Genomic DNA, 62857 nt, shown 5'->3' with positions numbered 1-62857 from the left:
ATACTCCAAGGCAGAGTACAAAGTAAATGGCAGGATACTTGGTAGTATGGAGGAGCAGAGGGATCTGGGGGTACATGTCCACAGATCCCTAAAAGTTGCCTCACAGGTAGATAGGGTAGTTAAGAAAGCTTATGGGGTGTTAGCTTTCATAAGTCGAGGGATAGAGTTTAAGAGTCACGATGTAATGATGCAGCTCTATAAAACTCTGGTTAGGCTACACTTGGAGTACTGTGTACAGTCCTGGTCACCTCACTACAGGAAGGATGTGGAAGCATTGGAAAAAGTACAGAGGAGATTTACCAGGATGCTGCCTGGTTTAGAGAGTATGCATTATGATCAGAGATTAAGGGAGCTAGGGCTTTACTCTTTGGAGAGAATAAGGATGAGAGGAGACATGATAGAGGTGTACAAGATATTAAGAGGAATAGATAGAGTGGATAGCCAGCGCCTCTTCCCCAGGGCACCATTGCTCAGTAGAAGAGGACATGGTTTTGAGGTAAGGGGTAGGAAGTTCAAGGGGGATATTAGAGGAAGGTTTTTTACTCAGAGAGTGGTTGGTACGTGGAATGCACTGCCTGAGTCGGTGGTGGAGGCAGATACACTAGTGAAGTTTAAGAGACTACTAGACAGGTATATGGAGGAATTTAAGGTGGGGGGTTATATGGGAGGCAGGGTTTGAGGGTCGGCACAACATTGTGGGCCAAAGGGCCTGTACTGTGCTGTACTATTCTACGTTCTGTTCTATGTTCTAAAGTATAGTGGGGATGGCAGAGGTAAGTTCTTTACACAGAGAGTGATGGGTGTATGGGAGGCCCTGGCAGAGCTGGTGACAGAGGTCGATACATTACGAGGCTCTAAGGTAGGCATGTGAATGATAGTAAAATGGAGGGCCATGTAGGAGGGAAAGGTTAGATTGATCTTACAGTAGTCTAGTAGTTTGGCACAGCATCATGGACAAAGCATTCTATATTATAAAAGTGCATCAAAAATAAAAGATATTAGGAAGTAAAGAATCAGGAAATCAGAAGTAAAAAGAATGCTCAGCAGGTCAGAGTGAAAGAGATTTAGCAAGCTGTTTCAGGAGAAGTAGTATATTTTTAGAGATTAGAGCTTATGGGACTGGTACCTACAAAACTGCACATCTTTGTGATGTGTGGGGGACCTAGAGCAGCCAGAGGAAATTGGCATGGTCTCAGGGAGAACGTCCAAACACTTTGCAGACTGCGGTGGGGATCACATCCAGTTGCTGGCAGTATAATAGTGTTTTGCTGACTGCTATGGTACTGTTCTGCCCCGAGTCGTGTTGCCTCTAAGTCAGAATATTACACTGTCCCATCATTCACACGGCAGGGGCAGTAAGGGTTGGTACGGAGTAAATTCCTCTACATTGCTCTGTTACAGTCTGCCAGGGTAAGTACAGCATGGATTAAATACAGATTGAAGCTCTTCATGCATTTTCCTAACACACTCCCTAAGCAGAGGAGAGATATCACATGCGAAGTAAAGCTGTCAATGCACTTACTCTCCCCCACCCCCCACACACACATTCTGGGGGCAGAGACAGCACGGGTCGGATATAGAGCAAAGGTCTCTCGGTTCTTTCAGGCAGCACACCCCCACGGCAAGCATAGCGCAGAGTAAAGCTCCATCTGCACTGTCCTGCCACACTCTCTCAGGGAGGGATCATGCAGACTAGATCCACAGAAAAGGTCCCCATGTGCTTTAGCCTGATCAGACACTTGCAGGACAGGGCAGCCCATGTGAGACACAAAGTTAATCTCCTTGCACACTGCCCTACCCCACACTCCTCTTCACACACCCCAGCCCAGTTCCATGTGAACAGCAGTTAAGGAGTTCCCCATTCTGATCTCCAATGACTGCACTGCAGAATTACAGAGAGACATGAATTTTTCTTGGAACATGTGAGGGATAGGGATCATGTGCAGGCAGAATGGATTAATTTAATTTGACATCATGCTCAGCACAGTCATAGAACAACACAGAACATAGAACATTATAGCTGAGTACAGACCCTTCAGCCCATGATGTTGTGCCGACCTTTTAACCCTACTGTAAGATTATTCTGACCCTTCCCTCCTACATAGCCCTCTATTTTGCTATCATTCATGTGCCAATCTATGTTTATTAAATGCCCCTAATGAACCTGCCTCCATCAACACCCCTGCCATGGTTTTCAATGTAGCCACCACAACAACCTTCTTCAAAGCAATCGGTCTCTAGGTAACAGGGGCCCGAGACTGCTGCTCCTTGCAGTCTGGGGTGACACAGGACCTGTAATAAATTCAGATTGTGAACTTATAATGAGCAGTGAGGTAAGGGGTGGGTTGCAACAGGGGCTAGTGGAAGTGAGGTTTGACTAGTCCCTGGGCTTTAGATGGGAATGTGGATTCAGCCAGTAAAATCATATTCTGAGCACCACAGGGTTACTGGGTTTATGGCCTACAATGTTATCAGGCAGTTTTATTGAACATTAGTTACAGTGTAATCCAACCCAGGCCTCATTAACAATCATAAGGCTTAATAGTCCACTAAACCGCGCACTCATTGGACGAAGAGCCAAAGTGATTGTGTAGGAACAGTAAATATAATTTAAATAAAACAGGTGAGACAATGGTGCGACAGCTGTTTGGGAGGGGTGGGAGCAGTGGAGGGAGGTAAAGGAAAGGTTTGTAAAAGCTGACTTTAAGAGGAAGGAAATCAGAGACAGCAGTCTGAGGCAAGGACCAGGCAGACTGGAGAGGCTTTCCACCGTTTGCTCGGAGAAGGGCAGGATGAGTGGGAGCGGAGATGAGAAGAGGCCAAGCCTGGCTCACTCGGTGGAGGAGATCTTGAGCCGGCCTTGTCAGAAAGGCCGGGGGCCTCTGCTGCCAGGCTGCAGCCGAGCCAGCGGACAGCAGGGTGGAATCAGCAGGCAGCCGGAGGTTTCATGCGGCCACAGTGTGCTAGGTAAGGAAGGAGACAGGGCAGGCTGGTGCGGGGATGGAGCTGACGAGGGACAATGTAACAGAGGTGGAGCGGGATACCTTCTTATTGCAGTGGAGAGCACATCCCGTACATGACCGGAGCGTCACTGGGGCAGTGAGTAGAGCTACTGCCGCACAGCTCCACAGACCCGGGCCCAATCCTGACCCCCGGTGCTTTGGCGCACTGAAAACCCTATGGCTTTCCCCTGTGTTCCAGATCCCCCCTCACCAACATCTTGTAGGCATGCAGGACAATGGGTGAATTGGCTACTGTGCTGTGAACCGATGAGACAGATTTTGGGGGAAGCTGATGGGAACATTGGGACAATAAAATGAGATTGGTGTTAGATTTGATAAAATGAATGGTTAATGGGTGGCAGAGACTTAGTGGGCTGAAGGGCCTGTTTCCATATTGTATGACTCTGTGACAACTCCTTCCCCACCTATACATGCCCACACCCCACTTCCTTCTCATGGCTGCACTAGAATGATTATAAAGCAGGAGTAATATTTCAATATTCCTCAGCAGAGTGAAATAGATCCTTCAAGACTTTGGTGACCTCATACTGGCAGACTTCCTAAACAACTGGAAATGATTTGTATTAATACCCCAGCACATCTCAATTCACTTTCTTTTAGATGTTACACAGTAGAATAAACAATCTCTCAGTGAACTCAGAGAGTTTATAAGGAGTTCAGACAATATGGATCTGATGAGTTTAAAGGGAGTGTATGAGGTGGGACCCAGTTTAAAGAAAACATGGGAAATAGGGCTCCGGTGAGTTCATAGGGAGCACAGCAAGTGGGGTCTGGTGAAATTAGAGACATTTAAAAGACGCCAGGATAAGCACATGAATGCGCAGAGAATGGAGGGGTACAGACAATGTGAAGGCTGAAAGGATTAATTCAGTTTGGTGTTTCAAGTCAAGTGAAGTTTATCGTCATTTAACTATATCATCATCATTAGGTGCCATGCCCAGTTTGAGCTTTGACTGCCATGGCCCACACACTCCTGTTTCAGGTCCAGTGGATCAATTCAATGGAAGAAAGGAGACTGAAGAAAGCAAATCCTATGGAGTATAAGTCCTTAGATAAAAAAGTTAAAAGCTATATTCATTTAACTATATACACTTATATAATGTATATGACCATATAATGTATATCGAAACGAGACAACGTTTCTTCGAACCAGGGTGTAAAGCACTGCAGTACACATAGCACACAATGCACATGATAAATTATGAAGGTAAGGATAAAATCTACAGATGAATCACGCATAAATAACTAACTAAAGTGCATGAATATTAAATATTGTAAGGTACAGAACAGATTAACCAGTGATCCTCTGAATACGATGCGTCAGGGAGTTCAGAAGCCTAATGGCTTGGGGGGAGGAAACGGTATCTCATCCTGATCATTCTTGTTTTTAATTGCTAGTTCTATTAATTCAGCACAACATCATGGGTCAAAGAGCCTGTTCTTGTACCTTTCTAAGTTCCACGCCTAAATTAATGGGAGCAAGGGATCATGGCCTGGTGAGTTTAAAGGGAGCGTAGGAGGCAGAATCCGGTCAGCAAGATGCTGAACTATTGAGATTTCTAATCAATCAGTTGGTGTATTATTGGTTTGAATCAGAAACAGAATCATTGATATATGTCGTGAATTTAGTTGTTTTGTGTAGTTGTGCTGGGCAAGACTTAAAAAACAAATAAATGAATAAATGGTGCTATGGTGAGGTAGTGTTCATAGGTTCATGGATCATTCAGAAATCTTTATAATAATTCTTTATAATTGACAGAATCAGATTTACTACCACTGACATATGTCCTGAAATTTGTTTTGTAGCAGCACTACAGTACAATACATCATATACTATAAATTATAATAATATATATAAAAATTAAATAAGTAGTGCAAATGAGAGCAAAAATAGTGGGTTAGTGATCGTGGGTTCATTATCCATTCAGCAATCTGATGACACAGGGGAAGAAGGTGTCCCTGAAACACTGAGTGCATGTCTTCAGGCTCCTGTACCTCCATCCTGAAGGTGCATAAGAAGAGGACACATCCCAGGTGGTGAGGATCCTTCATGATGGATGCTGCCTTCTTGAGCGACTGCCTTTTGAAGACCTCATCAGTTATGGGAAGGGTGGTGCCCATGATGAAGCAGGCTGAGCTGACAACCCTCTGCAGCCTCTTTCGATCCCGTGCACTGGAGCGTCCACGACAACCACTGATGCAATGTTACTGTCAGGTGTTTTACTGTGCCTCCCATCTCAGGCAGATGATAAACTTCACCCCGAGTTCCTCCTTCTATACGCTCATTGCCATGTTTAAAATATGAACAGGTCAGGCCTGAACAGAGATAGACCATAAGGTGTGATGACATGCAAGGTGGATGACATGATCAAGAAAATGAGTCATAAGGTTGTATAGTACTGTGCAAAAGTCTTAGGCATATATTCAGGGTGCCTCAGAATTTTGCAGAGAACTGTATATATCAATGTTGAGCAGAGCGCGAGTTGGTAAATCTAGCGGGACACTAGGATGTTGGGAAAGGTGAGGGCACAGTGCTGCGGGAGAGGTCTTGCACAGGTGGCAGAGGTGGGCCAGGGCGAGGGTGGGGTGGGGGATGGGTTGGCACGGGTGCAGACACAGGCAACCACGCAACCTCGAGACATCAGGCAAGAAGGCAAGGTCATTTGCTTCAAAGAATTGCTTTATTAACCATAACAGAATGTCTCTCTGGTGCTTCCTGTTCCCTCTCCTCTCCCTGCCCCCTTCCCACTCTCAGTCCACAATGGAGACCCATATCAGAATCAGGTTTATCATCACTCATCCATATCATGAAATTTGTTTTTTTGTTTGTTTATTTTATGCTGCAGCAATGCAGAGCAATACATAAAATTACGACTGCAAAAGTCTTAGGCTCCCTAGCTATATACATGTGCTCAAGACTTTCAGACAGTACTGTATATGGTGACATATGTGTAGCTTGATAATAAACTTAACGTTGAACTTTGAATGATGTTGTTACCTCACGGCCATATAGATAAGTATCTATAAGCACATATGCCTACGGCATTCTTGTAACATCATTAAATTCCCATTCCATCCCGGACACTGTTCAATCTCTACCATCTGGTAGAAGATACAGAAATATCTCAACCGAGACAGTTAGAATGAAAAAACAGCTTCTTCCTGAGGGCAGTTGTGCAGCTGAATAATGTTTCACCCTGGCTTGGCAGTGGCCTTTGAGTGTTATGGACTATTGAAGTACCTTGTTGCATGTAAATAGTGGATTTATTTATTTAATTTAAAATTAAGCCATACTATATGCATTGTAAATATCTGTTTTACACAGACTGGAGTAGCACCACAATCTCATTGCCTTGAGCAATGACTATAAAGTTGTATTCTATTCTATGTAGAGAGGAGGTTTAGATGGTTTTGAGCCAAATGTGGGTAAATAGGACTAGCTCGCTTAAGGGTACTTGAGCAAAAGGCCAGCCATCAGTGGTAGGGAAGACCAGAATTACCAGGGGGATTTTGCTGAGCTAAAGATCTCTCCCAACCTATATTCCCTCAGGAACATGAGAGTACAGAGTTTGTATGTTCCTGTCGGAGTAAAGGGCAAGGATAACAAGTTTAGGGAACCTTGGTTTTTGAGAGAATTTGAAGCCCTGGTTAAGGAAAAGGAGGTGAAAGTAGATATAGGCAGGTAGGAACAAATGAGGTACTTGAGGAGCATAAGAATTACAAGACAACACTGAAGAAGGAAACCAGGATGGTTTGAAGAAGACATGAGGTTGCTTTAGCAGACAAGGGGGGAGAATCCTAAGGACTTCTACAGATATCCTATGAGCAAGGGTAAAAATTGGTCCTCTTGAAGATCAGAGTAGTAATCTATGTCTGGAGCCAAAAGAAATGGAGATCTTAAATAGATTTTTTGTTTCGGCCCAAAGCGTCGACTGTACTTTTTTCCTTAGATGCTGCCTGGCCTGCCGAGTTCCTCTAACATTTTGTGTGTGTGATTGGAAGGTATTCTAAGGGACCAGACATTTAAATATTTGGATAAACCGGGACTGATTAGAGATAGTCAAATGACTTTGTATATGGTAAGTCGTGTCTAACCAATCTTATAGAGATTTTTGAGGACTTTACCAGGAAAGTTGATCAAGGCAAGGCAAAGAATTTTGTCTACATGGACTTTAGCAAGGCATTTTACAAGGTACCTATTTGGGAAGTTGGTCGAGAAGAGGTGATAAATTTGAGTTGTCATTCAAGATGAGGTAGACATTGGCTTCACAGAAAAAGTCAAAGACTGGCTGTAGATAGTTGCCTCCTTGACTGGGAGCCTGTGATTAGTGGTGTACCACAGGGATTGGTGCTAGGTACGTTGTTGCTCATCATCTATATCAATGATCTGGATGATAATGCGCTAAACTGGATCTGCAAATTTATGGGTGACACCAAGAGTGGGGGTGTAGTGGATGGTGAGGAAGACCATAAAAGTTTACAGGGGGATCTTGACCAGCTGGAATAATGGGCTGAAGCATGGCAGATAATGCAGACAAGTGTGAGGTGTTGCACTTTGGGAGGATCAACCAGGGTAGGTCTTACACAATGAGCAGTAGGGCACGAAGAGTGTGGTAGAAGAGAGGGATCTGGAAATACAGATCTACAATTCCTTCAAAAATGCTGTCACGGGTAGATAGGGTCATAAAGAAAGCTTCTAGCACGTTAGCCTTCATAAATCAATGTATTGAGTACAGGAGTTGGGATGTTACGTTGAAGTTATATAAAATGTTGACGAGGCCTAATTTTGTCCAGTTTTGGTCAGCTACATACAGGAAAGATGTAAATAAGATTGAAAGAGTGCAGAAAGAATTTACAAGGATTTTGCAGGTAGAGGGAAAGGTTGAACAGGATATGTCTTTATTCCCTAAAATGTAGAAGATTGTTGGGAGTTTTGATAGAACTATACAAAATTATGAGGGGTATAAATAGGGTAAATGCAAGCAGGCTTTCCAGAGGTTGGATGAGACTAGAACTAGAGGTCATGTGTCAAGGGTGAAAGGTGAAATGTTTAAGGGGAACATGAGGGGGCTCAGTAAATGATGAGAGTGTGGAATTAGCTGCCAGTACAAGTGGTGGATGCAGGTTCAATTTCAACACTTAAGAGAAATGTGGATTGGTACATGGATGGGAGGGTTATGGAGGGCTATGGTCTGGATATCGGTCGATGGGACTAGGCAGATTAATGGCTCGGTATGGACTGGATAGGTCAAAGAGCCTGTTTCTGTGATGTAGTGTTCTAGGACACTGTGACTATAATTTACACTCTGTCTCTCTTTCCAACACCACTTACACTGTAACAACTCTCTCTGTCGAGATTGTTGTCTTTTTGTTTGTAGATATGGCTTTGCAAATAAAGAGGTCAGTTCAGGGTTTAGGATAATGATGAAGGTCAAATTAGAGTTTAGGGGCAAGAATGTGGAAGATTTAAAGGTCAAGACTCCACCCCGAGCTCAGTATTCTGCGACTGAAATCCAGCAACATCGATGGATGACAAAGGATGTCTGCACTCTAGGCCTCCACTCAATACTCAAAGGCTAGCAATACGGACAGGTGAGAAAGGGCACTCTGCAGTTCAAGGCCATGCGAGGAAGAGGTCAGTGGCCAGAGTCTGAGCTTGGAGTTTTCTGGAGTTCAGGACCTGCCATCGGATTATCTGGGTGTCAATACCAAAGATTGGAGCCCGAAGGTCGATTGGAAGTCTAGAAGTCGAAGCCTGATGGCGGAAGTCTGGAGACTGGAGGTTGAAGGCCCAGAGGCCTGTCCTGGAGTTGGAAGACTGTCTGTGTGTGTGGATGGGTCGGAGAGATTAAAGGAGTTTATTTTGCTGTTGTTGTTCTGTTGTTTATTGTATTTATTTACTATGTTTAGGGATACAGTGTAGAACAGGCCCTTCCTACTCAACAAGCTGTCCTGCCCACCAAATCACCTACTAATCACAGGGCTATTTACAATGACCTATTAACCTACTGAACGGTACATCTTTGAACAGTGGGAGGAAACCAGAGCACCCAGAGGAAACCCACGACATCACCGGCAGGACAGACAAACTCCTTGCAGACGGTGCCGGAATTGAACTCCAAATTCTGATGCTCTGAGCTGTAATAGTGTCACGCTAACTATTACACTGTGTTCTGTGTTGTTCTGCCAAGCGTTGTGGACACGTTATGTTGGTGCGGGAATGTGTGGTGACACTTGCAGGCCGCCATCAGCACAGCGCTATGGTATGCTGGTTGTTAACACAATGAAGCATTTCACTGAATGTTTTGAGGGTCATATGATATGTAAATGATTCAGAATTTGAATCTGAAGCACAGTATCCAGCCTGACTACTGACGAGAGCCACAGAGACACCAAAATATTATTCTGGTTCATGTCAGACTGTGTAACCATAGGGTTGCAGCCAATTACACTAAATTGAATTCAGGTCTGACATGGCATTTAGATGAAGAAATAGTCAAATAATCTCTATGCTCAAAGTACTGAAGTTCCAGCAACTCAAAGGTTCCAGTAACAGGCAGAAATTGCTAATCAAAGGGGAATAATTTGAAGGTGGTTAGGGAAGAATATCGAGGGTCATCAGAGATAGGAATTTTACACAGAGAGCAGTGGCTGGTAGAGGCAGATACACTATGGGCATTTAAGAAACTCTAAGGTAGGCACATGGATGGTAGAAGAATAGAGGATTATGAGGGAGGAGGGATTAAATTGATCTTAGAAAAGATTAAAGTATCAACACAACATTGTGGGCTGAAGGACTTATGTTGCGTCATACTGTTCTACGTGCTATGAAACCCGAGGCAGGTGGGTGTAGGGAGCCTGATAGTCCCTGTTCCTAGGGAAGGAGGAGTGAATAACTCAAGGATATCTATATTCAGCATTCATGACTTTTAAACAGTCAACCACTGGGTTTTAAACTTTCCAAGGCCTTCTGTACTAGAGAATCTAAGTTGTCTGGCTTTCTGTACTCAAGATAACCTGGGTGAATTTAAATTTAAGCTGCTTCTCTGTCACTTAAACATCCCCAGGTACTCTATCCTCAAGAGAGCTGAGATTTAAAGCATTTGAATGTCCCTCTGCTTGGAATAACTGGGCTTTAAACCTCCAGAAGCTCTTTGAACTGTTTTCAAACGAGCTGTTTTTGACTGAATGGAAGGTGGTGATGAATCAGCATATAGGGGGGGATTAAAAACCTCATTGAATAGTGTCATGTAACAACCTTCCACTCAAAAATCAGCAAAACCAAAGATCTGATTATTGACTACAGGAGGAGGAAACTGGAGGTCTGGGAACAAGTCCTCATGAGAGGACTGAGGTGAAAAAGATAAATAACTTTAAGTTCCTTGGTGTTATCGTCTCAAAGAACCTGTCCTGGAACTAGCACATAAATGCCATTACAAAGAAGACACTGTAGTATTTCTACTTTCTTAGAAGTTTGATCAGATTCAGCATGTCATCTAAAACTCGGTGCAACCATTCGGAATACTCTCCACTGCGCATCGCTAGAAGTCTGTTCATGGCCTGGTATGGAAACGCCAACGTCCAGGAACTGAAAAGCCTACAAAAAGTGATGGATGCAGCCCAGTCCATCACAGGAAAAGCCCTGCTCTCCCACCATTGAGCATATCTACAAGGAGTGCTACCACAAGAAAGCAGCATCCATCATCAAGGACTCCCACCACCCAAGCCATGCTTTCTACCTATTACTGCCATCAGGAAGGAGGTGCAAGAGCCTTAGGTCCCTCACTATCATGTTCAGGATCAGTTATTACCCTTCAACCATCAGGATCCTGGACTGGTGTGGATACCTTCACTCACCTCGACGCTGTACTGATTCCACATTCTACGGACTCATTTTCAAGGACCCTACAACTCACATTCTCAGTATTATTGATTTACTATATATTATTATTAGTTTTTTGATTTGCACAGTTTTGCACATTGGTCGTTTATCAGTGTTTGTGTGTAGTTTTTCATTGATTCTATTGTATTTATACGACTGAGAATGCCTGCAAGAAAATAAATCTCTGGGTAGTATATGGTGACATGTACGTGTTTTGATAATAAATTTATTTTGAACTTTCAACTTCAGATTTAATGGTATGCAAGCACTATAAGCGGGATAACTTGGAGTTAAACAGTTCTGGAGTTTTTAATACGTGGGGTAACCAGCTTCCAAATGGTCTGAGGTTTTGCACATTGAGGGTAAATAAGATTAAATATTCTTTGAGGCTCTGTAATAGTGCTGTACTCTAGGTCTGAAGGATGGATTCAAAACAATTAATATTATTAATAAATAATTTTAGAGAAAATAGTGGGACTGAAGGTCAATTCTTGCTCCTGACTTGATGAGCCGTCTCGCAGGGTTAAGGAGGAGGTGGCAGTGAATGCATTTGCTGTCATCCTGCAGAAGTCGATAGTCTTGAGAATACCTCCCACAGACTTGAAAGCAGCTTTTAAGAAGAGATGGGGCAAGGAAACAGAAAACTGTAGACCAATTAATCTGACATGAGTAGGAGAGAAAATGTGGAGTCCTTTATTACGGGTAATTAGGAAATAATTACAGGATTGGCCAGGGTCAGCCTGTGTTTATAAAAGAGAAATGTGCGTGACAAACCTGTTTTTGAGGCTGGATCTGGAAAAATAGATAAGAGGCAAAATAGTTGATGTGGTATGCTTCAGATTCCCTTCAATGGTTAATAAACCAAATTGGAGCTCATGGTATTGAGGTCAATGCATTGACATTGCCTGAAGGCTGGAGAATGGACAGCAAGCATAAATGGAACACTTTTCATTTGAGACTACTGTGCTGTGACAGTGATTGGTGATGCAATCTAGCTTTTCATTTTCTGCACAAAGATGCCACCAGCCTCAAGAGCAGCTTCTAACCCACTGTTATCAGACTCTTGTATAACATGATGGACTCCTGACCTCACAATCTAACTTGTTATGATCCTGCACTGTATTGCCCTCCTACATTGCACTTCTTTGACAGACTTACGAAGAAAGTAGAGCTGCACCTCTACTTACTTAAAAGTTTGCAACGATTCTGCATGATATCTAAAACTGAAAACATTCTATAGATGTGTAGTGGAGAGTATATTAACTGGTTGCATCCTGGTATGAAAACTCCAAATCCCTTGAATGGAAAAGCCTAGTGGATACAGTCCATGCTCTCCACCATTGAGCACATCTAAATGGAGCGCTGTGGCAGGAAAGCAGCATCCAACATCAAGACCCCTACCACCCAGGCCATGCTCTCTTCTCACTACTGCCCTCAGAAAGGTGGTCTCAGGACTTACACCACCAAGTTCAGGAACAGTTATTACTCCTCAGTCGTCAGGCTGTTGAACCAGTGGGGATAATTTCACTCAACTTCACTCGCCCTATCTCTGAAATGTTCCTACAACTTTCAAGAACTCGTCATCTTATTTCCTTCAGATTTATTGCTTATTTACTTATTATGATTACTTTTTTTCTTTTGTATTTGCACAGTTTGTTGAATTTTGCTTATTGGTTGTTTATCCATCCCCGCTTGGTGCAATCTTTCATTGATTCTATTATGTTTCTTGGACTTACTGAGCATGCCAGCAAGTAAAGAAATTGCCGGGTTGTATGTGCTGACATATGCATACTTTGATCATAGATTTACTTTGAATTTTGATATTACACAAAGATTCTAGCACGAATAAAGCTGCGGCTGATTGGCAGAAAGCAAAGATTGGGAATAAAGGGAGCTTTTCTGATTGACTGTCAGCGGCTAGCGGTGTTCGACAGGGGTTGTTGGAACCAATACATTTTATGTTGTATGTCATTGATTTAGATGATGAAATTGATGGGTTTGCTGCAAAATTTGTAGACAATGTGAAGATAGGTGGAGGAACAGGTAGATTTGAGGAAGTAGAGAGGCTGCAGAAGGACTTAGAAAGATTGGGAGAATGGGCAAAGAAATGGCAGATAGAATGCAGTGCCGGGAAGGGTATAGTCATGCATTTTCAAAGCAGAAATGAAAAGGTTGACTATTTTCTAAATGGAGAGAAAATACAAAAAACTGAGGTACAAAGGGACATGGAAGTCCTTGTGCAGGATTCCCTAGGGGTTAATTTGCAGGTTGAGCCTTTGGTGAGGAAGACAAATGCAATGTTAGCATTCATTTCAAGAGGACTAGAGTATAAAAGCAAGGGTGTAGTGTTGAGTCTTTATGAAGCATTGTGAGGCCTCACTTGGAGTATTGTGAGCAGTTTTGGGCCCCTCATCTTAGAAAGGATGTGCTGAATCTGGAAAGGATTCAAAGCAGATTCACAAAAATGACTCCAGAATTGAATGGCTTGTCATATGAGAGCATTTGCTAGCTCTGGGCCTGTATTCACTTAAATTCAGAAGAATGAGGGGTGACTTCATTGAAACCTGTCGAACGGTGAAAGGCCTTGATAGAGTGGATGTGGAGAAGATGTTACCTATGGTGGGAGTGTCTAAGACCAGAGGACACAACCTCAAAATCTAGGGCTGTTCTTTTAGAACGGAGATGAGGGGGAATTTGTTTAGCCAGAGAGTGATGAATCTGTGGATCAGTCAGCTGTATAGGCGAAGTCTATATGTATATTTAAAGCAGAGATTGATAGACTCTTGATTGATCGGAGCATGAAGGGAATTAGGCAGAAGGCAGAACATTGGGGTTGAGAGGAAAATTGAATCAGCCATGACGAAATGGCAGAGAGGACTCGATGGGCCAAATGGCCTAATTCTGCTCCTATATCTTATGGTCTTTTGTTTAATGTCATTTCCATCTACAATTGTAAGGTGAATGAAATAATTGTTACTCTGGAAATGATACAACACAAAAAACACAAAAGATAAAGAATATTATTTTTAAAAAGCACCATAAATATAAATACATAAGAGAGCTTATATACATAGCTTGATTGCATGTCCATAAAGTGATGCTAGGTTGTAGATAAGGTGACTGACACAAAATAATAAATCATTGGTGGAGTTAGAAACATAGAAAGCCTATAGCACAAAACAAGCCCTTCAGCCCACCAAGCTTTGTCGAACATGTCCTTCCTATAGAAATTACCAAGGGTACCCATAGTCCTCTATTTTTCTAAGTTCCATGTACCTATCCAGGAGTCTCTTAAAAGACCTTGTTGCATCTGCCTCCACCACCATTTCCAGCAGCCCATTCCATGCACTCACTTCTCTCTGCATAAAAAAAAAACTTACCCCTGACATCTCCTCTGTATCTACTGTCAAGCACCTTAAAACTGGTACCTTCTCGTGTTAGTCATTTCAGCCCTGGGGAAAAGGCCTCTGAACATCCACACGATCTGTACCCCTGATCATCTTATACACCTCTATTGGGTCACCTCTCATCCTCTGTCGCTCCGAGGAGGAAAGGCCAAGTTCACTCAACCTATTCTCATAAGGCATGCTCCCCAATCCAGACAACATCCTTGTAAATCTCCTCTGCACCCTTTCTATGGTTTCCACATCCCTCCTGAAGTGAGGCGACCAGAACTGAGCACAGTACTCCAAGTGGGGTCTGACCAGGGCCCTATATAACTATAACATTACCTCTCGGCTCCTAAACTCAATCCCATAACTGATGAAGGCCAATGCACCGTATGCTTTCTTAACCACAGAGTCAACCTGCGCAGCAGCTTTGAGTGTCCTATGGACCCGGACCCTAAGATCCCTCTGATCCTCCACACTGCCAAGAGTCTTACCATTAATACTATATTCTGCCATCATATTTGACCTACCAAAATGAACCACCTCACACTTATCTGGGTTGAACTCCATCTGCCACTTCTCAGCCCAGTTTTGCATCTTATCGATGTCCTTCTGTAACCTCTAACAGCCCTTTACAACACCCCCAACCTTTGTGTCATTAACAAATTTACTAGGTCATCCCTCCACTTCCTCATCCAGGTCATTTATAAAAATCACAAAGAGTAGGGGTCCCAGAACAGATCCCTGAGGCACACCACTGGTCACCAACCTCCATGCAGAATATGACCCATCTACAACCACTCTTTGCCTTCTGTGGGCAAGCCAGTTCTGGATCCACAAAGCAATGTCCCCTTGGATCCCATGCCTCCTTACTTTTTCAATAAGCCTTGCATGGGGTACGTCTACAAATGCCTTGCTGAATTCCATATACACTACATCTACTGCTCTACCCTCATCAATATGTTTAGTCACAACTCAAAAAATTCAGTCAGGCTCATAAGCCACAACCTGCCTTCGACAAAGTCATGCTCACTATTCCTAATCATATTATGCCCCTCCAAATGTTCATAAATCCTGCCTCTCAAGATCTTTACCCATCAACTTACTAACGCTGAAGTAAGACTCATTGGTCTATAATTTCCTGGGCTAGCTCTACTCCTTTTCTTGTGGGTGGAGGTGTTGATCAGTCTTGCTGTTTGGAGGAAGTAACTGCTTTTGAGTGTGGCGGTCCTGGAATGGATTCTACGTTTCCTCCTCCCTGAAGAGGGCCAAGCAATCCACGAGCCAGGTGTGGGACCCTACATGATGTTACAGGCTCTTTTCTGGCACCTCCTTGGTGACAGGTAGGCAGGTGCCACTGATACACTGGGCAGTTTTGACTACCCGTTGTGGAGCTGTCCTGTCTGCTGCAGTGCAGTCTCCATACCAATGCACTGTGTCATCACTTAATCTGTATGAACAGTATGCAAGACAAACTTTTCACTGCAACTGGTACATGTGACAATAATAAACCAACACCAATACCCATTTGACAAAATGATAAAGAGTGTAATATACCCAAAGCTAGGTTGCAGAGTGGGCTGAAAAAAGAATGCAGAGATGATTAAATTCTCAGGTTATGTGAATAGACAAGGGCATGCATTGGGAATATAATGTGGAAAATCTGAGGTCAGCCTTTTAAAACAGAAAGTCACAATATTTTTCAGATTGTGGGAGATTGAAGTTAGCATCTACTGGTGATCAGAGAATCCTGAATGGCATTGCACATAAAACATCGAAACATAGGAGGAGACATTAGAAAAGCAAAGGGTGCCTGGAGCTTCTCTTGGAAGAGGATTTGTGTACAGCAGTGGAGGCATCTTGATTCAATTATGTGGGGCCCTGCTGAGTTGCACTTATGTTGAGCAATGGTTGCTCTCCCAACCTAATGACATTCTCCAAAAAAATTCAAAGTCAATTTATTAAGGTTTGTATTTTTTCACCCATACACTACCCTGAGATTTATTTTCTTGCGGCCTTCAGGGTAGAGCAAAGAAATACAATAGAATAAGTGAAAATCTACATGTAAACATAGAGTGACAAACAACTAATTTTCAAATGACTATCTGTGCAAATACAAAATTAAATAAGTACCAAGAATCGGAGTTGTTCAGCCCTGAAAAGTGAGTCAATAGATTGTGGAATCAATTCAGTGCTGGAGATGAGTGACATTATCTGTGCTGATTCAGGAGCCTGCTGGTTGAAGGATAATAACTGTTCCTGAACTTGGTGGTGTGGGACTTAAGGCTCCCGTACCTCCTTCAAATTGGCTTATACTCTGAGTTTTGAAAAATGAGTGGGGACCCAAAGCATAAATTTCATGCAGGGCTTGCAAGGAGGATGTTTCCCTTGGCTGGGGAGTCTAGAACCAGGATTTTCAGTCTCAAATCAGGGAGACAGCCACTCAGGACAAAGATGAGAAGAAATTTCTTCACCTGGACATAGTGAACTTTGAGGTTCTTCACCCAAGAGAGCTGTGGAGACTCAGTTGCTGAAAATATTGAAGATGGAGCTTGGTAGATATTTGGAGATGAAAGGAGCCGAGGGATATGGGGAAATTGCTGGCAAGTGGCACTGAGGTAAAAAGTCCATCATAGTCTGAACGATTGACGGAGAAGACAAAGGGGCCAAACAACCACTCTTGCTATTCAGAAACAGAATCAAATTTAATATCACTGGCATATGCTTCACTTTACTTTATACTTTATTGTCGCCAAACAATTGATACTAGAGCATACAATCATCACAGCGATATTTGATTCTGCTATTCGTGCTCCCTAGAGTACAAATTGATAGTAAATATTAAAAATTTAAATTATAAATCATAAATAGAAAACAGAAAGGGGAAAGTAAGGTAGTGCAAAAAAACCGAGAGGCAGGTCCGGATATTTGGAGGATACGGCCCAGATCCAGGTCAGGATCCATTCAGCAGTCTTATCACAGTTGGAAAGAAGCTGTTCCCAAATCTGGCTGTACGAGTCTTCAAGCTCCTGAGCCTTCTCCTGGAGGGAAGAGGGACGAAAAGTGTGTTGGCTGGGTGGGTTGTGTCCTTGATTATCCTGGCAGCACTGCTCCAACAGCGTGCGGTGTAAAGTGAGTCCAAGAATGGAAGATTGGTTTGTGTGATGTGCTGCGCTGTGTTCACGATCTTCTGCAGCTTCTTCCGGTCTTGGACAGGACAACTTCCATACCAGGTTGTGATGCACCCCAGAAGAATGCTTTCTACGGTGCATCTATAAAAATTAGTGAGGGTTTTAGGGGACAGGCCAAATTTCCTTAGCTTCCTCAGGAAGTAAAGGCACTGGTGGACCTTCTTGGCAGTGGACTCTGCTTGGTTGGACCAAGTCAGGTCATTTGTGATATTGACCCCGGGAACTTAAAGCTTTTGACCTGTTCCACTTGCGCACCACCGATGTAAATGGGATCGTGCGGTCCGCTACTCCTTCTGAAGTCAACAACCAATTCCTTCGTCTTGCTGACATTGAGGGATAGGTTATTGTCTTCGTACCATGCCACCAGGTTCTTAATTTCCTCTCTGTACTCAAACTCATCATCACCCAAGATACGGCCTACAATTGTGGTGTCATCAGCAAACTTATATATTGAGTTCGATGGAAACTTGGCTACACAGTCATGGGTGTACAGCGAGTACAGCAGGGGGCTGAGTACACAGCCTTGTGGGGCACCGGTGCTCAGAGTGATTGTAGAGGAGAGCTTGTTCCCTATTTTTACAGCCTGGGTCCTGTCTCTGAGGAAGTTGAAGATCCAGCTGCAGATCTGAGTGCTGAGGCCCAGGTTCCGGAGCTTAGGAATCAGTTTATTTGGAATGATGGTATTAAAGGCAGAGCTGCAGTCAATGGAAAGGAGCCTTACGTATGTGTCTTTATTCTCCAGGTGTTCTAAGGAGGAATGTAGGGCCAGAGAGATGGCATCTGCCGTTGACCTGTTGCTCCAGTAGGCGAATTGCAAAGTGTCGAAGTTGACCGGTAGGCTGTGGTTGATGTGTGCCATAACCAATCGCTCGAAGCACTTCATAGCAATTGATGTCATGAAATTTGTTGACTTTGCAGCAGCAGTACAATGAAATACATAATAAAAAAGTGAATTACAGTAAATATATATATTAAATAACTAAATTAAATAGTGGAAAAAATGGAAATAAAAAAGTAGTGAGGTAGTGTTTATGGGTTCAATGTCCATTCAGAAATCACATGGCAGAGTGGAAGAAACTGTTCCCGAATTGTTGAGTGTGTACCTTCAGGCTCCTGTACCTCCTACCTGAGGGTTGCCATGAGAACAAGGCATGACCTGGGTGATCAGGGTCCTTAATGATGGACACCGCCTTTTTGAGGCATTGCTCCTTATATTCTCGCATTGTTGTAAAATTGTCACATTTCTTGTACTTAAGGTACATGTATTTACCCTGTGTGTCTCCAAACAAAGGGTGACCAGGATTTAAGAAACCCTGGGGTCTCTATACTCAGTGCAATGTATTGAAAGTGCCCGCAGTATAAAACAGTATGCTTCAATCGGATTAAATTGTCAGAGTGTCTCTGAACTCGAGATATCCTGGGCTTTAATATCCTGAGGATCTATGAACTTGGTGACTAGAATTTAATCATTATAAGGGTGTTCAAAGCAATATTTATTTAAATGATAATAGATGCTCGTTATTCAGGATAACTAGGAATTAAACAATCTGACTATCCATGTACAAACGTAGATGGGGACTTGGGATTTAACCATTCCATGTGGTCTTGTGCTGAGAAAGGCATTTGAGCATCTCAGCACCGGGGTTAATTAGATTTTAAACGGTCTTAGTGCTGGGAAAACTTGGTTTAAGCAGTCTGCGCATCTGTATTAGGCAATATTGGGACATAACAGACTGAATCTCTCAGTCCTGAGGATAACAGAGTTTAAATTGTATAAGCCTCCTGGTCTTAGAGTTTACCAAGTTTAATCAGTCTGAGCCTTGGTAAAATGGAGTTTAAATCGCCTTAGTTGTGTAATGTTCAGGATGGCTGGAGCTGAGACAGTCCGAACTTTCCAGTACAAAGGATAGATTACAAGCAGGAGAAGGAGCAGGCCATTTGAATCCACTCTAGCATCCATCAATGTGATGCCTGGTCTTCAGAATCAGCACCATCCCCATATTCCTCGATTCCCTGCTCTGCTCTGAATGACCTCAGTGACTCATTCACAGCTCTCCAGGGTATTCCAAAGCTCCACCATCATCTGACTTGCGAAAACTTCTCCTCATCTCAGTCCGACTCAGATTCATTCTGAGACACTGTACCATGGTGCTAGTCTCCTTCTCTTCCTTACATTCAGTCTGTCAAACCCGCAAGAACAGGAGATCTTATCACAGTCTTCCAAAACCTAGAGAAGGTAGCACTAGGCCAGTCAATCTCTCTCGGAATGAATAGAGTAAATCTTTGATGCTCTCTGCTATAGCTTGTATAAGGAGACACACATTCAAAAGGGCATAGTTTCTCCAGTTTCAGTGTCAGCAAAGCTCAGATAATTTCATTGCTACCCCTGTGCTCAAATCCTCTCATAATGAACGCCAGCATTATTTGTTGTCCTAATCACTTGCTACATCAGAGATAGGTTTTTTTACACAGTGGTAACTGCATGAAATGCACTGGACGGTGAGGTACTAGAGCAGGGGTTCCAATCTGGGGTCCACGGATCCCTTTCTTAATGGTATTGGTCCATGGCATAAAGGCGGTCGGGAACCCCTGTGCTAGAGGGTGTGATACATTATCGACAATTAATTGACTCTTAGGTAGGCATATGGATGAATGAAATATGACGATCTATATGGGAGGAAAGGTTAGATTGATCTTAGACTAGGTTAAAAGGTCGGCACAACATTGTGGGCTGAAGGGCCTGCACTGCACTGTATGGTTCTATGTTCTGTATTCTGTATCTGCATGTTGACTTTCAAAAGCCTGTACCCATGTCCACCCTTATCCCTTTGACCATCAGTGCTACCCAATCTTTCACCTCTCTGCTTTTGTTTTGCATAGTTGAATTTGAATTGAATTGACTTTATTTCTTACATCCTTCACATATATGAGTAAAAATCTTTACATCTCCATCTAAATGTGCAATCACAGTAATTTATAATAAATAGAACAGTCAATACAATACATTCCACTTATATTACATTGCACAGTATATTCCATTTGCCATGCAATCACTCAGCTTGTCTGTACCCCTCTGAGGCCTCTTTATACCTTTCTCTCTACTTTACACCTATTGAACATCAGCTAATTTGGAGAATTGATAGCCAAAGTTAAACGCACTGTTGTTGAAACAGACTAGTTCATGTCAACACTCTAATAGCTTTGCACAGTCCCAGGCATCAAAAGAGCCTCAGCAGTGTGAAGAGTACCACCTAGAGACACCAATAACCTCGATTTCCAGACTTGCCCACCCCTACCCCCACACATCCTACATTACAGCTACTATGTTCAGGGACATTAAAAATATGATCAGAAGAAGAGATTCAGTCAATTTCTAGATTACGAGCATGAACTCTCTCTTATTGGGTCAGGTGAGTATGAGGTGTTGCACTTCAGCAGATCAAGTATACAGTCAAAGGCAGGGCCCTTAGTAACATTAATGCACAGAGAGATCTTGGGGTCCTAGTTTGTAGCTCCCTGAAAGCGACCCCACAAATTGCTAGTGCTTTTACAGCCACCTATCCCTGTTAACAGAGGTACAGTTGAACATTTCTCCTGCAAGTTTTGCCTATGCCACCACACTCTAGTTTCCTCCACCAAAGGGAAATGTTTCTGTCTGGAAACTCTGTCATACTAAGGGTGCTAATTGAACCAATATAATCTGCTAGGCTGGCACCAAGGTCCAACGGTACTGCACTTAGTGATATTCAGATCTGTCTTTTAGTGAGATTGGAAGCTCATAAAATTATGAGGGGAGTATAAGGTCATGGTCTTTTCCCCAGGATAGGTGAGTGTAAAAGTAGAGGACTTTGAGAGGTCAAGATTTAGATGGGACCTGAGGGGCAATTTTTTGCACACAGAGTGTGGTGAGATGTCAGAAGAAGCTACAGAGTTGGGTATGTTTACCATGTTTAAAAGAGAGTTGAGCAGATACATGGATAGAAAAGGTTTGGAGGAATATTCAGTCAAATGCTACTAGCTTAGACAGATGTCTTAGTTAGCATGGACAATCTGGGCTGAATGGCCTATATCTGTGCGATATAACTCTGTGACTCCATATTTGCAACCCAGAATGACTGTGTGTATCGATGTAGTGAGGAATTTCTCAGGCTCTCTCCTGTATTAGCTTTGTTGGCTTTATTTCAGATCAAAAAGAGGCCCAGAAATCGACCCGGGAGCTGCTGAAGGAGGCACTGAAGACAGTCTTTGTACCACTGGCTCCACAGGGAGATCTCAGTGCCAGAATCCGTGAGGAGGAAGGTGTGGACAAATGCGACAGCGCAACAGACTGCTCCTTCTACGGTAAGCGACATCCCACATTGATAACCCAAAGTCTGCAGATCCAGACTGAGACAAGAAATCAGAAGAAGCTTCGGCCCAGGACTAAGGGGAAAGGTCGAAGCAGACGGGAAGGTTAAGGGTCTGAGTGAAAACAACAAACAGCAGAACCCACTTTAGATGAAAGCTATAATAGAGAACTCAGTGGACAAAGCCTGATTTCTTCAGCACCCTCTGCGTCCAAGGAAAATACAAAGCAACATGAGGAGAAAACTTGCAAGGATGTTGGCAGGACTTGAGAACCTGTATCATAGGGAAAAGGTTAGGACTTGATTCCCTAGAGAATGAAAGGAGATCTGATACAGGTATACAAAATTATGAGGAGTAATAATAGGCATCCGTTAGTCTCATGAGACTATGGATTTGCGCCTTGGAAGGTTTCCAGGGCACAGGCCTGGGCAAGGTTGTATGGCAGACCAGCAGTTGCCCATGCTGCAAGTCTCCCCTCTCCACACCACCGGTGTTGTCCAAGGGAAGGGCATTAGGACCCATACAGCTTGGCACCGGAGTCATTGTAGAGCAATGTGTGATTAAGAGCCTTGCTCAAGGACACACTCGCTGCCTCAGCCTAGGCTCGAACTAGAGACCTTCAAATCACTAGACAAATGCCAATCACCTGTCCAGCTCCTCTCATATCCCCTTTGCCAATCACCTGTCCAGCTCTTGGCTCCATCCCTCCCCCTCCTGTCTTCTCCTATCATTTTGGCTCTCCCCCTCCCACTTTCAAATCTCTTACTAACTCTTCCTTCAGTTAGTCCTGACGAAGGGTCTCAGCCTGAAACATCGACTGTACCTCTTCCTGGAGATGCTGCCTGGCCTGCTGCGTTCACCAGCAACTTTGATGTGTGTTGGTAGACAAACGCCTTAACCACTTGAGGAGTATAGATAGGGTTAATGCCAACAGGCTTTTTCTACTGAGGCTGGGTGAGACTAGAACTAGAGGTCATAGGTTAAGGGTGAAAGGTGATGTATTTAAGGGAAACCCAAGGGGAATTAAGGGTTATGAGGAGAAGGTAGGTAGGTGGAGATGAGTCCATGGCCAGATCAGCCATGATCTTATTGAATGGCAGGGCAAGTTCAACAAGCCAGATGGCCTACTCCTGCTCCTATTTCTTATATTCTTCACTCAGATGGTGGTGCAAGTGTGGAACCAGTGGAAGTGATGGTTGCAGATACCATTTCAACATTTGAGAGAAACCTGGATAGGCAGGTGGCTGAGAAGGGTATGGAGGACTATGGTACAGGTTTGGGTTGATAGCACCAGGAGGAGTAACTGTTTAGCATGGACTAGGTGAGCTGAGGGGCTGTTTCTGTGCTGTAGTGTTCTATGCCTCTAAACTACATTAAAAAATCTACAATATTGGAAATCTAAAATAAAATCAAAATGCCAAAAATACTCAGGTCAGTCTAGATCTGTGATAAAAAGAGTATTTAAATTTTGATGAAAGGTCTTTGACCTGAAACATTAAACCAATATGTGTTTAATGTAAATTCTTGCTCTTTTTAGCTGTTGTTACCTCAGTTTTAGAACTTGTGCTCTGTTCCTCCTCGTTGAACTTAGTCTGGAACCTGCAGTGAATCTTGGCTTGTATCAGATTCCTGGTGTCATTCCTTATCTCTGTTACAATCTCCCATACCAATGGATACAATATCTTTGTATGCCTGCAATAATTATGCTCACGATGCCTGTGAGATGGATCCTCTGTCATGAGTAGGTATTTTGTTGGTTGGTATTTGCTTTACCAGTGTGGTTGGCCATGACTGCAAGAAGGAGCAATCCCCTGACCTTCTAGTGAGCATCAAAGATGTGCTGCTTGCTTCACCTTTCATTTCATGGGAGCACAGTAGCATATTGATCAGCACCATGCTTTACAGCACCAGCTACAAGATCCGGGCTCAGTTCCTGTCACTGTCTGTAAGGAGTTTATACATTCTCTCCATGACCACCAAGGTTTCCTCTGGGTGCTGCAGTTTCCTCCCACATTCCAAAGACGTACGGTTAGGGTTACTAATTAGTGGACATGCTATGTCGGTGCTGGACGTGGGACGGCACTTGCAGGTTGCCCCCAGCACATTCCTCAGTGATTTGTTTTGACGCAGATGATGCATTTCACTGTATGTTTTGATGTTCATCTTTCATCTTATCTGATCTGAACATCACCGGGAAAGCCAGCATTTACCATCAACCATCTTCATCCTCCTCCCTCTCCTGGCTTCATCCAGCTACCACACACACAGTTTCCCCCCAGGCTTCCCCTGCCCTCCCCTATCTGCTTCCGGTTCCATTTGTCATTCACTATTTGCCTAGTTATCACCTCCAGCTTTGGTAGCCCTTTGCGTTTCTGCTCATCTCCTTCCAGCAGCTGTCTCCAACTTTCACCGCTTCCCCTCCCCCCTCACCTCAGTCTATCTACCTCTTGTTTATTTTCTCTTTGCCTGGATCCATTTTTCATGCACCTGCCACGCCTCCAAACAGCTCCTTCTCCTGACCCAACCTGTCTGTCACCTTTAACCTCAGATCACCAATCTCCTCAGATCCCCGTCTTACCATTCCCTTTTCCCTCGTAATCCTGGCATCTCCTCTCTCTGTCCTCTGCCCTGATGCAAGGTCCCAACCTGCGGTGTTGACAGGGCCACACACCAGAGTCTGAAGATAGCTTCATTGAAGTGAGGGCAGTTTCCTTATTTTGGCCCCCTCGGCCACTGGCAATGGGATCCACTATGGCATGGGGTCCTAGCCTGGACAAATACCATTCAGCAATGTGTCCGTGCACCCCAGGTTGGGAACCCCTGCACTATGGCAACCCACCAGGTTTAGCTGAATCTTTCTATCTGTGACTTCGAACAGCCTGGAAGAGGAGGGCAACAGTCTCAAAATCAGAATTAGGTTTATTGTCACTGACGTGTGGCGTGAAATTTGTTGACATGTGGCAGCAGTACAGTGCAATACATGGAAAATATTTCTGTAAGTTGCAAAAAATAAATAATTAGTGCAGAAGGGGAATAGTGAGGCAGTGTTCATGGACCATTCAGGAATCTGATGATAGAGGAGATGAAGCTATTCCTGAACAATTGAATGTGGGTCTTCAGGCTCCAGTACTTCCTCCTTGATGGTAGTAATGAGAGGAGGGCATTTCTCCATCTCTTTCGTCCTTTCTTTGTACTATCCTGTGGGCACATATTGCTGGAATTCCTACCAGGTGGCACTACAGAGAGTCCCCTGGCAGTAGAAGCAGCAGCTCCACATCTATGCTGTCATTGCTTGTGATGGCCACAGCTATCTTTTTGACATTTGTTTCCAGTATGACTTGTTCATCTGACCTCTGCTGAACTGGGAGTAATGGGCTTGTACACATGCTTGGCCCAGCAAGGGTGGTGACATTGCCTCAGTGATGGCTTGAGTGAAGATGCCGATATTTGTCCAATATTCATCCCCCTTGATGTAAACTATCTTCTACAGGCAGTTGTAAGTGGGATCTGCATGATTTCTTACTCCTGCAGGCAATGTTCAAGTTTTATAAAACCCTGGGCAGGTCACACTTGGAATATGTTCAGTTCTGGTCACCACATTATAGGAAGGATGTGGAAGCTTTAGAGAGAGTGCAGAGGAGATTTACCAGGAAGCTGCTTTGAATAGAGAGCATGTCTTATGAGGATAGATTGAGTGTGTTAGGGCTTTTCTCTTCGGAGTGAAGGAGGATGAAAGGTGACTTGATAGAGGTGTAAAAATGATAAAATGAATAGATAGTCAGAGACATTTTTCCCAGGGAGGAAACGGCTAATATAAGGGAACAAAATTTTGAGGCAATTGGAGGAAAGTATGAAAGTATGACGGGGGGGGGGTTGCATGTTGGAGGTGAGTGTTTTACACAGAGAGTGGTAATTACATAGAACACCCTGCCATGGGTGATGGTCCTGGCAGATACATTAGGGACGGTTAAGAATCTCTTAGATAGGCACAATGATGATAGAAGAATGGAGGGCTATGTGGGAGGGAGGGGCGAGAATGATCTTTGAGTAGGTTAAAAGGTCAGCACAACATTGTGGGCTGAAGGGCCTGTAGTGTGCTGTAGTGTTCTATGTTCCATGTGCTATTAGTAGGTTACGCCAGTTTTGCGTCCAAACCAGAGAGTGAGGTGACAAGTGCATGTAGATTTGGGATGTTGGTGTCATACCACACGCCACGATCAGTGCAAGCATGTCAGAGCGGTTTCGAAAAGGAAACACAGGGTCCAGAGCTGAACGCCGCAGTCAATGTCAAGATGATCAGCTGGTAACTCCATCATGAGTCTCACAAGCTGAAGGCCAGCGTGTGGGGATCAATAAATGCCACCCTTACCCACGCCACTCAGAAAGAATGATATAAAAGTCCTGGGCATAGTTTTTCATTGTAAAGCGGAGAGGCTGTAGCTCTGAGCTCTAATCTGTTTCAGGATAATAGCAGTACAATTGCTGCATTGGGCACAAACTGCTGTCCTTGCAATAAATGCCCTGAAATAATGGCTCCTCTTGCAGTGCTGAGGTGGTTAGTTTCATAGAGTCAGAGAGCTATACCACAAGGAAATGTGGACCAACTATGCTCATACTGATTAAATTGGTCACCGAAGCTACATCCATTTTCCTTCCATCCTCCTTGATCATTCCAATCCATGTATCTTGCAAATGTCTTTTAAACTTCATCATTGTACCACACTTTCCCTCTTCCTCTGGCAGCTTGTTCCACATCCCACCAACCTTTATGTGAAAAACTTGCTCCTCAGATCCTCTAAATAATTCCCCCCACTTCAAACCTGCTCTATGTCCTTTACTCTTAGATTCCCCTGCCGTGAGGAAAAGGACTGACCATTCACCTAATCTATGCCCCTCTTGATTTTATACACTGCTATAATATCACCCATCTGCTTCTTATCCCCAGGGAAATCAGCCCCAACCTATCTAAAGATAGAAGATTAGCTTTAATTGTCACATTGAAACATTGAAAAATACAGTCAGTGACCAATACTGTCCAGAGATGTGCTAGAGGCAGCCTGCAAGTGTCACCATGCTTCTGATGGCAATACTTCAAGTGTGGCTTCTCCAACGTCTTGCACAACTGTAACTTGATGTCCCATCTCCTCTGCTGAAAGCCATGACTGATGAAAGTGAACATACCGAGCACCTTCCTCCCCACCCTGTCTACTTGTGTCACCACTTTCAGGTTACCTCTGTTGTTTAAGCTGTGGGGAAGTTAGACAAACATGGCCTAGCAGCAATAACAGCTCTTGGATGATGTGAAACGGTCTGGAACATTCTCAGATGCCAGATGACAAAGGGGAGTTCATTCTGGATGGGCCAGGCCTGAATTCAGTTTAATTGTGTGTTTTGCCTCCAGACACGAGAAAATCAAAGCGAAGAATGCGGACGACATTCACTACAGAGCAGCTTCATGAATTGGAGAAGATCTTTCAGATCACCCACTATCCAGATGTTTACACCAGGGATCAACTGGCTGCAAAGATTAACCTGCCTGAAGCCAGGGTACAGGTGAATAATGTTGCTCCCTCTCCCTACTGGGCTGAAGAGTACCATGGGCACTGCCTAGCTGACACATCTATCCATTTGCAACCCAGACTTCCTCTCAAGATGGAGATCTTTAATATAGAGTCATCAACTCATTGATATAGAGTTATCCAGTTATTCAGCAAGGAAACAGGCCCTTTGGTCCAACTCTTCTGAGCTCACTGTTTCCCAGCACGTTAGTCCCATTTGCCCACGTTTGGCTCATAGTCCTCTAAACCTCTCCCCTACCTGTACCTGTATGGATGACTTTAAATGTTGGTAGTGTGCTTTTTCTGGCAGCTTATTCCAAATATGCACAATCCTTTGTGTGACGAAGTTTGCCCCTGATGTCCCATTTTAAATCTGACCTCTAATTTTTAGTATACCCTCCTCAGGAAAAAGATTTTGTACTTCTACTCTGTCTAATGACCTTATATACCTATATCTGGTCATCCCTTAATATCTTATCCTCCAGAGAATAAAATCATAGGCTACGCAGCCTCTCCTTGTAAGTCAGGCTCCAAAAGTTTAGGTAACATTGAGGTCATTCTTTTTTTCTGCACTCTTTCTAGTTTAATAACATCATTTCTATAACAGGGTGTCCTGAAACATACACAATAGTCCAAGTGTGGCCTCAGCAACTGGGGAATTCTTCCCCCTCCCCACCCCCCACCCTTGGGGAAGAGAAATACAGGTGGAAAGAATTTAAGGAGTTCGGCTACGAATGGAAAATAAGTTTGAATTGTCTTCTCATTCCACTTGGTGAAGGATGACAGGTGATTGAAATGTACAATATTCTAACAGAGCTTGTAGACATAATGTTTCCCCTTCCTGGTTTGCCTACTCCCAGGGATCACAATCTCAGAATAAGAGATTATTCAGGAAAGATAACAGAAATACTTCTCTCAGAGGGTGGTAACTCTCCACCCAAAAGAGATGTAGTGACTCAACTGCTGAATAAAATATAAGAACATAAGAATATTGGAAAACAGGAAGCTGGGCAGGCGTTTGGACCTCCCTGCCATTCAGTGTGATCAAGACTGCTCTGCCTCATCTTCTACTCGTGTCAATTCTCTGTATTCATGGACTCTCAAAAATGTATCTATTTTCTCTTTACCTACCCACAATGATCCAACCTCTTCAGCCCCCGGGTTAGAGAATTTCAGAGATTCACCACTTCTGCAAGAAGCTTCCCACACACTTCAGATTTAACTGACTGCTCCGGAATCCTCTATGTACCTTATTTGACACTCTATCACTAATGGTAACATCTTGACACCTGCCCTAATCACATCCTCTACAGATCCAATATATCTCAGTAAGATCACCCCTCAGTTTCCCAAGGCAGAGATCAATAGATGTTTAGATATGATGGGATCCTGGAATAGGAAATGAGTGAATGACAGTGGGTTAAGATCAGCCATGTTCTTATTGAATGGCAGAGCAGGCACGAGGAGCAAGTGACTGTGTGTGTGCATGTGCGTGCATGCGTGTGTGTTCATATATGTATACAGTATAAGAACATAAGAAACTGAGAACTATTAGCAATGGCTAATACCAGATGACATTCCTTTAAGATGAGTTTAGGAAAGTTTAGGGAAATTGCTTGAGGTAGTTTTATTTACACAGAGTGGCAAGTCCCAGAATGTATTGCCAAGGTTGGTTGTTGAGGCGAATACAATTGGGACTTTGGAGATACTCTTAGGTAGGCACACGGATGAAAGAAAAAAAGATGGAAGATTCAAGTTCAAGATCAACTGCATTTATTGACATCTGACTGTGCCTACATAGAGGTATCAATAAATGAAATAAAGTTCCTCTGGATTCCAGTGCTCTCACAATGCATATATCACACACACAGCACCTAAAACAAAATATTACCACAAACAAATTAATAAACAGCTTGCTGTCCTAGAGACAAGATGTAGGTGATAGCAGGGTATTCATTAGCCTCATAGCCTTGGGAAGACACTGTGACCAAGTCTGGTCGACCTAGTCCTATATAGGATTATGGGCTACATAGGAGGAAAGGTTAGACTGATCGTGGTGTGGGTTTATATGAGTTGGCACAACATCATAGACTGTACTTTGCCATCAGGTTTCTGAATGGACCATGTACACGACCAAGAAATGTATTCATTTTTATATACATTTCTTATTGTAACTTGTAGTTTTTTATGCTTTGCACTGTACAGCTGCCACAAAAGAAAATATTTCATAGGATACTGTACATGAGTGATAATAATCAGATTCTGATATTAATTCCATTCTATGATCTATATATGGCTCCTTCTGTTTCTAGTATCTCGGTACATAGCAACATAATATTGATAACACTTTCTTCATTTGAAAGATGAGCATTAGGGCCTCAATCCTGCCCTTTATCCAAGTGGGGTGGGGGTGGGGGTGGGAGGGGGTTAAAAATATCCCTTCCAGGCAAATTTGAGGATAGATGGGATTTCACTTTGTTGGAAATAAGTAGTTGGTGGAAAGTTGCATCTAGGAAAGTAGGGCCTTTCCTCCCTGTATCTTGTGAAAATTGATCAGTCAGTATTCATAATAACAAGAGAATCTGTAGATGCTGGAAACCCAGGGTGATGCACACAAAAAGCTGGAGGAACTCTGCAGGCCAGGCAGCATCTATTGAGAAAAATAAAACATCGGCGTTTCGGGTCAAGACCCTTCATCAGGACGTCAGGGTCTGGGCCTGAACCATTGACTGCTCATTTCCATCCATAGATGCTGCCTGACCTGCTGAATTCCTCCAGCATTTGTGTGTGTTAGTATTCATGCTCTTGTGCAGACAACAGGATAATAAGACCATTGAGCTAAATAGTCGTTAACTTACTACCTTGACTCAGTAAAACTGCTAAGAGTCAAAGGACAACTATTTGCATCTATATTCATCTTAAGGTAATAAAATATCTCAAAGTGCTTCATCGAAACAATATCAACTGGAACTTCAGGAGATAGCAAGTTGCCAGAGCTAACTCCAAGCTGCGTCTTAAGGGACAACCTTCAGTGAGAGACACTTGAGATGAAATTCCAGAACTAAGACCCAACTATTCAGCTAAGGTGATCATGCATCAGTGATCAGTCGTTCGAGATGTGCAGGGAATCAGCTCTGGGAGGGTATCAGTCCACATGGAAAAGGTGAGCTGATCTTAGGATTTGAACCCGGGAGTGTGAATTTTAAATGTCAAATCAGAAGTCAGGGTACATTAGCAAGGACTGGAGTGATGGGAGGTTAGGACTTGGTGTACTGAAAGAGTCAAAGGAAAATGGGAATCAGCAATTCCAGGAAGAGATTCTTTAAAAAAAAATATATTTCTCTAATCAAACTTGAAATAAATAAAAACATCAGTGTCTCTAATCTATGTCACTGCATTTTGACTGACCTAGTTATCACATCCTTTAAAACAACAGTTTGGAAATCTGATCCTTAGAAACTTAGACCAGTGAATTGTTCCTGCCTCAGGTTACTTCACCACCCTGCCCGAATCCTACCAGCTATAAATTTCTGGTTATGCACAAAGTGGCACCCATTGGGTAATGGGTCAATAAATCTTCCACATTTTTAGCCAGTTATTAGAAGATTAAGGGAGCTTCTAACAAATTAATAATGCGCCTGAATAGAGATTTTATCCCGATAAAGAAATTGCAATTTAGACATACTGGTTTTTCATCCTGCCAATGAAACCTATTAATCTGCAACCCCAGCAACACTCGAGTGTGGACTCAGCTGAAATAATGCAGAAAGGAATTTTTTCCATCCCACCCAAAATTTCATAATCATTGGGTTTAATCTAAAGGATGAAAAAATATTTTTTTTAAAACAGGCAGTTATTCACTTGATGGAAAATGTTGTTCCTGAGCAGAAGAATATATCCACACAGTTCATTTATAAATCTGCAGAAGGGAGAATCTCAGTTGAACACAAAAGTATATATAGCATTCGCCAGAGTTTAGAAGAAGGAGAGGAGATCTTATCAAAAGTCACAACATTCATAAAGGACTTGGCAGGCTGAATACAGAGATGTATTCAGATGTATCCCTGTCTAGGATCAAAGGCACAGTTGCTGAATAAGGATTCTAAGAAGAGGGGAAAGTTCTTCATTTCGTGAGGAGAGAGTGGTGAAACTTTGGAATCCTTTATCCTGAAGGGTTATGGAAGAGTTATGGGGACAGCACTGGAAAATGACTTTGAGACAGAACACCTGCATGGTCTCAATGACTGGTAAAGCAGGCTCCAGGCTTATCCCTACTCCAGCTTCTTGTTCTTAAGTTAAGGCCGTATCCTTCCCCCTGGGGTTCTGCTACAATCTATAATACATGGAAAGACAAGGTTCTGTAGCTCCTGATGAAGAGAGTGTGTGCAGGAATTTAATGTCTATTCTTCTATAAAATGTATAGCAAGCACACGTAGACATTGACACACACATTCAAACACAGACACAGACACACACACACACACACACCAAACATAGACAAACACATACATGTAGCTCAGTGAGTTTTCTGATTATAGTATGGGGGATGGGGTTGGGAGGGACAGGGGAAAACTGTGCTCTCTGCCGGGGTACAGAGCTAATGTTTCACTCCTCAGGAGCTGCTCCTGTTCAGACTCTCGAAGCATGAGTAACAGAGAGCTTCTCAGGGGATTGCCAGGTCATTCTTGCACTCCTAAGACTGCGACAACAGATGTCACATATTGCTCAATGACTAACATTCCACCATCCTGTGTAAAGGTGTCAGACAAAATCAAATGCAGCTGGGGCACCTTCCTGAAGCAGGAATCTGTGGCATGAAGAGAAGTGGGGTGAGGCTACCCATGGGACAAAATGACTCCTTTATCTTCAAGCAAGGTCTTGAGACATAAACATAACCAGGCCTGTTGGAAGGAGCTGATCAACTGAAAATTAGAATCTGGTTTATTATCTCTGACACACGTCGGGAATTTTTTTTAGTTTTGCGGCAGTAGTACAGTGCAAATGTAAAAAGAAATGACTAATTTACCATAAGAAATATATAGCGCAAAGAGAGAGCAAAACAGGTGGTGGTCATGGGTTCATAAACCAATCTGATGCTGGAGGGGAAGAAGCTGTTCCTAAAAGTTGGGAGGTGAATAGCTTGTTCTAATTTATTGCTTAATGTAAGGTGGCTGGCAGGAGGCTCAGGGGAAAATTGATGGGCAAGTGAGGGAGAAAAGATTAATGGGAAATAATTAGGGGAATGAGATTGATGAGAATGCTTTGACTAGATGGGCTGAATGTGTATATGACAAAACATGAGCAGGAGTAGGCCTCTTACTCTCACTCTCAAGGCAAATTCATGCTGATCTTAAGTCCTTTTCTGTGCAAGTTGCCAGAAACCCTCGATTCTTTGTTCTTTCAAATACTGATCTATCTCCACTTTAAATGTATCTAATGATCTGGTTATATTGCCATCAGGGGCCCCAGAATTCTAGAGATTCACTACCCTCTAGAGTGAAAGAATTTTTAGGCACCTCAGTTTTAGATGACCATCTCTTTATCTGGTAACTACAGTATTCTCCCACTAGTGGAAACGTCAAGCCCTCTTAGGATCTTACATATTTGATTCACTCTTTGTATCCAAGGATACAAACCCAAATTGTCTATTCTGTCTAGAAAATGAGTCTGCTCTTACCCCATCCTCCCATCACTCTTCCAGGTACAGGATTCCTCTTGTCCTCACTTACCATCCCACCAGCCTCCACACATCTCCCCCCTCCCCTCGCTGCTTTCTGCAGGGATTGATCCCTACGCGACTGCCTTGTCCATTTGACCCTCCCCACTGATCTCCCTCCTGGCACTTATCCTTGCAAGCAGAACCAGTGCTACACCTGCCCCTACAACTCCTCTCTCACTACCATTCAGGGCCCTAAACAGTCCTTCCAGGTGAGGTGACGCTTCATCTGAGAGTCTGTTGGGGTCACATACTGTGTTCAGTGCTCATGCTAATGCCTCCTGTATATCAATGAGACCCGACGCAGATTGGGAGATCGCTTCGCCAAGCACCTCCACTCTGTCTGCCTGAAAAAGTGGGATCTCCCAATGGCTACCCATTTTAATTCCACTTCCCATTCCGATATGTCTATCCATGGCCTCCTGCACTGTTGTGATGAGGCCACACTTAGGTTGGAAGAACAACACCTTTTATTCTGTTTGGGTAGCATCCAACTTGATGGCATGAACATGGATTTCTCAAACTTCCAGTAATGCCCCTACACCCCCTCTCCTTCACTATTTCCCATCCTCTTCCCCTTCTCTCATCTTATCTCCTTGCCTGCCCATCGCCTCCTTCTGGTGATCTTCCCCCATTTCTTTCTTCCATGGCTTTCTGTCTCTTTCACCAATCAACTTCCCATCTTTTTACTTCATCCCTCCCCCTTCGGGTTTCACCTATCATCTCATGTTTCTCTCTCCCCTCCCCAACCTTTTGAATCTACTCCTCAGCTTTTTATCTCCAGTTCTGCCAAGGGTTTCGGCCCGAAACATCAACTGTTCTCTTTTCCCAGATGCTGCCTGGCCTGCTGAGTTCCTCCAGCATTTTGTGTGTGTTGTTAACCTGAATGGAGAGGAGGTTCAGGAGCCTGAAGACACACACTCAACGTACTATTCACACAGGAACAGCTTCTTCTCCTCTGCCATCTGGTTTCTGAACGGACAATGAACCCACGAAAACTACTTCACTATTGTTTTTTCTCTCTTTTTGCATGACTTATTAAAATTTCTATATATTTCTCATGATAATTTATTGTTTATTTTATGTACTGTTGCTACAAAACAGCAAATTTTATAACATATTTCACTGATAGTAAACTGATTCTGATTCTAAAATTCCAGGTATGGCCTCACCGACACTCTGAAGAAATGTAATAAGACTTCCCTATCCTTAAACTTCAACCTCTTTGCAATAATATTCTGCTTTTCCTCTTGTTGGACCTGCCAATTGATCTTTTGCAATTCCTACATCAGAACACCGAGTTTCCTCTGAATTTCACTCATTTTGCCATCTCTGTCCATCTCAATAACTTTTTGATTCCTCTTGAAAGGCCTCTTTCCCTGTCATTAGGAAAATATGAAGAGATTTCTCAGTTCTGTCCAATTTTGTCAATCAGATTTGGTTCCAAAACCGCCGTGCAAAATGGAGGAAGTATGAGAAACTGGGGAACTTTGGTGGATTGCAACACGTCACCGATGTTAATCTGGTTCCTGCTCCCAAGTCCCAGTTTATGGTGAGTACGTTGTCTGCTAAGGAATGCTAGAGGGAAACAGGGGACTCTGGTCTATTTGGTTTTCGTTCCACCATCTCTGCACTTAGAATGATATGATTAGCTTTAGCTTTATCTGTCACACCACCACCAGGGGCAGCCCGGTGGCATGGCAGTTAGTGTAATGCTTTACAGTGTCAGCAGCAAGATTGGAGTTAAATTCCTGCTGCTATCTGTAAGGAGTTTGTACGTTCTCCCCATGACCATGTGAGTTTCCTCTGGGTGCTCTTTCCTTCCACATTCCAAAGACGTACAGTTTGGGGTTAGTATGTTGTGGGCATGCTTTATTGGCACCAGAAGCACAGTGACACTTGCAGACTGTCCCAACATATTGAAGAACATTGATGCAAAAGACACATTTTACTGTATGTTCTGATGCTTCAATACACATGTAACAAATAAAGTTAGTCTTTATTTTATCTTTACATGTATATTGAAACATCAAAATATAGTGAAATGCATCACTTACACCAATCACCTCAGTGATGTGCTGGGCAGATTCTTAAACTGAGCAATGCTGCCCAGGCTATGTGGGAGGCACGACCATCTTCAAAGGTAGCTGTTGACCTTTCTTTCAAGAGCCTTAACTGGTGGCATGGAAACCTCATGTACCAGCATGGGCCGGAGGGTTTGGAGGAGGATGCTATGCTGGTAGATCCAAGCCTGGAACCTGTCAGCTGGGCCTAACTTGTCCATACGAGTGAGCCAGACTTCTAACTCCTTGGTGGTCTTCTGGTGGCAGCCACATCTCTTTGAGGAGAAACCCAGACTGGTGACAGGAAATGATATTGAAAAATATCTTGGTTGACAAAGGGGCAGGAATGGCGATTAACGTGCCAGGTTTTTGAAGTTTGAGCAAAGATAGAGGAGGTGGTAAACTGCTCAATGTCATTGGAGTTCTCCTCTTTGGGGATCCATACTCCCTCTGCACACTTCCATTGGTCTGTGACTTTTCCCCGACACCAGATAATTCTGAGGAATTTCCAAAGCAACTGGAGGAGCTTAGGACGCCCTTGTACACCTTGTAGGGTACTCCACTAAAACCAGGGGCAGAACTTCCGGCTACTCTACTTCCTGGATCTCCTCCCAGCTGCGCTCCTTGCCATTGAACTCAACCGCAGGAGGAGTAGGATTTACAAGGGTGCTATGGTGTCCTAGCTCCCACTCCGAGTTGCTGAGAGAGTTCTGACTGTGTAGATCAATCTCTTGTTTGGAGCATGCAAAGTGCCCAAATAAGCTTCTGTCCTAGCAGCTGCCTGGTGAATCAATAGGCGTTTGCAATAAAGGCAGTTCATTTCCCATCTCTCTCTCTCTCTCTCTTCCCCATCTTCTAAGCCATTCTGTCCTGTGCAGAGTCACAAGCTTACTTTTGAGGATGTTGCAGAGCTCAATCAGTGGTGATTTCTCTCCTTCACTCACCCACTGTACTGTTTAGTTAGGGATCGGAGCGATTGATGCAGCCGGTATATTTTTGGTTGCCCTACGTAGAGGCCTTTGTTGGCTTTCTTCTCCACCAGGCCAAATTGCTCATGAGCAAAGCTGCCAATCATAGTTGACGTGATCTAAAGTCATCTATCGACATCTCTCTTGGCTATTTCCTCAATGATATGGACTGCGTCCTGCTCAAACTGCAGCTACTCCTCCCGATGGCTTGGCCAATTAACCCATTGGTGTTCTGCTACTCTTCCTGAAGTGGGAGTTTCTGTGGCTTGGCAGTTCTCAGGACTGTGGGGTGAGTCAGAGCCAGACTCCTTCTGTGTCTCAGCAGGTGTGAATCCTGTGCGCTGCATTACCCTCCTGCTCTAGGCATTTAATGTTGGCCTGATGTGATCACCCAGAGAATTGAAACAACAGTGCCAGCCAATAAGGTGAGCATGATGAATGTAGTGTATTTAATATTTCAGTGATATTGTAACTATATTGTTTGAGCAAGCATTCTGTGTTTGCTTACAGAATTCATTACAGGTTATACGTGTTAAGTAGTATCTGAATGGCCTGCTGTACATCAGTATGCCATGAGTATCCCCAGCCTCCTGTGCTTTTTTCACTGATTACTTTTAAAAAACATAAACACCTGCCACTATCCAGGTCTCAAAACGTATAAAGCACCAGTAGTGTTATAATGTTTACTTCTTAATTTGTGTCATAAACACACATTATTTGTTAATTTATTTGTGGTAATATTGCCATACATGTTGTGTGTGAGTTATATATACTGTGTTGTGCACCTAGGTTCAGGAGGAAATTTATTTCATTTGGCGGTATACACGTGTACAGCTGAATGACCGTAAACTGAATTTGACCATGAACCTGAACCTAAACTTGAACTTCACACGAGTCATTGTTTTAGAACAAGCTGACTCCTAGATATACCTCAGTGCATGAATTCTGAATTAATAAACTGAAGATTAAGCACACAATGGAAATATTATGGGCAAGTACGGCAACACTTGCGAGGTGCCTCAGCACAATGCTTGGACTGCGTTTATCATTGATGCATGCCACACGTTTCACTGAATGTTTCAACGTACATGTGACAAATAAAGTTAATCTTTAATCTTTGTCTTTATCAATTGTAGTTAAAGCTCTGTGGGTTGCTGAGCAACTAAAGACTACGAACTGTCATGTCCACAGGTTTAATGCTTCTCAGTGCCAAGTTGGCTGGTTTACAGTACAAACTGAAAATGCTGGAAACTCTCAGCAGCCAACACAAAATACTGGAGGAACTCAGCAGTTCCTCCAGCGTTGTGTGTGTGTTGCTTGGATTTCCAGCATCTGCATAGTTTCATAATTTGTGATTGGAAACTCGGCACATGAGGTCAGAACGCATCCATGGGAAGAACACAGCAAGTGTTTCATGTCAAGGACACTTCATTAGAACTGATAACAGATGTCGCCTGGATCTGCTGAGTTATTTGTTTTTACTTCAGATTTGAAGTAACTGCAGTTCTTTTGCTTTTCACTTTCTGATGTACAGCAGGCTTCAGAAGCTCTGAGTCTGGGATGGTAATATCATAGTCTTAGAAACAGGCCTCTTGGCCCAACTTCCACACTGTAGGACCTTATAGTATTGCTGGTTCATGCCGACCTAGATTCCCATTTGCCTGTGCTTGGTCCATAACGCTCTAAATCTTTCCTCCCCATGTACCTTTTAAATGTTGTTAATGAATCAACCACTTTCTCTGGTAGCTCATTTTATATAGTGCCTATAAAAAGTATTCACCCCACCCTCCAGGAAGTTTTCATGTTTTAAGTGTTTTACAACATTGAATCACAGTAGATTTAATTTGGCTTTTTTGACACTGCTCAACAGAGAAGACTCTCACGTGACAAAGTGAAAACAAATTTCTACAAATTGGTCTAACTTTATTAAACACAGTTTAACGGATTGCATAAGTATTCACTCCCTTCAAGTCAGTATTTAGTAGATGCACCTTTGGCAGCAATTACAGCCTTGAGTCTGTGTGGATAGGTCTCTATCAGCTTTGCACATCTGGACACAACAATTTTTCCCCATTCTTCTTTACAAAACTGCTCAAGCTCTGTCAGGTTGTATGACGATCATGGGTAAACAGCCCTTTTCAAGTCCAGCCACAAATTCTCAATTGGACTCTGACTTGGCCACTCCAGGACATTAATTCAAGCCAGCATGGTTTCATGAAGGGAAGATTCTGCCTCACCAACCTATTGGAATTTTTTGAGGTAATCTCAAATAAGATTGACAAGGGAGAGGCTGTGGATGTTGTGTATTTGGATTTTCAAAAGGCCTTCGATAAGGTGCCGCATAAGAGGCTGCTTAATAAGATGAGAGTCCATGGAATTACAGGAAAGATATTGGAATGGGTGGAGCATCGGCTGATAGGCAGAAAGCAAAGGGTGGGAATAAAGGATTCCTATTCTGATTGGTTGCCGGTTACTGGTGGTGTTCCGCAGGGGTCGGTGTTGGGGCCGCTTCTTTTTACAATGTATATCGATAATTTAGATTATGGATTAAATGGTCTTATGGCTAAATTTGCAGACGACACCAAGATAGGTGGAGGAGCAAGAAGTGTTGAAGAAGGTCGCAGAGAGACTTTGTCAGTTTAGGAGAGTGGGCAAAGAAATGACAGATGAGATACAATGTTGAGAAATGTACAGTTGTACATTTTGGAAGAAGAAATAATCAGGCAGATTATTATTTAGATGGGGAGAAAATTCAAATATCGGAAGTGCAAAGGGACTTGGGGGTCCTCGTGCAGGATACCCTAAAGGTTAACCACCAAGTTGGATCGGCGGTAAGGAAAGCGAATGCTCTGTTGGCATTCATTTCAAGAGGAATAGTGTATAAGAGTAAGGAGGTGTTGATGAGGCTCTATGGGGCACTGATGAGACCTCATTTGGAATAGTGTGCAGTTTTGGGCCCCCTAACTTAGAAGGGATGTACTGATGTTGGAGAGAGTTCAGAGATGATTTACGAGGATGATTCCTGGAATGCAGGGGCTAACATATGAAGAGCGTTTGTCGGCTCTTGGACTGTATTCAAGAGAGTATTGAAGAATGAGAGGGGATCTCATAGAAACATTTCGAATGTTGAAAGGGTTGGACAGAGTAGATTTGGAAAGGCTGTTTCCCTTGGTGGGTGAGTCCAGGACAAGTGGCCACAGTCTTAGAATTAGAGGGTACCCATTTAAAACAGATGAGGAGAAATTTTTTTAGCCAGAGGGTCATGGATTTATGGAATTCGTTGCACAAACAGCTGTGGAGCATTGAGGGTGTTTGAGGAGATTGATGGGTATCTAATTAGTCAGGGTATCATGGGATATGGGGAAAAAGCCAGAAATTGGAACTAGATGGGAGAATAGTCTCGCTCATGGAAGAGTGGCAGAGCAGACTTGATGGGCCAAATAGCCTACTTCTGTTCCTTTATCTTGTGATCTTGTTGTTTCTAAGCTATTCCTGTGTAGTTTTGGCTTTATGCTTGGGGTCATTGTCTTGCTGGAAAATGAATCTTTTCCCAAGTCACAGTTCTCTTGGAGACTGCATCAGGTTTCCCTTCAGAATTCCCCTGTATTTTGCTGCATTCATTTTACCCTCTACCTTCACAAGTCTTCCAGGGTTTGCTGCAGTGAAGCATCCTCACAGCATGATGCAGCCACCACCGTGCTTCATGGTAGGGATGGTGTGTTTCTGATTACATGCAGTGTTTTAGTGTGATGGCCAAAAAGCTTGATTTTGGTTTCATCAGACACCCGAACCTCCTTCCAGCTGACTTCAGAATCTCCCACATGCCTTCTGGCAAACTCTAGATGAGATTTCCTGTGAGTTTTTTTCAACAGTGGCTTTCCCTTTGCCACCCTCCCAAAAAGCTGTGACTGGTGAAGCACCCAGACAACATTTGTTGTATGTGCATTCACCTATCTCAGCCACTGAAACTTGTAACTCCTCCAAAGTTGTCATAGGTCTCTTGGTGGCCCCCCTCACTAGTGCCTGTTGTGCACAGTCACTTAATTTTTGACGACAGCCTGCTGTAGGCAGATTTACAGTTGTGCCATATTCTTTCCACTTCTTGATGATTGACTTACCTGTCCAAGGGATGTTCAGTGACTTGAAAGTTTTCTTGTATCCATCTCCTGACTTGAGCTTTTTAATAACCTTTTCACAGAGTTGCTTGGAGTTTTCTTTTGTCTTCATGGTGTAGTTTTTGCCAGGATAATGACTCATCAGCAATCAGCCTTTGCAGATAGAGGTGTATTTTACTACAATCAATTGGAACACCTTGACTGCACACAGGTGATCTCCATTTAACTAATTATGTGCCTTCTAAAACCAATTGGCTGCACCAGTGATGATTTGGTGTGTCATATTAAAGGATGTGAATGCTTATTAAATCAAATATTTTGTGTTTTATATTTGTCATTAATTTAGATTACTTTGTAGAGATCTGTTTTCACTTTGATACTAAAGAGTATTTTTCTGTTGATCAGTCTCAAAAAAGCCGAATTAAATCTTCTGTCATTCAATGTTATAAAACATGAAAACTTTCAAGTGGGGTGAATATTGTTATAGGCACCGTGCACTGACCACAGTCTGGGTATAAAGCTTGCCCCTTGGGGTTCTATTAAGTCTCTCCCCGATGACCTAAAACCTCTGTCCTCTAGTTCTCGATTCTGTGACCATGGGAAAACGATAGTATGCATTGACTCTATCTATACCCGTCATGACCTTATACACCCCCATGATATCACCCCTCATTCTCCTTCACTCCAATGAATATTTTCTCCAAGATGGTGAAGCATAATTACCAGGCTGGAGTGAGCCACTCAGGAGTAGTATCTTCGTGCTAGAACAAACTATTTCTAATCTACCGTCTGCACAAATAAAGTTAGACACAACCTGACACTGAATAGGCTGGTGAGTAGAAAGAAGAATGCAGGGAGACTTAAAGAGAGATCTTACGAACCTTGGGACTGGGAAGTTAAAACAGGCTGTCAACACCAAAGCAATACAGTTTGAGGCTGATCAAGGAACTGAGTCCCTCCAGAGATGAAGTCTTGTGGCCTGAAGAAAACTACAGAGGCAGGGAAGAGAAGGGCTAAGCCCATGGAGTGGTGAACATGGGGGATGTGGAACAACAGCCTGCCCCATCATTCCTAGTGGCCAACGCTATTTATTGTTCTTTTTTAATATGCATTCATGGGATTATTGTGGGATGTTCATGTTCATTTATTGTTTCATTTTAGCTTGGGTTGTACAGTTGTTCGCATGTGTGTTTGTGGGTCACCTTGACTGTAACCCCGTCTGTACATGACTGAGTGGGTTCTCTCCCCGGGTCATAGCACCTGGTCTGTTTTGGTGCTTATTGCAATAAAGATGTCAGTTGAGAAGAATAAGATTATCTTGTCAGGCATCGTGGACTGCATGCTCGCCACATGGGTGTCAGGAGTGGGATTAGAGATTGATGATGAGATTGAAGAGCTACGAGGTTGGATTGAGCGCCTTAAAACCCGGGGAATAAGTTGAGTGACTGAGAGTTTGCCTCCCTCACACTCCCGGGCCAGTCTTCTGAAGACCTGACACCCAGAGGGAGACCTGGGAACCGAGCATTGTGTCTTCCCTGGGGAACCCCAATGGGGTGAGTGTACCCAGGCTCCCCAACCTGTAGGACATGGTGGAGTGCATCTCCCACCTGGGGACCCAAGATACTGCAGCCATGGGAGGACGGGCAACGCGGCAGGCACCACCGATGCCGCTGGAGCAAGAGGAAGACCAACGGGCCTCAACAATTGACGCCACAAGGTCCACGCTGCAGCTCCCATGATAGAATGGTACCAGCTGCTTGGAGCCTGACCTGGCGCAAGTCAATCTTGCCAGATGGCACAATGCGTGGAGCCCCACTAAGACAGTGGTACTCCTTGCCCCAGTGCTGGAGGGGGATGCCCTGCAGGCTCTCCTCGACCTAACACTGGCTGATCAGCCTAACTGCAGTGCTGGAGCAGCATTTTGAGCAGAGGCCATTGGAGGAAGCAATGAGGGAAGATCAGGGCAGCAGTTGGCACTGTGCGGGAGAAAACCTGCAGGCATTCGCCGCAGATATCTGCTACTGTACTCGGCATGGCTACCCCCACGGCTCAGGAAGAGCTTGCCCTCCACACCTTTGTAAAGGCGCTGACACAGGCGCACCTTCAGCAGCACGTTCATCTGACATCACCATCATCGCTGGCAGAGATGGAGAGGGCAGAAGCAAATTTAGCCCCCAAAGCGTTCCAGTATAACCCCACATGCCGCAAGCCCGGGCTTGTGTCGGCGAGACGGAGGAGGAAACTGACGAGGAGGAGACCATGAGACAAGTCCGGCCAGCGCCGTGCCTGTGGGGCGATCTCTGCTACCGCCGTGGCGAGGCAGACTTGGTAAACTGGAACTGTCCTGCAACAGCACCACGCCGTATCCCAGCGCCGCCAAGACCGCTGGAAGAACCCCTTCGTTGTGGCCTTTCTGGGTGGGCCGGTTGGGTGAAGGGCAAGGCTTACACGTGGACAGCATGGGGGAGGGCACCAGATGCCGGGTGTTGGTGGACAGAGGGTCTACCATCACCATCTTCTGTCCGGGTGTCCTCCCCGACACGGACTGGCCATCCCGCCTGGGTGGGCAACGATCCAGCCGGCTACGGTCACCGGCGACTTTGCAGCAATGAGAGGGAAAGGTGGGGAAAAGCACAGCGGAGCACGAGGTGCGGCTAGCTGACAGCCGGGACTCCTGCATCATTGGTCTGGACCTGCTGTCTCGCTGGGGCACCCGTGTGGATGTGCTGTGGTATCACTCTACCTCAGCACTGAAGGCGTGCTTCTCGGGCAGGGCAGCTCCAGGAAGCAGACCCGGTGGGCGCACCAACGACCACCGCTGGTCTCACAGCAGCCCGCCGCAGTGCCGCACACCCCGCGGCGGCCCAACGCAACACAGCAGAACCAGGGGCAGGCGATGGTGGAGGCGCCTCAGGTGGCAGCCAATGGCGACCTCCCCCATTGCGCAGGGAGCAGGTGAGCTATCCGGGGAGGGGATGGCTGAGCATGGGTCGGTGGCCAAAGTGGGCAGTGATCTCTGGCTTGGATCCAGAGACCAAAGCCCTATACTCGCAGTGGGGAACGCTGGAGATGCGCGATGCGTTGCTGTAGTGCCGGTGGCAGGTTTCCAACGGCGACAGATATCTCCTGCAGACGGTTGCTCCCCCCCCCACCGACCGGCGTCACACCGCGGTGCTGCGGTCAGTGCCATTTCGGGGTCGCAAAGATGCTGGGGAATCTGCGCAAACGCACCTACTGGCCTGGGTACAGGTACGACATGGAGCTGTTTGTGCACTGCCGCGACGCTTGCATGTCCCAGAAGGGGCCGGGCTGTCAGTCTAGGGCACCGATGCAGCAGTACTTGGTGGGGACCCCAGAATGGGTCTACTGCCCCTCCCAGAAGAAGGGACTATCCCCCAAGGTTGGAAGGTACTGGAAAGGGCCGGGAGAGGTGCTCAACTGCATCTCTAACTGGGTGCAGTTGCCTGAGTGGCGGATGGTGGTCCTGCTGCAGCGTGACCGGCTGGTGCCGTAGCGAGCATTGGCCACCACCGACCCAGCGAGGCTGAAGGGAGGAAGTGACACTCCGGGTGCCCTCCCTCTTACCTCACCAAACAATGCCTCCCATGGGGGCGGGGAGGCTACAGACACCCCCAGAGTCCCAGGCGGCAACGTTGACACTGTCAGGACTCCTGGGGTCTCCGGGGATGGCTTGACCCCTCAGGTCAGGGCAGTGTAGCGCTCTGGGTGGGGTGGGTGGTTGTGAGGGGAACATGGTCGACTGCCTGTCCCAGCATCCTTAGTAGCCAGCGCTATTTCTTATTGTTATTTTAAAACGCATTTGTGGGATTATGGTACAATGTTCAAGTTCTATTTTAGTTATATTTTAACTAGAGTTATACAGTTGTTCACTTGTGTGTTTGTGGGTCACCCTGACTGTAACCGAGGTGTGTAACAATCACCTCCCCTGTCAGTAAGTGACTGTGTGGGTTCTCTCCCTGGGTCATAGTGCCCAGTCTGTTACTGTGCCTACTGCAATAAAGATGTCAGTTGAGATAAATGAGCTTTTCTCTTCTGTAATCATGGACCGAACGCTCGCCGCAATACTATAAATAACAATTTGAAATGTAGGTTCAAGAATTAAACAAGTAGTGCAAAATGAGAGCAAAAGTGGTGAGGTAGTGTTCATTGGTTCATTGGTCAGAAACCTGATGGTGGAAGATAAGCCGCTGTTCCTGCAAAATGAGAGCAAAAGTGGTGAGGTAGTGTTCATTGGTTCATTGGTCAGAAACCTGATGGTGGAAGATAAGCCGCTGTTCCTGAAATATTGAGTGTGGGTCTTCAGGCTCCCCAGCGGTAGCACTGAGAAGAATGCACATGCTGAGTGGAGGGGTCCATATTGATAGATGTCACCTTTTTAAGGTCTGTAAGGGAGTCATTGCCTTTTGAAGATGCCCTTGATGATGGGGAGGCAAGAGCCTATGACGAGTTTACAACCCTCTGCAGCTTTTTCCAAATCCTTGCAGTGGCCCCTCCACACCAGATGGTGATGCAGCCAGTTAGAATGCTCTCTGTGGTACATCTGTAGAAATGTGCTGGAGTCTCTGGTGACATGGCAGAAGTTAAAATAGGTCATTACACTAGAAAAAGGTGAATGATTGAAATAGTGAGTTAGGAAATGGAGGTGGTGGTGGTGAAGGATCTTGGCTTGAAATGTCGACTGCACTCTTTTCCGTAGGTGCTGCCTGGCCTGCCATTCCTCCAGCATTCTGTGTGTGTTACCTTTTAGCCATCCACTGTTTTTTTTTGATAATATGGGGGTAACACTACAGAGAGGGAGTTCTCCACAATCAATTCCTTGGAAGGTCCGTTCCCCATACCTCAACTTGCATTATTCCATTCTTCCATTGCCCTTGGCTTCACTGGCTCTTAGTGACTAGGACATTAATTGTTTCTATAGCATGAACCAATTTGGCCTTTCTTTTATCTGTCTCCCCCTTGATGTGAAGTACAATTAAGGACTGTTTATTGCCATGCTTCAGTGCAAAGGAGATCAAAATGATTGTTACTCCTGATCAAATGCAGCATGAAAAACACAATAAACATAAAGAACACAATGAAAAACCAAAAAACCACAATAAATACAAATATAAAAGCAATCCTATAAAACAATGTACAAATAACTGTTCTATACATTAGACAAGACTGTATGTACATAAAGGAATGCCAGATGATGTGTATGTAGTGGTTCTGGGGGGTGGTGGGATGGGTTAATGGTTGGAGGTGTTCATCAGCCTGATAAATAGTTTGTGAGCTCTCCCTGCTTGCATTTCAAGCTTGTGATGTTTTTTTTTCTGCAGAGTTCTGGTACGGTTACAAAGAAAGCCTCAGCGGTCCCGTTACCATCCAGTTACTATCCCCTTGTACCACACTCTCTGACATCGATGCTGGCACCGTACTCTGTAGCATTGGCTCCGCTGACTGTGCTTGACCCCATATCGAAGCTCCAGCCTCACCTCCTATGGGTTCCGCCACATCATGCGCCTACCTCCACTTCAATGCCACAATGGGACTTCAGCTTCATGGGGCTAAGGAGGAGCCACCCAAACAAACATTAACCACCCCAGACTGAAGCAAGCAGTTAAATTCTGGAGTCCGGCAGAATACGAGAACTGTTCTGAAGCTTTACACTGAATTATGATGGCAGCCTGAACTGTATGCCCCAGATAAATGCTCAGCAGGAGGCTTTGCCCAACAGATACTTAGCTAAAGGAGCCATGGGGATGCCCTGAACACCTGAACCCAAAGGTGGGGTAGTTGGTGGGGGCAGGGACAGTGCAAACAGAGTTGGTTGATGCGTTCCAATCTCAGAACCCACTCTTGGCTCAGGGTGAGACTTCTGTTGGTTTGTGCGGCAGGACCAGACGGCAGTTCCGCCTGAATCCACGTCACCACGGACAACCACTTTACATGCAGTGTTAACCTTTGCCGTTCTTGCCATCAGGCTGTGTGGTTATTATTTTTATCATCAATCAGTCAGATTAACATGGCTTCAGACCTTCTCCCCCAAGCTGTGGGCTTCAATTTCCTACGGGAAAGAAGAACTTCATCAGACGCCTTTGCCTGAATCACACTCCTGCCATCCATTAGATAATTTATACTGAAATAATATTTTAACATTGCTAAGATTGCATTGGCCTCATCATCTGAATGCCCATCATTTTCAGAAGAGGACATGGAAAATGTTAAAAGGAAGTGGAACATGAAAGTGGGTCCTGATGAAAGGTCTCGGCCTGAAACATTGACTGTACTCTTTTCCATAGGTGCTGCCTGGCCTGTGTGTGTTGCTTGGATTACCAGCATCTGCAGATTTTCTCTTGTTTGTGATTGGAACACGAATGTGTTCAGAATAAGGTTAGGACGTTGTATTGTTGATAATGGGTGGGAGAGAGGCCGTGACACAACTGATTAGAAACAGACTGTGGAAGTAAGAAGGTGAATCAGCTGAAAGGGCTCATTCATCAGCAGCGAGTAGGTGTGAAAGGTTAGCCAGAGAGTGTGAATGGTTTTCTGAACTCCGCTCACTGGTTGAGTTACCACTGTTCATGCTATTTGTATTTATACTGTTAATCTGTTCAAGATGATTGATTATATCTGACTAGAACTGAAATAAATTTGTATTTAAAATTCATATTTTCAGGGGAATTGGAGAATGATCTTCATTTCTGCCACATTGCAGTCGATTATTGTGACAAAAGAGGAATTGGGATTCAAGATTTAAAAGGGAACAATTTTTCTTTTCCTCTCTCTCTCTTTCTCTTCCCCCCTCCCTCCCTCACTCTCTCCCTCTCTCCCTCTCTCCCTCTCCTTCTCTCTCTCCCACTCTTCCTCTCTCCCACTCTCCCCTCTCTCCCTCTCTCCGTCTCTCCTGATCTCCTGATCTCCCTCTCCCTCCCTCTCTCCCACTCTCCCTCTCCCTCCCTCTCTCCCACTCTCCCCTCTCTCCCTCTCTCCCACTCTCCTCTCCCTCCCCCTCTCCCACTCTCTCCTCTCTCCCTGTCTCCCTCTCTCCCACTCTCCCCTCTCTCCCTGTCTCCCTCTCTCCCACTCTCCCCTCTCTCCCTGTCTCCCTCTCTCCCACTCTCCCCTCTCTCTCCCTCTCCCTCTCTCTCTCTCTCCCACTCTCCCACTCTCCCTGTCTCCCTGTCTCCCACTCTTCCCTCTCTCCCACTCTCCCCTCTTTCCCCTCTCTCCCCTCTCTCCCCTCTCTCCCCTCTCTCCCCTCTCTCCCCTCTCTCCCCCTCTCCCCCTCTCCCCCTCTCCCTCTCCCACTCTCCCTCTCCCTCTCTCCCACTCTCCCCTCTCTCCCACTCTCCCCTCTCCCCCTCCTCTCTCTCTCCCTCCCACTCTCCCACTTGCCCCACTCTCCCCTCTCTCCCCTCTCTCCCCTCTCTCCCTCTCTCTCTCTCTCCCACTCTCCCACTCTCCCTCTCTCCCTCTCTCCCTCCCACTCTCCCTCTCTCCCACTCTCCCTTCTCTCCCCCTCTCCCTCTCCCTCTCTCTCCCTCCCCCATTCTGCCTCTCTCCCTCTCTCCCACTCTTCCACTCTCCCCTCTCCCCTCTCTCCCTCTCTCTCTCTCCCACTCTCCCACTCTCCCACTCTCCCACTCTCTCTGTCTCCCTGTCTCCCTCTCTCCCACTCTCCCCTCTCTCCCCTCTCTCCCCCTCTCCCCCTCTCCCCCTCTCCCACTCTCCCTCTCTCCCTCTCTCCCTCTCTCCCACTCTCCCCTCTCTCCCACTCTCCCCTCTCCCACTTTCCCCTCTCTCCCTCTCTCTCTCTCCCACTCTCCCACTCTCCCTCTCTCCCTCTCTCCCAGTCTCCCTCTTTCCCTCCCACTCTCCCTCTCTCCCACTCTCCCTTCTCTCCCCCTCTCCCTCTCCCTCTCCCTCTCTCTCCCTCCCACTCTCCCACTCTCCCATTCTCCCTCTCTCCCTCTCTCCCACTCTCCCTCTTTCCCTCTCTCCCTCTCTCCCACTCTCCCTTTCTCCCACTCTCCCTCTCTCCCACTCTCCCTCTCTCCTGATCTCCCGATCTCCCTCTCCCTCCCTCTCTCCCTCTCCCCCACTCTCCATCTCTCCCTCTCTCCTGGTCTCCCGATCTCCCTCACTCTCCCTCTGTCTCGATCTGTCTCCCTTTCCCTCAATCTCTCTCTCCCGATCTCTCTCGATTTCTCTCTCCCGATGTCTCTCTCCCCCACTACACCCCCACGCACAAGCAGTGGCAAAGATCCTTACCCTCCCCCACTTCCTTCAGCAAAAAATGCATCAGCATCCTCCACCCATCAAGCAAGCAGTGGCAAAGCCCCAGAAAAACCATGATCTGCACTACAACAAAAACTAGTTGTTCACCCGACAATTCGACATACCTAATAAAGGGACAGAGATAAGTTCCCCTTTCACAGTGAGAGGGGAGACCAACAAAGATAAACAACTCGCTGTTTCTGGTGTTAAAGTCTGCCGCATTGTTGTTCTCCGAATTCTCTGACCTTGAAAATCAGCAAAAGAGAAGGAGAGAGAGCATGTGATTTGCCGAGTACAAAGCCCCTGACAGCCCATCGGCTGCTCCTTATGTTCTGTTTTCTCCTGTGACACTTCAGTCAGCGGCACCAGCATAGAATTGGCTCGTCCCCTGGGTCACAAGGCCTTGAAACCCTGAAGGCATGCTTATCTTCTAGGTCATGTCCTTGGGGATATTGAAAAATGGCTGATTGGTGAGTCTCGGGTGTGGGTCCCATCACCGTAAAGAACCGAAGTTTGAGTGTAGTTCTCAGTCAGGTTCTTCGACATAACTCCATCCAATCCACCTTGAAAAGGAAAACGAGAGACATTAAAGGAAGAAATTAGGCTGTTTCCACAGATGAGCTCGAAGAAGTAGCTGTCCGTACCAAATTTATTCTTTGTTGGTGTTATAACTGGGGCCTGGTTTAGAGAAAGGAATGCGAATCAGAGTCATTTTATCATGTTTATTATTACTAACATTTGTTGTTTTGTGGCAGCAGTACAGTGCAATACATAAAATATTCTATAAATTACACTAAGAAATATAAATAAATTAACAGTGCAGAAAAGAACAAATGTTAAGAAGTGTCCATGAGTTCATGGTCTCTTCAGAAATCTGATAGTGAAGGGAAAGAAGCTGTTCCTAAAATGTTGAGTGTGTGTCTTCAGGCTCCTGTACCTTCTCTCTGATGGTATTAATCAGAAGAGGGCCTGGATGGTGAGGGTCCTTTATGATGAATGCCGCCTTCTTGAGACATTGGGTTTTGAAGATATGCTTAATGATGAGGAGGCTAGAAGCCACAATGGAGCAGAGAGTTCACAACCCTCTGCAAATGTTTGTGATCCTATGCATTGGCCACTCTGTACAGGCAATGATGCAACCAGTCAGAATGCTTTCCATAGTACTTCTGTAGAAATTCGCTAGAGTCTTTGGGGATGTACCAAATCTCCTCAATGTCCTAATGAAATCTTGCCACTTCTTCATGAGGTGAGAGATTGTCATTGAGTTTTTTTTATTATCCTTTGTCTAGCATTTTATGTCCATCCCTAAATGTCCTTGTGAAAATGGGTCTGGGCACCTTCTTGAATCACTGTTGTCAAGCAGGTGAAGACACTCGCACACAACTGTTCCAGAGGGAATTCCAGAATTTAGACCTAGTGACAAAGAATCATTAGCAATATATTTCCAAATTAGCATGATATTATCAGGAGGTGAGTCACTCACCATTCAATATCCCATCCTAAGATCTCTTCTTGTAACCACAGTATTTATATACCTGGTTCCGAATGAGTTTCTGGTTAATGTTGACCCTCAGGTTATTGAAGATCAAAGCCAATGGCAGGTGATTCAACTATCTCTCATTGAAGATGGTCATTGTCTAACACTTTTGTGTTGCTTTCCACTTATTAGTACATATCTGAACATTGCCTGGACTTGCTGTATGCAGACGTAGGATGATCCTGTCCACTTCAAATATTGTAATGTAAAGGATATCGCTGATAAAACAGATTAAGATATTTGTAACTAAAGCACAGCCCAAAGTTCAAAGTAAATTTATTATCAAAGTACATACTTTTAGGTACACATGTACATCTGCTGGTTAATGCAAATATCTAAATAGCCAATCCTGTGGCAGCAACTTAATGCATGAAAGCATGAAGACATGGTCAAGGGGTTCAGCTGTTGTTCAGACCAAACTTCAGAATATGAAAGAAATGTGATCTAAGTGACTTTGAATATGGAATGATTGTTGGTACCGGAAGGAGTAGTTTGAATATCTCAGAAACTGTTGTGGTTCTGGGATTTTCACACACAAGTCTCTCGAGTTTACAGAGAATGGTGCAAAAAGTCCAATGAGTAGCAGTTCTGTGGATGAAAATACCTTGTTAATGAGAGAGGTCAGAGGAGAATGGCCAGGCTGGTTCAAGATGACAGGAAGGTGACAGTAACTCAAATAACTACACATTACAACAGTGATGTGCGGAACAGCATCTCTGAATGTACATGTCAAACCTTGAAGTGGATGGACTACAGCAGCAGAAGACTATGAACATACATTTAGTGGCCACTTTATTAGGTATTGGAGGTACTGAGTGTATGTCAACATATACCACCTTGAGATACATTTTCTTGCAGGTATTTTCAGGAAAATAAAGCAATATCATTGAATTGATGAAAAGCCCGGCAAATATCCATTGTGCAAAAGAGGAAAAAAATGCAAATAATAAATAAACCAATGAGAAGCTCAGGCGAGCTTCTGGAGTGACATCCTGGCATATGCAATGGACTGGCCTCTGGTAGCCACAACCAACTTCCTTTAGGTGAGGGTTGACTCCAACCACCGCAGTGCTTTCCCCTTCAGGCTCACTACAGCCAATTCAGTTTTACCGGATGACTTCAACGTCAACAGTTGTCACTCTCACGTCACCTCCAGCATTTAGCTCCGTGATGCTCATTCAGATCAAGGTTGCGATGAAGTCTGGAGTTGGAAGGAACTGGTGAAACCAAACCGGGTGTTAGTGAGTGGGTTACTTGTGAGTAAGTCTCAGTTGATAGCTCTTTTTCTATCACTCTGCTGATAACTTGAAGTATACTCACTGGCTGATTATTAGTCAGATGGTATTTGCCCTGCTTTTTTGCTTACAGGACATACTTGAGAAAGTTTCCATGTGGTCATGAAGATAGCAACGTTTTAACTCATTGAGTCATAGAGATATACCAACATGCCATTCAGCCCGCAAACTATCAGCCACCCATTTACACTAATTCTGCTTTAATCCCAATGACTATTCTCCTCATATTCTCATTGTTCCCCTCTCCCCCAGATTCGGTCACACAATTATAGAATAGGGGTAAAGTACAGTGGCCAATTAGACTACCAGATTAAGGTTAACCCGCACCAATTTTTACAGATGCACCATGGAAAGCATCCTCTCCAGATGCATTATAACTTGATATGGCAATACTCCGCTCAGGACTGAAAGAATTTGCAGAGAGATGTGAACACAGCCTAGTTTATCACGCAAACCAACCTCCCCTCCACTGATTCTGTCAACACTTCTTGCTGTCTTGAGAATGCAGCCAACATAATCAAGGACCCCATCCCATCCCAGTCGTTGTTTATTGGCCTCTCTCCCAACGAGTGGAAGATCAAAGCTTGGGAACACGAACCACCGAGCTTTTATCCAGCTGCTACTGAGCAGGAAATGGACCCTGAAATGGACCTCAAATTTGCTAAAGTTGAACTTTTTATCAGTCAATCTCATCACAGCCCTTGTTCAGAATTCAGAATCAGAATCAGCTTTATTATCACTGGCATGTGTCGTGGAATTTGTTAACATAGCAGCAGCAGTTCAATGCAATACATAATATAGAAGAGAATAAATAAATGAATTACTGTTTACGTATAGTCAATAGATTAAAATTCATGCAAAAACAGGAATAATATAAAAAAAAGTGAGGTAGTGTTTATGGATTCAATGTCCACTTAGGAATCGGATGGCAGAGGGGAAGAAACTGTTCCTGAATCGCTGAGTGTGTGCCTTCAGGCTCCTGTACCTCCTACCTGATAATAACAGTGAGAAAAGGGCATGCCCTGGGTGCTGGGGGCTCTTTACTAATGGATGCTGCCTTTCTAGGACACCGCTCCCTAAAGATGTCCTGGTTACTTGAAGGTGTACCTTATTTGTCTATGAGCATTGAACCTTCTCTGTAATTGCAAAACTATATTCTGCATTTTGTTTTGTTTCTCCTTTTGTACTACCTTGATGTATTTATGTGTAGAATGATTTATCTGTATAGTATTGCAACAGAAGCTTCTCACCATACTTTGGTACATATGATAGTAATAAACCAATTACAAATAATTGGAAAAGTCTGTCTAGGGAAGTAGCTTTGTCTTGAGTGTCGATCTTTAGCTGAGGTGTTGCTTTAACCCTCAGCTTTCACTGAATCCAGAGAGTTCATCTGTTTCTTGATATCACATGGAATTGGCTGGCTCCTGTGATGATCAGAACAACAGAAGGGAGCCCAGGTGGATCAGTCACAGTCTCTTACATCCACACCTGGGCCCTGACATCACTGAGGTTGGAGATAGGGATTCTGGGGAGGGCCTCCCACCAGAGGGATGGAAATGTCCCACATATCCGGATGAACCTCTCACTAAAGGAAATGCAGAAAGGAATTGCCATGACCTTCTGAGGGGCACGGTTGCAGTGATATGTGCAGTTTTGCACAGTGATTCTTTAAGGCCGACTGAGCAACCTGGCGCTTCACTGGCTCCGAGGGAGTTCAGTGAAGTTTGGAGTGGAGCGGGCGGCCTGGAAGCCAAGGGGCCAGGAGTGGGGGCACGAGCCCATGAATGACTCCGTTTCTCACCCGTCTCATGAGCATCGAGCAAGATCGGAATCAACAAGGACGAGAGAGGAAGGTGAGCAGGTGTTCAGCACCATCTTCTGACATCTCACCAGTCTCCCTCTCCATCTCGTTTGCTGCTGCAGGAGGAAGGTGAATGGAGCCTTTTGAGTCTTGGGCAACGTTTGATCGGCGTGGTTTGTGGATTGGACTCATTTGGAGGCTCTGCAGTTCATGTTATATGTGTTTCTGGTTTCTGGTTACTCCTTTTTTATTGCTATTTTGTGTGATTTTAATTGGGGCGGACAGGCTCTGCCATCTGCAGTCAACAAACAATACAGTGCTAAATTGAACTGAACTGAGCTGGCCTAAACCGAACATTCCTCGACTGTTTCAAGGCTCTGTGCTTTGATGCTTAATATTCAGTGCGTGAATCCCTTGTTTTTTTTTCCATTTGCGCAACTTGTTCTTTTTTTGCGCGTTGGGTGTTTGATGTTTTCTTGGAACGAGTTCCATGGTGTTCCTTTGTTTTGTGGCTGCCTGCAGGAAAACAAAATTCCGAGTTGTCTACTGTGTACATACTTTGATAATAAATGTACTTTGAATCGTGGTATCTTTGTTCTGACATATTGATTGTGAACTGAATACTTGGCAATGTAAGGGATCCCATGGCAATAATCTGAAACAAGTCTGTTGGGATATCCTTCGCCAGTTTGAGACAATACACAGGCTATGGTTTGATATCTCACAAGTGCACAAATTATGAAGGACCAAGGGAGTTTAAATCAGAACCTGCTCAGAGTGGGCAATTCTTCCCTGTCCAACACGAATATAATGGGCAAAATAGACTCATTCAGCAGCTGTCAGAACCTAAAGTGGCCATTTTATTAGCTACACCTCTGCACCTACTCATTAATGCAAATAACTAGTCAGTCAATCACCTGGCAGCAACTCAATGCATAAAGGCATGCTGACATGGTTAAGAGGTTCAGCTGTTGTTCAGACCAAACATCAGAATGAGGAATAAAATTGACTTTGACTGTAGAATAATTCCTGGTGCTAGGCCAGGTGGGTTTCAGTATCTCAGAAACTGCCGATCTCCTGAGATTTTTTACGCAAAACAGTCCCTAGAGTTTATGGAGAATCGGTGCAAAAATCAAAAAAAAAGGCCAAAATGCCTTGTTAATGAGAGAGGTCAGAAGAGAATGGCTTGACTGGTTCAAGCTGACAGGAATATGCCAGTTACTCAAATAACCATGTGTTACACCAGTGGAGTGCAGAAGAACATCTCTAAATGCACAACATGTTGAACCTTGTGGTGGATGGACTGCAGCAGTAGAAGACCATGAACATACATAGTGGCCACTTTAATGTGTACAGGAGGTATCCAGTAAAGTGGCTACTGTGTGCATTCAATGTACTTGGAGCCCTCTTGAGTTGACAAGTGACAAGAGGTGTCTCCTGTGACAGATCAAGTTGGACAGTTTGATGTGATGGAGCTTGGTTTGGGACTCGTGGACACAGCATCAGATCATCAAGCATCTGTAGATCCGGTGGCCCTGATGTGCCATGTCTGCACACGTTCAGTTGAGGGTATGTTTTCTCTCCTCAGATGCTGCCGGAGTAACTCAACTCTTTTTTTTTTGCTTTCCCTGTGTTATTATGTGTGTACATTACAAACAGCTTCAGTTCCCAGTGGGCAACACGGTTGGTTCACCCCAGCAACCAGAAACTTCAACGGTGATCTGGTCCTGCACACGGTGTTAAACTGAAACAATTTTATACATAAAATGTTCTAGCGTTTACCCACACTAAGAGCAAACATAACATGGTATCAGAAGTCAATGTGAGGTCTAAACACAGAGCGTAAATTAACACAGTGAGTGACTGAGAAAGAGACGCTAGTTCGGACAGGAAAAAAAGGCTGGCCAGCGAGACAAGAGATCACGTTGTGACCCGAAGTTCATCAAGAACTTCAAGTGAGAGGTTGAAAGTTTCCATCATGGATAACCGAAGTCCTCCTGTACCTGTGCAGCTTACAGTACTGGCAATCTAACGGACATCAGGAAATACTGCAAACGCTGATTTAATATATATTTAGTGGCTAGAGGTGTGGGAGTAGTTGGCGAAAGGTGGAAAGCATTTATTTTTCTGCATGTAATTGACGAAGGTTCTTTGGACATGTATAACAGTTTTCAAACTGATGAGACAGCTTTTAAGTTGGTCACTCTGATGGAAAAATTTGAGGAGTATTTTGTCCCAAGTAGAAACATGACGTTTGAGAGATATCAGTTTTTTTTCTTGCGACCAGAAACAAAGTGTTAGCTTTGACCAATACTTAGCTAAGCTTCACACACTGAGTAAGTCTTGTGAGTTTGGAGATTTGAGAAGCTCACTGGTTACAGGCAAAATAGGTTGTGAAATCCCAGATAATGGGCTCAGAGAAAGATTGCTCTATAAAAAAGATTTGACGCTGAAAAAGGCTGTGGATATATGTCGGGCAGCAGAGACCACACAATCATACGCTAAGGAGCTTCACAGGGCTGACACATCAGCGCATGCTGTGAAAATAGAGGAACAGAGTACAAGAGAAAATCTACAGATGCCAGTCCTGCCGAAGGGTCTCAGCCTGAAACGTTGATTGTACTCTTTTCCTAGATGCTGCCTGGCCTGCTGAGTTCCTCCGGCATTTTGTTTGTATTGGGCAGAGTTCAAGAGGTAGGCTCAAACTGCAAATGCAGCATACATTGAGGTAGGCACATTCCAAAGATGTGTCCTGCGTGTTGTGGAAAGAAGACTCATTTGGCAAATTGCTGCAAAGCTGGAGCCACCAAGAGAAAGGGTCACACTGCTGAGGAAATGGAGGAAGCCTTTGCAGATTTTCTGCAGACTGTTGGTACTGGTAAAACAAAATGGATTTTTCCAGTGACTGTGACTGAGACAGTAATTCCATTCAAGCTTGACACCAGAGCCCATGTAAATCTGTTATCCATGGATAATTACAAGCTTCCCAAAGTAAAGAGCAAGATTTATCCAGTGAAATGAGAAGTGTCAGGCTAGATTGGAGAGAACAGTCCAGTAAAAGAAGGCAGTATAGTGACCTTCAAGTACACGAGGCAGCACCTAAAGGCACGGCTACTGATTGTAGAAAAGCGAGTACAGCCAATATTAGGTCTAAGTGTATGTGAAGGGTTCAACCTGGTGAAAATAGTTTTCATAGTGGCTTCACAATCCAAAGATGAACACATTTCGCTCAAGGAGGAGTATGCACCGATGCCTTTGAGGAGCTCGGAATCTTACCTGGTCTACACAAAAGTCATGATGGCTCCTGTTCTCCATGCAAGTTTCATTTGCACTTAGAGACAAACTCAAACAAGAATTAGCACGCATGGATCGGATAATGTCATACAGAAAATTGAAGAACCAGCAGATCTAGTGAGCTCACTGGTCATTGTGCAAAAGAAAAATGGAGGTTTTGGATATGTCTAGACCCAAGGGACCTCAATAAAGCCATCAAGAGAGAGAATTTTAAATTGCCAACATGGGAGGAGATCATGTCACGGTTTGCAGATGCCAATTGGTTTATCAAACTTGACACATTTTTTGAGTGTCGGCAGATGAAGCTTGATGAGACAAGTTTGAGATGGTGTACTTTTTAACAAGGGAAGCTATCGCTTTCTTTGGCTACTGTATGGGATTCTGTCTACACATATGTATACAAAAGGTTCCATCAGTACATCTATGGACAAGCTTTTGAAGTGGAGAAAGACTATAAACCACTGTTCTCAATTATGTACAACCCACTGAGTGACTGTTCCAAGAACATGCAGCACATATTGATACGGCTGCAGAAATATGATGTGAAGATGATCTACATATTGGGAAAATATGTTCGTTGCTGATGCTTTGTCTCAAGCAGTCAACAAGAAAGAAAACTGTGACCAAGAGATTAGCACTGATATGCAGGCTATGTTGACATGATTGTCACCTCCATTGCAGTATCTCCCAATAGAACAATAGAACAGAGAAGATCAGGAAAGCAGCAGGGACAGAAGAAGCAATGAAAGTACTCAAAGAGGCAATACAGAAGGAACGGCCAGCAGCTAAGAATGACTGTCCAATGTGTACTTGGGATTATTGAGCATGCATCCAGTCAAGATGGCACCTGCGTACAATGCTCCCATGGTCGACAACTTCTGGATAAACCATGAAACCATATATTTCACTTCTTTTTAGATTAGATTAGATTAGATTATTACATTAGATTAGATTATGAAGACATGTAGTCCTCTTTTATTGTCATTTAGTAATGCATGCATTAAGAAATGATAAAAATATTCCTCCGGTGTGATATCACAAAACACAGGACAGACCAAGACTGAAAAAACTAACAAAACCACATAATTATAACATGTAGTTACAACAGTGCAACAATACCATAACTTGTCTTTTACATTTGTTTTTCATCTTGACCATGATTCTGGAACTGTTGGAGCCTGTGATTTGCAGCTTGGAGATTGTTTGGGTGTTTCAGCGCTGCCGTCCCTGAGGGGATTCCGGGAGGCCGAGGGAGCATGCACATACGTCTTGCTGAGAAGGCTGTGGGACAGGGCATGAGCTGATATTTGACTCCATTTCTGCAATTGAAGCTTTCATTGTTTGCTAATTAAAGCAACGAGGGAGATTGAAACATCGGGGTGAATGCATAAGACGAGTGCTGCCGTTTGATCACTGGTGGGATCACTCTGCTGGATGAGAGGGAAAACTGCCTTTTGTTCGCTGGTGGGATCATTCTACTGCCGGAGAGGGGAGAGGCTGTCATTGTGCCCGGAGAATGTTACTCAGGTTTCTTTGTTTGTTTCTTTCTTTCTTTCTTTCTGTTTGTTTTTTTTTGTGTGGGGAGGGGTTAATGATCGTGTTGCCGTTCTTTTCTTTCTTGGTTCCGTGGCTATCTGGAGGAGAAGAAGAATTTCAGAGTTCTATACTTTGATGATAGATGAACCTTTGACCTTTGAACGTTTTTTAGTAGTGGAAGGCATGGTCATCAAAAGGAGCAAGTTTTTGATTCCAGTGTTGTAATGCAAGGAAATGCTCCAGAAGATACATGAAGGGCATCTTGGTAAGAAAAAATGTAAACCTCGAGCTCAGGAAGTGATGTACTGGTCAAAAATGAACCAAGACCACTGCTTCATGTGAAATATGCCTTACTTACAGACCAAAGAACAGCATACACCACACCCTGCACCAGAAAAGTTGGAGTGGATTTGTTTGATTGTAATGGGAGAAGTCATATTGTTGTAACAGTCTACTTTTCCTGTTACCCAGAAGTTGCAGCACTGCAATCAACATCCAGTGAAGTGGTCATCACCTTCCTGAAATCTGTGCTTGCCGGGCATGGAGTTCCATATGAGATAGTACCAGACAATGGTCCACAGTTTTTGAGCTGTGAATTTGAGTCCTTTTCCAGTGATTGCGGGTTTCAACATATAAATTCAAGCCCACATCACCCAAAATCTAATAGCCCAGCAGAGAGTTTGGTCAAGGTAGTGAAGGGCCTGATGAAGAAGGCACAAGGTGGATGAGAGGACTTCTACAAAGTCTAATGATTTACAGCAGTTCACCACTGCAGAATGGCCTTTCACCAGCCCAAATGCTGATCGGTTGATGCATATGCACTAACCTCCCAGTGCATGAAAACCTTTTGACACCTCAAGGAGCACATGAAGTAAAATTAGCTAAAGAGAAACAAAAGTAACACAGAAACAGTATCACAACAAGACTGCAAAAAGCCTAACAGTCCTGAAACCTGGAGATCAAGTACGAATCAGGGATCACGATTCTGGCACATGGTCTATGCAAGGATATTGCAAGACGAAATAGCTCCATGTTCTTACCAAATCCAGATGAAGCGAAGGACATCTCTGAGAAAGAAGCTCCAATCTATAGCTGTCAGTACACCAAAGGCCAATAGGTATAAAAAGAAACATATTGATCGGAGTTCTCAGAAGGATTATAGTATTATCAAAGCAAATGAAAGGAATTCATCTGTGGAAACAAATAACAGACCAAAAAGGATCATCAAACCATATCAGAGACTGATTGAAAGTTTTTGAGTGAATGAGGGACTGTATTTGCTCATTGCAGTTGAAGTTAATGTAGATATCTTTGTTGGAAGTCCTTTGTTTGAAACAAGGCTAGTTGTGTTGGCTGAAGGATCAAGTCAATGTTCTCAGGGTGAGCTAAATATCACTGACCTTGCCATTCCTTCTGACTTGACACAGATTTTGTTTTTGTTCCATGTGTGTGGACTAACAAACTATTGGCATTGACCTATAAAATGCCAACCTTGTTCTAATTATATTCCTCTACACAAGGTGGGTCCCGACAGATGAAAATGATAAATGTAACTCTTGCTATTTTTAGCAACTGACCGAGGAACTAATTATTTGGTGTTCAATGCAGGCACTTCACTTCGGGAACCAGAAGCGTTGATAGTGACCTGGTCCTGTACACCTAGTATTGAGCTGAAGTCATTCTGTAAATAAAACTTTCTAGTGTTTACCCATGCTGTTTGATTTTACTAAGAGTAAACATAATAACACTTCTGATTTTGCATATACATGCTGTGGTCACTTTATTTGGTACACCTGTTCAACTGTTCGTTATCATCCAATTATGTGGTAAGAACTCATTGCATAAAAGCATGCAGATATGGTCAACATGTTCAGTTGTTTTTCAGACCAAACATCAGAATAGGTCAGAAATATGATCTAGTGGCTTTGACTGTAGAATGATCATTCGTGCCAGACAGTGTGATCTGAGTATCACAGAAACTGCTGATCTCCTGGGATTTTAGTGCACAACAGTTTCTAGAGTTTACAGAGAATGGTGAGAAAAACAAAAGAAACATCCTGTAAGGTGCAGTTCTGTAGGCAAAAATGCCTTGTTAATGAGAGAGGTCAGAGGAAACTGGCCAGACCATTTCAAGATGGTAGGGAGGTGACAATAACTCAATTAACAGTGCATTCACGAGGAAATCTGCAGATGCCGGAAATTCAAACAACACACACAAAATGCTGGTGGAACGCAGCAGGTCAGGAAGCACCCTTAGGAAGAAGCACAGTCGACGTTTCAGACCGAGACCCTTCGTCAGGAATAACTGAAAGAAAAGAAAGTAAGAGATTTGAAAGTGGAAGAGGGAGGGGGAGATCTGAAATGATAGGAGAAGACAGGAGGAGGAGGGGTGGAGCCAAGAGCTGGAAAGTTGATTGGCAAAAGGGATTATAGGGCTGGAGGAAGGAGAGGATCATGGGATAGGAGGCCTAGGGAGAAAGAAAGGAGGAGGGGAGCACCAGAGGAAGATGGAGAGCAGGCAAGGAGTAATTGTGAGAGGGACAGAGAGAGAAAGAAGAGAGGGAGAGAGAAAAAGGAAAAAATAAAAATAAACAAACAAACAAATAAATAAATAAACAGACAAACAAACAAACAAATAAATAAATAGATAACAGTGCATTACAACAATGGTGTGTAGAAGAACATCTCTGAATGCATAACACATGAACCTTGAACTAGATTGGCTTTAGCAGTAGGAGACCATGTGCATACGCTCAGTGGCCACTTTATTAGCTACAGAAAGTACCCAAAATAGTGGCCACTGTGTGTATTTCCCTGACTTTTTCCTCAGAGATCAGAGATTGAAAATGACTGAATACGAGGGAAGAGAAGGTAGAAAGTTTAGAGCTTGGGAAGGCAGAACTCACTGCATAGAAGGGTAGTAGAGGCAGAAACTCTCATCACCTCTAGACAATGCCTGGATGTTTACTTAAACACTGTGATCTACAGGGTTATGGGTACAGGGATGCCAACTGGAAATGGAGTGGGTAACTCTGCTCAGTCCAACATGAACACAATGGACAAAAAACATCTCCTTCTGTAGCTATAAGCTTCCTATGATTCTATGAGCAAGAGTAGCATGTTCAAAATGTGTCACTGTACTGAGAGAGGCATGTCAGCAATGAAGTTCTGACAAAGAGAAAGGTGATGATAACCAAGCATACCATTTGGTTCACAGTAAGACCGTGCACACAGCAATGAAGTAACACAGAAAATTTTCTTCCGTGGTGATGAATGAAGGATAAATCTTCTTTCCACCTTGCTCTTGTATTGGCTTTTCCTACAGCAGAACAAGGATCAGACCATCCAAAGCACAGCACCTCCAGCGGTGTAGGTCTCTTTCAGCAGGCTAGCCTAGACTTACCTCTAGATAGGATGTCTACCCCAACCATCTAATTTAGGAGAATAAATGTTACCAAGGGCTGCATAAATGTAACAGCTCCAAGGAGCAGCACATCAGTTCAGGGTCAAAAGGGACTGTAGAGGACTGTAGACTCAGCCAGCTCAATCACGGGCACAACCCTCACCATCACTGAGGACACCCTCAAAAGGCAGCGCCTCAGGAAGATGCCATCCTCATTAAGGATGCTCACCATCAAAGGTATGACCTCTTCTCATTCCTTCCATCAAGGAGCAGGTACAGGAGCTTGTAGACCCACTCTCAACATTTTAGGAACAGCTTCTTCCCCTCTGCCATCAACACACTCTACGAACCTATGAACACTACCTCACTATGCCTCTTTGCAATATTTATTTATCTGTTCCTGTAAATTGCAGTAAATTGTTATGTCTGCACTGTACTGCTGCAACAAACAAATTTCATGACTAATGTCAGTGACCACAAACCTGACTGTGAGCTGATAAACCGTCTCCAGCAAACAAATTGAGATGCCGTCTCTGGGAATTTTATTTTTTTTGTTATTAATTAAGCCACAATTATAGCCTGTGTCTAATTGCCCTACTAGTAGTGATACAATTGAGTGGCTTGCTGCCTGTGCTACTTAAAAAGACAGTCAAACACTGGTCTATAGTTGTGTTATACAAAGGCCTGTCTGCAGCCTAACCCCCTGCTGAAGGACTTGAGTACTTTTTGGATCATTGGAACACCTTATCCAGCCCTCATTCACCAAACTATCCCAGTGACCATTAAACCAGGAAACAAAACATTTCACTGTGGCCGTGAGTCAAGCACTTCTCAACGAACGACCTGAATAATCAGTAACTTGATTATTTTATAGAAAGCTGCTTTTACAACACCAGTTCCTTGTGAATCCTTATCTGTTGATAATTCGATACCTGGAAAAATATTACGAAATCAGATATAAAAATACCTTTTCCCTGCAACATCAATTTACCTAACTGCGTAAACCCACCAGACTGTCAATGATTCCGTGATTAAAATAAAGAAGAAAGGCCCGTGGGCCCTTTTCATTTCCTTCTCCCCGACCCTGGTTTATAGGCAGTTCTTTGGCTCAGTTCGTCAGATTGTGGCTTCAACCCAAACCGGAGAATTGAATCTCTAATCTGGTTCTTCATCACACACTCAGAATATTAGATCAAATGTGATGTTAATCCTAGAGTCCACCTACTCTCGAATCACTGTTTAGGGTTCTACAGCATGACCCAAGGAAGAATAAAAGTATTTTTCACGTCCTCTCGATAATTTGTAGGCATAAGGAAATAGTTGCATTTGGATCACAGACAGAGCATTCAACACCAGGTATGTCTTAAATCCACAGATTGTCTAATACTGCACTCATTTTCACAGGTCCCAAATCCTGGGTTAATAGTCCCGAGAAATGTTCAAATCCCACTGTGGA

At 44.1% G+C, this 62857-nt stretch overlaps 1 protein-coding gene across 1 annotated transcript; it reads left to right on the top strand.

The window, feature by feature from the left end:
• The first annotated feature begins 2670 nt into the window (after nt 1-2670).
• Nucleotides 2671-47179, top strand: LOC134351714 (intestine-specific homeobox-like). Its single transcript, XM_063058277.1, has 5 exons — nt 2671-2967; nt 21671-21826; nt 27234-27385; nt 34542-34658; nt 45592-47179. The coding sequence occupies exons 1-5, from the start codon at nt 2793-2795 to the stop codon at nt 45847-45849; spliced, it is 858 nt and encodes a 285-aa protein (XP_062914347.1). The 5' UTR covers nt 2671-2792; the 3' UTR covers nt 45850-47179.
• The last annotated feature ends 15678 nt before the right edge of the window (nt 47180-62857 follow it).

The sequence above is a fragment of the Mobula hypostoma genome, chromosome 9 (assembly GCF_963921235.1).
Source record: "Mobula hypostoma chromosome 9, sMobHyp1.1, whole genome shotgun sequence".
Taxonomy (NCBI): domain Eukaryota; kingdom Metazoa; phylum Chordata; class Chondrichthyes; order Myliobatiformes; family Myliobatidae; genus Mobula; species Mobula hypostoma.
The sequence above is the reverse complement of the archived record's forward strand: the minus strand, read 5'-3'. Positions and strand labels throughout refer to the sequence as shown.

Coding starts and splice junctions, on each gene's coding strand:
- LOC134351714 (XM_063058277.1), top strand. CDS start 2,793: ATGAGTGGGAGCGGAGATGAGAAGAGGCCAAGCCTGGCTCACTCGGTG. Junction 2,968..21,670: donor ATGCGGCCACAGTGTGCTAG/GTAAGGAAGGAG, acceptor GCTTTATTTCAG/ATCAAAAAGAGGCCCAGAAA. Junction 27,386..34,541: donor TGCCTGAAGCCAGGGTACAG/GTGAATAATGTT, acceptor TTTGTCAATCAG/ATTTGGTTCCAAAACCGCCG.